General features: G+C 43.4%; 2 protein-coding genes and 1 gene segment (V, D, J or C); all 3 read left to right on the forward strand.

Moving 5' to 3' along the window:
- The first annotated feature begins 5,890 nt into the window (after positions 1–5,890).
- LOC129192547 (galactose mutarotase-like) lies at positions 5,891–35,815 on the forward strand. Of its 3 annotated transcripts, none has more exons than XM_054796691.1 (9): positions 5,891–6,039; positions 6,313–6,522; positions 6,642–6,796; positions 10,225–10,338; positions 12,583–12,675; positions 14,954–15,035; positions 21,200–21,350; positions 21,437–21,611; positions 35,667–35,815. In XM_054796691.1, the coding sequence occupies exons 2-9, from the start codon at positions 6,336–6,338 to the stop codon at positions 35,688–35,690; spliced, it is 981 nt and encodes a 326-aa protein (XP_054652666.1). In that variant the 5' UTR covers positions 5,891–6,039; positions 6,313–6,335; the 3' UTR covers positions 35,691–35,815. The 3 variants fall into 3 exon arrangements, with proteins under 3 accessions (XP_054652666.1, XP_054652664.1, XP_054652665.1); XM_054796689.1 differs by lacking the exon at positions 35,667–35,815 and adding an exon at positions 33,395–34,480; XM_054796690.1 differs by lacking the exon at positions 35,667–35,815 and adding an exon at positions 23,083–23,383.
- A 288-nt stretch (positions 35,816–36,103) lies between these two features.
- Positions 36,104–36,773, forward strand: LOC129192548 (immunoglobulin kappa chain variable 12-41-like). The segment is given in 2 exon segments: positions 36,104–36,253; positions 36,319–36,773. Coding segments are annotated over 2 exon segments (414 nt in total).
- LOC129192549 (T cell receptor alpha chain MC.7.G5-like) lies at positions 36,660–51,245 on the forward strand. Its single transcript, XM_054796693.1, has 6 exons — positions 36,660–36,820; positions 36,888–37,188; positions 46,406–46,467; positions 50,238–50,450; positions 50,540–50,584; positions 50,651–51,245. Exons 1-6 carry the CDS (start codon positions 36,775–36,777, stop codon positions 50,764–50,766), a joined length of 783 nt encoding a protein of 260 aa, XP_054652668.1. The 5' UTR covers positions 36,660–36,774; the 3' UTR covers positions 50,767–51,245.
- Positions 51,246–56,711: the final 5,466 nt, after the last annotated feature.

Consider the following 56,711-nt stretch of genomic DNA (forward strand, 5'->3'; position numbering starts at 1 on the left):
AAGTACAACAGACACCTCCTGGATCTAATCACAGGGAAAAAGGTAATATAAGTAAGGGTGCTGCAGAAAACTAGCAGAGTGGAAAAATACAAAAACACAAGAAGCTGCACAAAAAGTAGGCAGAACAAAACTGAAAACACTGCTGAACACTCAAGCAGGAAAAAGACACTCACCATTGCAGGGAAATACCCAACTGCAGGAAGGGAAGGCCAACAAAGTAATAACTGACCAGAGAGTAGCAATACGCAAGAACTAGATGCTGGAGAGAGCGGGTAGTTGGTAGGCTGTGTAACAATCCAGCACTGGAGTAGAGTCTGGCTGCTGCTTAAGAAGAGAGTCCCTAATTGCCTGCACATGTGCCCAATTAGCTCCTCCTGCAGGTACACGTGTGCTGCAACGGACAACAGCCAGAGGGCAGCAGAGAAGCACAAAGATCATAACATTTATCTCAAAATTTGAAATAATTATCCGTCTTTATACAAAAATGGTATAAAAAATGGCATTTGGTCGGTGATGCATTTATTAAACAATAGAGGTTTTATGACATTTGACGAGTTCACTGAGAAATATAACTTGCACATAAACAAAAAAGAATTCCAAAAAATGACCAAGGCAATCCCTTTAAACATTGTGACGACAGCATGTAATCTCTTTTAGAGCCCTGACTATGAGACTCCTGACCTACCCGGGCTCTTAATTAATGGGCTTGACATTACAACTACAAGAATAGCAAACTCAACAATTAGGATTTATTTTTTTTACTAATACTTACTTTCCTTATAGATTCAATCCAAACTCAATTTCACAATTATTCTAGTTAACTCAAAAGGAAAAAATCTGAACAAATTATCTAAAACTCCCAATTCCCAATTCTCGGGGGTTTTTACTCTTTAAAAGAGTTTCTTAGACATCATTTCAGCACTGATGATAATGTTTGTTCTTTTTGTGATGGGGAGTATTGAGACGACTGAACATTTGTTTTTTGAGTGTATGTACACTAAAGTATTATGGGATGATGGGATGATGTGCATTACTGGATTTTCCCCAAGATTCCAAATTTATCTGAATTTTCAGTTAATGATATTATTTTTGGTGCCTTAAGGAAAAAAAAACATGAAAATGTCTTTTAATGTAATTATTTTGTTTTTGTTTTTGTTTTTTTAATTCATTAAAGCCTATTTTTGAGAATCACACCATCCTTCCCCAACTTTCACAAAGAACTCTGCCACTTCTCTTTTCTTAAATTTATCGACAAAAAACAGCTGTGGAAATATTGGACACAAATGCGTCTGTGTAGGCTCTCAGTCGTACAGGAGTTGTCCATCGAGGAAAAGGCTTCTTGAGACGTCATCTGTACTTCTGTGTAGAAGGTGTCGGACGTTTCGCTCCTCATCCGAAGAGCTTCGTCAGCAAACTAATAAGTGCTGGTAGCTTAGGCCTTAAATACAGTAAGAGTGGGCGGAATTGGTGTGCCAACACCCTCCTCCTATTGGTTCGTTACACTAAGCCTGGGCGGAGCAGTGGTATAATCCTATCCTGTTATTCACACCTACGATAAAAGGGAAGTGTCGCTCCCTGAATTGGGTATGAACGACTCTGATACTGGCTTGTTAGCATCTATTGTTCTGGCTCGGCCCTGCCTTCACCTCATTTGCAAGACTAAGAGCTGTGGGTTTTGGTCTCAGTAACCTGCTGAACACAGGGTCCAAATTAAACCTCAAACCACCATTCCGATTCAATGATGGGTTCTGTTGTTTGACAAAAATAGCTTCCTTAACTCCTCTTTCAAACCATCTGTTTTCTTTGGCCAAAATCTTAACCTCGCTGTCCTGAAAAGAGTGATTGGTAGCTTTCAGGTGTAGATGTACTGCTGATTGAGGACCACTAGCATTGTCCCTGCGATGTTGATAAAGCCTTTTTTGGAGCATTTGCTTAGTTTCCCCAATGTAGTGCTCTTTGCATTCCTCATCTTTACAGTCCACTGTAAAGATGAGGAATTTTACAGTCAGGGCCTAAGCTACCAGCACTTATTAGTTTGCTGACGAAGCTCTTCGGATGAGGAGCGAAACGTCCTACACCTTCTACACAGAAGTACAGATGACGTCTCAAGAAGCCTTTTCCTCATTGGACACAAATGGTGTTTTGAATCTAATGGAAACCCCCTGGTTCATGAAAATTTGTATTTGTTTATTTTATTTTTATTTTTAAATGCATTTTAATTGCAGTTTATTTATCGTTTGTCTTTTATATTTTCTTTTCTATTTGGTTTTTTCGATACTCTACTATAGCCTGTTCTGACATTATCTTGAAAGTTATTTGAAGTTGTTGCCATATTTGTATGTATATATTCTATGTATGTTTGTTGTATGTGTTCTGTTCTAAAAAAAATAATAATTTGGACTGCCTTTGCGCGGCGCGATGACGTCATTCAGCCCACAAACGCGGACTAGTAGGCTGCAGACCAGGTCCAAAACTAATTCTATCCAGCAATTTAAGATTAGTAATACTTTATGTGATAACCCCAAGTTAATTGCTACATATTGCTCAGACTTGTATAGCAAGTTATATACATCTCAATTTTGTGAAAGAAGTACATCTGCCTTTTTAGATTCTATTGTGGTGAATAACATGTCATGGGCGGCCGTGGAACACGGCAAGTATTTTAGGATCCCAAATGCAGACAAGGGAGGCAGAAAGTACAAAAGAACAATTTAATATACAAAAGAGTCCAAAGCAAAAATACAAAGTACAAATAAGGAAAATCCAACAAGGTAAGCGTCCATAACAAAAAACACTAACAGCAAAAGGCTGTTAGGATAAAACTAGAAATAACAAAAATACACTGCAGGCAAACCTTACAGGAGAAGATCACACAAAGGGCTAGCAGGTAGGTACAGGTAAGCAGGGAGCCAGAGAGCAGGGTAAGGAGCAGGTACAGGGAGCAGGTTGTCAAGGAGTCAAGGAGTACAATCTGGCACCGGTCTGGAGTTTGGCTGGAGCTTAAGTAGGCCGGTGGTAATGAGCTGCAGGTGTGTGTAATTAGGGCTGGGTCATGTTCAGGGATGTGCTGCAACAAATAAACGACAGAGGGCAGCAGAGCAGAACACAGAACATGACATAACATGAATGATGCAGACAGAGATTTGTGTGATACTCCCTTGACATTACAAGAAATAATTGATTCTGTCAATAGCCTCAAACATAACAAATCTCCTGGTGTAGACGGATTCACTTCTGAATTTTACAGAGCATTTGTGGAACAGTTAGCTCCATTTCTACTGAAAGTTTTCACAGAAAGCATAGATAATGAATCGCTCCCCCCAACACTAACTCAAGGCTTAATCACACTTATTCCAAAACCTAAAAAAAATGTCAAGCTTTTTGAGAACTGGCGCCCTATTTGTCTTTTGAATAATGATTATAATGTGCTAGCCATTGCTTTTGCTAAAAGGCTCAAGCTAGTTTTGGATGCTGTCATAGATGAATCACAGTCTGGTTTCATGAACAACAGACACATATCTAATAATATAAAACTGGTTTTAGATTTACTAGATTATTCTGACTTAATCTCTGACAACACCTATATTCTATTTTTAGATTTCGATAAAGCCTTCGATTCTGTTTATTTTTAGTGCTTTGAAAAAATTTGATTTTGGGCAGTTTTTTAGCCAAGCGATTCGAACATTATATGCAAATAGTAACAGCTCTATTAAAATGAGCTGCGGCACAACCCCACGTTTTCACGTCAAACAAGGAATTTGGCAAGGTTGTCCTATCTCCCCCTATCTTTTAATCCTTGTCACGCAACTTTTAGCTGTCCATGTTAAATCAAGCTATCTGAAAGGCATTACTGTAGCAGAAAGAGAACTCATTATTAGTCAACTGGCTGACGACACAACCATTTTTTTTTTTAAAGATTCTTCTCAAATACCTTTTGCTCTAAATATAGTTAATGTGTTCTCTAAAGCTTCTGGTCTACACTTAAATGTAAACAAATGTGAGTTAATGGCAGTAAAAGACTCGGTTACTCGCTCAATAGCGAACATCCCTGTCAAAGAAACTGTAATATATTTAGGAATTTCCATCACTAAAGATCAGAAAACCAGAAATGCTTTAAATTTTATCCCAATTCTAGAAAAAGCCCAGAAAAGGTTTAATCTCTGGCTCCTAAGAGATCTGTCTTTAAGAGGCAGAACTCTAATTACAAAAGCAGAAGGAATATCTAGAGTTACTTATGCTGCCCTCTCACTACATATTAACAGTAAAACCATTCAATGCATAGATCAGATGTTATTCAACTTTTTATGGAAAAATAAGACACATTATATAAAAAAATCTGTGGTCATAAACACATGTGAGAAGGCGGGGCTTCATTTCTTAGACTTTGCTTCTCTAAATAATACCTTTAAGATCAATTGGATCAAACAGTTCTTGAAAAAACCAAACTCAATATGGAACTGTATCTCCAATTATATTTTCTCTAAAATTGGAAGTCTCAAATTCCTTTTAGTGTGTAACTATAACATAGAACAAATCCATATTCATCTCTCCAGCTTTCATAAACAAGCACTGCTTGCATGGTCTATGATATACAAACACAATTTTTCACCACACCGATACTCTATATGGAATAACAAGGATATACTTTACAAGAACAGATCCATATTCTTTGCGGAATGGTTTAACAATAATATTATTTGGGTAAAGCAGCTATTCAACGGCAATGGTGTCTTGTTTTCCTATGAAGAGTTTCTTCAATATTATGGTATACCTATAACTCCCAAACAGTATGCCGTAGTGTTTGACGCTATTCCATCTGGTGTACTCATGTTGTTCAAAAGTGGTATGTCTGTTAATATACTTGATGCTCCCTTTACTATCGTAACGGACTCACCAGTTGGTCAAATATGCTTCAACCCATCTGGAAGGAAGAACAACTGTAAAATCTGTGCTCTTTTCCAAAATAATATTGCTTCTGTTTCTCCTGTAATAATTTACTGGAACAGTCGTGTTATAACTTGTGTTGGGAAAAAATCTGGTCTCTTCCTCAAAAATTTTTTGTGGTTAACAAAGTGAAAAAAGTGTCATTTAAAATTATTCACCAATGTTATCCAGTTAAATCCTTCTTTATCAAATTCAAGTATGCTGATTTAGATCTGAATTGTGCTTTTTGTGACTCCCTTACGGAGACTGTTGTTCATCTCTTTTGGAAATGTGAATATACCCGTAAACTGTGGCAAGATGTTTGTAGATTTATTTTAGATCATATCTGCTGTGATTTTGAGCTCCTTCTGCAAAATGTTCTTTTTGGCTTTGTCAAGAATGATGAATGATGACAAACAATATTTTTTAATTAATCTCATTTTAATTCTTGCAAAATTCTACATCCACAAATGTAAATTTGCCAAAGTGAAACCCCTCTTTTATGTCTACATGAAAGAACTGAAGCTGTACCTCCAATCAATATCCTCTGTTAATAACAAGAAAGCTATCAAGACTATAAATCTGTGCTCCCACTTCAATATCCTTAATTCAATTTAATTTTCATTGCTCATGTCCCCTGATGTATCTTACTTTAATTACTATTATTATTTTTTATTTTTTTCCTTTTTTTCCTAATTGTATTTATTAATCACTTTTCTGTTACTGTATTTCCTTAATTTCTATATGACTCATGTATGTTGTTGTTATCCAACTGTTGTTTGTTAATGCCCATGGTTTGACACTGTTATTGTAAATTGTAAGGCATTAATAAAGCTGAAAGGGGAAAAAAGTAGGCTGCAGAGCAGGGATTTAGACGCAGCCTGTCTACAGAAGATTTGTAATAACAAGAATGGACAGGGAGGGCAGCAGACGCCATGGGTGCATCAAGCCTACCACACAAGTAGAAGTAGAAGAAGAGTCCTGTCCGTGAATTTTTTTCTTTTAGTCCGTGCTGTCTACAAGGGAAATAAACGCGTATGGAACTCTGCTACCTTGAATGTGACAAGTTTTGACTTCGAGGACCGAAAAGTACAGTGCGAAGGAAATTAGTTACTGGTGAGCGACAGCGACCGAAACAAATGTGTCGATACTTTAACCTCTGCCATAACATTACACACCCACTTTGTCTCACCCAGTTACCATATCGGTACGCGTACGTCTTTCCGTCCTTGAATTTAAAGTGGTTTGCTGCTTCTCCTATCGGCTTGCAACTACTAGGACGATAACCTGGTGGGGGTGGGGGGGGGGGGGGGGGCATATGACTTTGTTAAATAAGTGTATAATTGAAGAGGTAATAATATCCGCATTAATAAAATGTGGTCTTTGCAGACGCTGTCTGGCTCGTTTACAAAATGACCCAGGTTGGATGTCAGCCGTGGGGAAATTTGCCGAGACATGGTCCCGTAGACCTGTGGACGCTGCAGTCCCATCAAGTGCGGGTGGAGGTCCTAACACTGGGTGCCATCATCAGGTCTGTGTGCAGCAAGGGGAAAGACGGTCAGATGGAAGACGTAGTCTTGGGCTTTGATGACTTGGAAGGTAAGCAATGAAATAAGTAGTTTACTTTGTGTTTACTATATGAAAGTGTTTTTAAGGCATACAGTATTTGCAAAAGTGCTCGATACAAGTAACCCACCTACCTATCTATATGTTGCCAGGTTATGTGTCAGACAAGCGGTATTTTGGAGCTGTGGTGGGCCGTGTAGCCAACAGGATTGCACAAGGACGCTTTGAAGTGGATGGCAAAACATATCAACTAGACATCAACAATGGGCCACATGCTGTGCATGGGGGACTGCGAGGTTTCAGTAAGGTATAAATCTGTCAAATATATAAAAGAAACATATTAAGATAATTTAATTTAAAAATGTACAGTACCAAGCAAAGAATTTCTCAGGTAGATTTGATCTCCTTGGGAGACATGAGATCTTTTTGAGAATGAATAGTGTCACCGTTTGTCAGACATAAAATTCTGTTTATAGTTATGCTGCCTTAAACAGTCTTTGTTTTTGCACTATTGCTCTTTGTACTTGGTTAAAATATGCTGCAAAATATAAACTATGAAATAATTTTGATTGTTTTTGTTTCACCCTATCACCATATCGAGATATTAACCGTTATCGTGAGCCTTGTATCGTGACTCTTGCTGCGTTGCAGTGCTTGCAGTGCTCCTCCTCATCTTCGGTGACTTCAATCATGCTCCCCTGTCCTCTGCTCTTCCCACCTTCACCCAGTATGTGAAATGCTGAAAACAATAAAACTTTGGACCTTCTGTATGCAAACATCAAGGATGCATACACCTCATCTCCCCTCCCCCCGCTGGGTCGTTCTGATCACAACCTCGTCCATCTCGTCACATTCCAGTGGTGAATAAACAACCCCCTCTAAAGAGGCCTGTGAAGCAGTGGTCTGAGGAGAGCAGTGCTAGGCTCAGAGACTGCTTCCAGACAACAGACTGGGAAGCGCTCTGCAGTCCCCATGGCAGTGATGTTGACAGCATGACGCACTGCATCACAGACTATATTAACTTCTGTGTGGAGAACACTGCGCCCTCCAAGTTGGTGCAGTGTTTTCCCAACAACAAACCCTGGGTGACCTCTGAGATTTAAGGCCCTGCTGAATAAGAAGAAGAGGGTCTTCAACTCGGGGGACAAGGAGGAGCTGTGCAGAGTCCAGAAGGAACTCCGGAATAAGATCAGGAAGGGGAAGGACTGCTACAGGAGGAAACTGGAGAAGCGGCTGGAGCAGAATACCACCAGGGAAGTCTGGAGAGGCCTGCAGACCATCACAGGCCATGGTAATGGTAAGGAGTGTGGAGAGACCAAGCCCGTGGGGACAAGATCTGGGCAGATGAACTCAATCTGTTTTTCAACAGTTTTGAGTCTGCCCCGCCCCCCCGTCCACTCGTCAGCCTGCCACCCTCAACACCCAAAACCCACCAGCCGACTCTTCCCCCCCCTCACCACTTCACCACTCCCCTCTCAACCCCTCCTGAGACTCTCACCACTCTTGACCCCCCTCCCCACCCCAGCCATCCCCTACCCCCCTCTCCATAACTGATGATCAGGTGAGGAGTCAACTATAGAAGATCAAGGCAAGCAAGGCCCCGGGACCGGACGGCATCAGCCCTAGAATCCTCAAGGACTGTGCTGACCAGCTCTGTGGAGTTTTCAGGCACTTGTTCAACCTTAGCCTGAGCCTGGAGAAAGTCCCGGCCCTGTGGAAGACCTCCTGTGTGGTCCCGGTACCAAAGACACCGCGTCCCAAGGAGCCTAACCACTTCAGGCCTGTCGCCTTGACCTCTCACCCGATGAAGACCATGGAGAGGATTATCCTGCAGCACCTGCGACCCCTGTTGGGCACTCAGCTGGACCCCCTGCAGTTTGCTAACCGGCCTGGGATAGGAGTGGACGACGCAGTGATCTACCTGCTGCACAGATCACTACTACACCTGGAGGACAGCGGGAGTGCTGTGAGGGTCATGTTTTTTGACTTCTCCAGTGCCTTTAACACCATCCAGCCATCACTGCTCAGAGTGAAGATGGAGAGTGTGGGAGTAGACCAACACCTGACTGCATGGATTACAGACTACCTCACCAACAGACCACAGTTTGTGAGGCTCCATCACTGTGTTATCTGACATGGTATTCTGCACCCTCTACACCTCGGACTTCACACATAACTCCACACAGTGTCACATCCAGAAGTTCTCCGACGACACAGCTGTTGTTGGTTGTGTTTCAGAGGGGAATTATCTGGAATACAGGACGGTCATCAGGGACTTTGTCAGCTAGAGTGAGCTCAACCAGCTACAACTCAACACCAGCAAGACAAAGGAGATCATCATTAACTTCCAGAGGAAAACATCCCACCTCACACCGGTGAACATCCAGGGAGCGGACATAGAGTTGGTGGACAGCTACAAATTCCTGGGTGTTCACCTTAACAACAAACTGGACTGGTCCGTCAACACCCACGCCCTCTACAAGAAGGGCCAGAGTCGCCCCCACGTGCTGAGGAGACTGAGGTCCTTTGATGTGTGCAGGACTCTCCTACGGACCTTTTATGACTCTGTGGTGGCCTCAGCCATCTTCTATGCTGTGGGCTGCTGGAGAGGGGGCAGCACGGACAGGGACAGGAGCAGGATCAATAGACTGATCAGGAGAGCCAGCTCTGTCCTGGACTGTCCTCTGGACTCCGTGGAGGAAGTGGGGGAGAGAAGGATGTTGGCTAAGTTGACATCCATCATGGACAACACCTCTCACCCCCTACATGACACTGTGGGTTCCCTCAGCAGCTCCTTCAGCAGCAGACTGTTCCACCCACGGTGTAAGAAGGAGAGGTTCTGCAGGTCCTTCATACCGACCGCTGTCAGGCTCTACAACACCTGCACCACCTGAACCATGTTGTAGTCACCAGGTCACTTTACCCCCCTCTGTAACTGTACTTATAGTATTGGTTACTTACATTGTATTATTTTTATCTCGCTTAATGTTTACATTACAGTACTGTTTATAACAGGGTCACTTTACAGAATTATAATTTTATTTCTTGTGAAATAAGCACTTTTTATATCTTTTATGCCTATTTTTTATCTGATCTTATTTCTGTATTCCTTACTTGTGTATCTTGCTTGCTGCTGTAACAAGCGAATTTCCCCGCTGTGGGATTAATAAAGTACAATTTAATCTTCTCAAATAGTGGGGTGGGGGGGCAGTTTAACTCTCAGGAGAGGTGTGAAAGGCATGGAGGGCTTTCAACATGAGTGGAGACCTGCCAATATGGATGAATCTGTCGTACTCCGCGTGCGAATTGACTCTTGAATACGCTTGTATGCTTCACTGCTCCCCATTTCGCTGGTTTCAGTTCAAGTTTAGTCTGTACAGTACAGATAAATAAATATTATCAGTTTCTCAATAGTATTTCAAATCGGGGGATGTGAAAACATTTCTGTCCTCCAGTGGGGGCATGACAGAAAATAATTGAGAACCACTGCCGTATTCCCAGCCCTCCTTTTTAGGTATTCATTAGATTTCTATTTATTTTAGTATTCACCACTACCTGAGTTACAGCATTGTGTTTATGTGAGAATGACAATAAAATATCCTCCTCGGGTAGGAGGCTAGGGTCTTAATCAGATGGAAACTGAAGATGGAGAAATGTGCATCTAGTTACATTTAGTTAGTACTACAGTTTAGTATATCAGGCAACGTTTGTGACTTGTGTTTATCTTGTGTTCAGGCTATTTGGCTTGCTACAGCAGTGGAGGGTGGAGTCAAAATGAGTCTTTCCAGTCCAGATGGAGACCAGGGCTACCCTGGAGAGATGGAGGTTTCTGTTACATACACCTTGCAGGTAAATTCATATACATTTAAGTTCAGAAGTGTTTGGACAATGACACTGTTTTTATGCGTTTCGCCTTTACACAAAATAGTAATGAATTTTCAATAAAACAATCACAATGTTGTTGAAGTGAAGCCTGGACATTTGAATTGAAAATACTTTTTAAAAAACACAAACAGTATCATTCAGGATTTACAACCATTACTATTCCATTTTAACATTATCAGAATAATTAAGTCCAAAATATTTTGTCATCATTAGTTGACTCAAATAAATAATATATATCTTTGGAGTATTGCTACCATATTTGTTGATTTTCACACTTCATGTGTCACATGCCTTAATAACAAGTCTCTGACTTGCTTTGGTCAATATATCCCAAGTAGGCCTGTCACGGCAACAAATTTTGCTGGATGATGATTGTCCTACAAATTATTGTCGATAATCGATATTATTTTTTTCATTAATTATATGGCATAATAATGAGAGTACTTCACAGCAAAAGCAGTAAACTTGAATTTCTCAAGAGTATTTAACATTGTAACTGGAATGTCAAGCTTTTAAATAAATTAAATGAAAATGACAAAAAAATAAAATGAAAATAAAATGGACTCTCTTGCAAAAGTTGCACTTAAATATAAATCAGAATCATAACCAAAAACAATAAAAAAAATATACCCTGTCTCTGTTAAGAAAAAACAACAACAATCCAATAAAAATCACACACAGACACGCAGTTATGTAGTGTATTGTTTAACTAATTGTAAAGGGTCATATTTGAGGTGGACCACATATCTGTGGTGATGGAATAAAATGCAGTGTTTCTGTTGTCCTTCAATACGTTTTCTTTCACTCAGTTATACAGTTCAGGAATTGCTGTTTGTGACAGGTTGTACATACACGTTCTCCCAGGCAATTCGTACTGTATGTCAAACATTTCTAACATTTGCTGAAATGTTGGCTTTGGAACCGTATTGAAAGTTTGCATTTTTTTTGCATTATTGCGAGCGTCATTGTCTGTGACCGCGCACCATTTTGTGCTGTTTCATTTATATTTACTTTGCCGATCAAACGCCTCAGTAAGCTTGACTGTCCTCCACACTGCACCTCCACACTGGGGCTGTGGCCTCGCTTTTGTGCCTTCATTCATATTAGCGTTTGCTTGCTAACTTGCTGCTAGCTTGCTGTCTGTGTATCCACTCACTAGTAGTCAAATGCCTCCACGTACTGGGACAAAGAAGCTGAATGGCTGACAGGAGGGTTCACTCCCTCTGTTCATTCCACTATAAAACCAATGCTCACAGACGCATGCAGAGTGAACCTTCTTGTCATCCAGCCTGTGTGGTAAAGACAGATGAGAAAAAACAAACATACATGCACGTCAATTTATCAAGGCTGGCAAAATTATCAACGTAATTTTTTTTTTCAATCAATTCAGCAATTATCATGACAGACCTAATCCCAAGGATCAAGAAATATAGAGTAGCACACCTAAACAGTCATAATAGCCATATTCAGCTGGGATAGGTGTTGGATGGATGGATGAGTTGTATTTACAACTTTTCCCTTTTTTTCATTTACATTTTTGTTACACATGTCTGGAATCCAGAAGATATTATGTAGAGCACATTCATCAGGATTTGAGTGTGAAATTTACATTAGATTAGATTAGATTAGTTTAGATTTAAAATTATAGTTTAACATGTACAATTTCAAATGGATATAAATACATAATTAAGATGAATGAAAGCAATAAATGAACATTTAAGGTCACTTTTACCTTCATTGAAGATGTGATTCTTCACAACTGTTCTCGAAGATACGATGTGGCAGCAAAATCAGCAACACCACCATCTTCCTGTTTTGCCGTGAGTTATTTCTTAAATGCAATAGTGTTTCTCACCTCAATATCCCAAAATGGAGCCAAAGAAAGCTGCAAGTGCCAGAATGGGTCTTGGAACAGTCACGTGTTCAGTGAAGGCAAAAGTAACCTTAAATGTTCATGATGTATTCACATTTTGAATTGTTTTATGCATGAAAAACTATAATTGTAAAACTATAAAAACTTGTTTTGTCTTAACATTTTTGAGAGTGAACCGCTGATGGCGTAGATGACGTAGCTGACTTCCAGTTCCGCTTGCCATTTTGTTAGCAAACTTATACAATACAAGGAAGGACATTTTGTGATAAAAAAAATATTTTTTTATTTTTATTTTTAATCAAATGAAGTTACCGATATTTGTGTGTTCTCTTCAGGGGGAAAAACTGACTGCAGAATATCAAGCCTGGTCTTCTAAATCAACACCAATCAACCTCACTAATCACTCCTACTTCAACTTGGCTGGACAGGTAAGTACATGTCATCCAGTTTTTCATAAAAACAGAACTATGTGAAGTAGAGTCCCTCTATATAGAGAGTTACGACAACTGAGATTACGCCGCCATGTTGGGGCCAATTTAAGCGCTCGGCTTGCGTGCACAGTACGACAATGCATGTAAATTGCAATGTCTCTGCACAAAGGGACGCATGCAAAATGTCTGGTTTTTTAATTATTTATAGATCTATATTTTCCAATGTGTAATATGGTATAATTTTGCCATCTTTTGTTAAAACATTGAGATTTTATAAGTCAAAATATTACCACGTTCACCTCATGATACTAGAATGAAAATAAATGACAGAGATATAAAAGCCCCAATATTTAAACATTGAAAATGATGAGAATATGTATATTTCTTAATTGTTATTTCATTATTATTTATATCTCGAAACAAGTGCAGATTTTGCAAAATGAATGCAGTTTTATAAGTTTGCTCGAGATCATGGATTACTTTATTTGCAACCAGAGGTGATTTACACAAGGATCATTCTTAACTCTAAGCATCCATGACTGCCTTATTTTTTCATTTTTTTTTATAGTATATCTTACATTTAGACTACTTTCTTATATCAAAACAATTAAGTAGAACACAATATTTAGGTAAACACACTCTCCAAGCTCATCAAGAGATGCCTTAAACTTAGTAACATAGCCCCAGGTGGCTCTGTCAAGTTGTCAAAACATTGTGACATTAAAAATTTTAACATATACAGAGCGTACCTCGCACAGCATTGAAGACGAGTTCGGCTTCCAGCCCAAACGGTTTATATTATTTTCCCAAATTGTCCGTCTGTTGACATCTGAAGGGAATCTGTAAAGCTTGAAACCCTTCTCATGTTTATTTGTGCATCCAAATGCACAACAACCCGGCATTTTTGGGGAATAAACAATAATACGCCCAAGAATACTGTAAAGACAAGGCGAACGCAAACGCGAATTTGGCCCCAAGATGGCTCCACGAGTCACGTGACCGTATTTTTTCGACTTGTCATGTCGCAGTTCTCTATATAGAGTGACTCTAATGTGAAGTGCCCCCCCCCCCCCATCCCATGCAAAACTGGTAAAATCGTCTCTATCGCATGTGCTGGTTTGTGCCGTTAAAATTGCCGTTTGTACTATTACATAGCATATTTTATAGATACAAATAGGGACATTGTCAGATTTCAAAAGTTGAATAAAGATTGATAATGTGGTGTGCTGAACATATATGGCCATGCTGTTTACATCTTTTATTTAGCTCACTTCCTGACGATCCATACTGTATGCTGAATAGAGTAAACATATCTCACCATGACAATTCTTGGACTACGATGGCTATAAATGCACAGCAAATAGAGTTGACTACGATGTGCTGCATTACATGAATGATTAGATTTGAAAACGCCAACATCACTGTACACTCTGAAGCGGCGATAGCCGCCTGCCGTGGCCGGGTGAGGTGCATTGTAGGCGGACATATGCTCCGACCAGCCCACACGCTGCCATGGAGCTCCGGAGAACCAGATTATTGCGCGGGAAGAGCCACCTGCCGTGGCCGTGCGAGGTGCATTGTAGATGGACACATGCTGCCGGCAGCCTCCGAGCTGCCACAGAGCTTGGGAGAAGTAGTATAGAGCGGGGATAGCCACCCGCCGTGGCCGAGAAAGGGTGCGTTTTAGTCGGACACCGGCTCTGTCGGCCAGTTCAGAAATGTAGATTCCCCTTGCTAGCGTGCGATTTTAAAGTACAACTTACAATAAACAGGCTAATGTGGTCGCTATCTGATCATTTTCTAATCATTTATTAAATGCAGAATATTGCAGTGAAGTTAGATATCTGTGTTAGCCATCTCGTTACAACTATCGAAAACGAGCAATTGGAAACATGGCGAATATTTACGTGGACTAGCAAATGATTGAATATGTAATAAAACATGAGTGACGTTACTGTGAAACTCAATGATTATGCGTAATTACTTACATTGATGTATTTCTTTCAGTCTCCGTGCTTCCGTCATCTCAGCGGGTGTTGTAGCTCCGCCTACCTATTTCAACTATGGTCGGCAGCCCCACTAGGTTTAAAGGGCTGCATACCTCTGAGCACTTAATTGGGGCACCAATTGATTCTCGTTAACGTGCAACACCTAGGGGTAAGGGGTAGAATTGGGATTCAGCCTTAATCTTCTCAGGAATTTCATTTGGTCCAGAAGAGTTTTTCATGACTTTGCCGTTTATTCAAAAGTTGTTTTTCTTTATGTGCGAATGCAGGCTGCGCCTACCATCAATGACCATGAAGTGTCGATAAGTGCTCAGTTCTACTTGCCTGTGGATGACACTTCTATCCCAACAGGTAAAATATGAAATCTATGTCTATAAAAAAGTTATTGTTGAGGCTGAATCCAAATTGTACCCCTTAGCCCTTCCCCTTCATATTACCCATTCACCTACCCCTTAAAACTAAGGGCCAAGTGGAAGAAGCGACTTGATTCTCATTACATCATCACCCTTCACTGCTTGCTGGCTGCAACATGGGCAGATGAGATAATTAAATTGTTCTTATCACATACACGGGTGGAGCAGGCTAGATTGGGATACCGCCTGCCTGTTCCGCGGCGCCTGTCCGTCGGGGTCAGGGATGTGGGCGTGGACCTGTCGGCTGGCCGTAGCGGCGCATTGGGGCCGTGCCTGCTGGGGGGTGGTGCTCTACTGGGCCGCTGTCTGCGTCTTTGCCTCCCCCGGTTTATCTGCGGGCTTGTCAGGGGTGGGGCTCCGTCAGCTCTGGTGGCATGTGGGTGGTCTGGCTCCCGGTTGCTGGTGGGGTTTGGCTGCTGGTCTCGCCTTCCAGGCTCTGGTGCTTGGCCTCCTTGCGGCTTGGGCGTGCGGCACTCCCACTCCCTCTCCGGGATTTGCTGCCCCGCGGGTGTTGGTGCTGTGTGGTGGTTTTGCCCGGCTGCTTGCCCGTTTGCCCACCCACTTGCTCATTTGCTGGCTTTCCTCCTCGCCAGCTCCTCTGTCTGCCTTGCTGATAGCGTCCTGCTGTTGGGATGGGGTGGCCTAGGGTCTTCCTGCTCCCTGGTGGTCCGCGTTCTCCGCGCCTCTGGTTCTGGGTTGTGCGTCTAGGACCCCGGAGTCCCCTACTCCGCTGCGCCCTGCGTCCTCTGTCGGGGCTGGGGGGCGGTGCCTCCTGTGTCCCTGGGCAGGGCGGTCCTGGGTCGGGCATGGGGTGGCCCGGGGTAGGCCAGACCGGACTCCGTTCCCTGGGGGCGGGCGCTTCCGGTGTGGGTGGGTTTCTTTCCGGTTGCAGGGGCATCTCTGGGCCTGCTGGTGTGTCGCCCCCGGTGCCCTTCTGCATTTGTGGTGTGTGATCTCTCGCCGGTCTCGGGGGTTGACTGTCCTCCGGGCCGCTGGCGCCCTGTTTCTGGTTGGGATTGCCTCTCTGTGGCCCCTTGCTGGTCTTCCCGGGGGGGAGGGCTCTCTGGGCTGGCTCTTGGGGGGCTGATCTTTGTGCTGCCTGCCCCTGTGGGCCTGGTGGCTTTTTGGTGGTGGGGGCTCGGCCTGGCTATTTGGGGCGGGGCTTTCTGGGCGGTGGAGGGGGGCCCCTCCTTTTATGCATTTTCAGTGACAATTACACACTCGCACACCTTCATATATATGAAGACTTGCACACATACAGAGATACCTGTACACACGTACATACGCACACTCACAATACATACGTACTTCCCCACATTACTCACTAAGTTCACCAGGGTGTTATTATGTTGTTGGTTTTATGACGGTGACAGTGATGTCTGCAATATGATTATAGTTTTTACAATGGTGTGCATTACGGTTATTGTCATTCTGATCACTATCATAGTTAATCATTTCATTACTACTGTTACTTTATGTGTGACTGTTTCAATGCAGTATTGCAATTGTGGTTGTTGATATTATTTTTCCCCTTCTGTCGGGGTCTTTATAGTCGTCGCGGACATTTGCTAATGTGGCCCTGTTTGTTTCTGTTGTTTTGTTGCTGTCGCGGTTGTTGTTGCTGCTGTTGTCCTTGGCCCTGTCTTTTTTTGTGCCCTTCTTGTCCCTGCGCCCCCCCTTTGTTTTTTCTCTCTCTTCTTCTCTGTCCCCTCCTGCTCCGGTCCGGCCGCTCCAAATTTGCATAATAACAAAGCATCCAAGTCAAATAAATTCTGTATAACAGGGAAAGTGTATCTCACACTTTTCCCTGGCAGAGTAAATCTGTTGAGCACGTGAGGGCATTGAGATCTACTATTCTATCTGCTTTAAAGGCTGGACAGGACGAGGGGAAAAAAAATTGTTCATAATGTTTCCAACCATAAAGTAAGGTGCATACATTCCTAGATTATTTCAATGTTATATAGCCTACATCCCAACATATTTTTGAATAATAAGCACACTTTTTTTACATTTATTTCAAAACAACTCTAATAAATAACAGCTCACAACCGTAACTGTAAAAACATTTATAAAAATAGAAAATGTATCAAATATACACAGGAAATGGAAATAACAATTTAACAAACTTTATGAAAATCAACATAAACCTTATCAAGCAGTATTTCAAGGTTTAAAAACCTCCTCGTTTCAGCATTGGATGTTCTTTCTCAGATTATTTTGTAAGGAAGTCCAGAATGGCATTTTGTTGCATTTTACTTTTCCATCTGGGATTTCAGCTTTTGAATGGTCCGTGCAAATTCAATAATAATAATAATAATAGTATTAGTAGGATATAGAGTGCTGAAAAGAAAGTGATGGTAAAAAACAAATGATGAGACAACGTTACATTCCGTCTGGTAAAGGTTATACAGCCATTTCTGAAGCTTTGGGAGTCCAGCAAACCACAGTGAGTCATTATCCACAAATGGCCAAAACATGGAACAGTGGTGAAACTTCCCAGGAGTGGCCGGCCAACCAAAATTACCCCAAGAGCGCAGCAACGACTCATCCAAGAGGTCACAAAAGACCCCACAACAACATCCAAAGAACTGCAGGCCTCACTTGCCTGAGGTCAGTGTTCATGACTACACCATAAGAAAGACACAGGGTCAAAACAGCCTCCATGGCAGAGTTCCAAGACGAAAACCACTGCTGAACAAAAAGAACATTAAGGCTCATCTCAGTTTTGCCAGAAAACATCTTGATGATCCCCAAGACTTTTGGGAAAATACTCAGTGGTCTGATGAGACAAAAGTTTAACTTTTTGGAAGGTATGTGTCCCATTACATCTGGCGTAAATGTATTGCCGCATTTCAGAAAAAGAACATCATACCAACAGTAAAATATGGTGGTGGTAGTGGGATGGTCTGGGATGGTTTTGCTGCTTCCAAGACCTTAAAGACTTGCTGTTATAAATGGAACCATGAAGTCTGTCTACCAAAAAAAAAAAATTCTGAAGGAGAATGTCCCACCATCTGTTGGTGACTTCAAGCTGAAGCTAATTTGGATTCTGCAGCGGGATAATGATCCAAAACACACCAGCAAGTCCACCTCTGAATGGCTGAAGAAAAACAAAATGAAGACTTTGGAGTGGCCTAGTTAAAGTTCTGACCTTAATCCTATTGAGATTGAGCAATCACTGCTTCACACAGGGCCATGTAGTGTAGCGTTTTCCTCCCTTAATAATAAAAACTTTAATTTTTAAATTGCATTTTGTGCTCAGTTGTGTTGTCATTGACTAATATATAAATTTGTTCGATAATCTGAAACATTTAAGTGTGACAAACATGCAAAAAAATTTGAAATCAGGAAGGGGACAAACACGTTTTCACACCACTGTATGTGTTCAAGATTCAAGAGTTTTATTGTCATATGCATAAAAAAACAGGCAGTTATACTATGCAATAAAATTCTTATTCTGTTCATTCTCCGAAGAAAAGAAAGAAAACACAAGAAAACGAATAAGAACATAAGTAACATACCAATAAATTAAGCAACAACAACAGAAGAGACATCAATACAGATAAAGAATACAAATAAATAAAGTGCTATCAGTGTGTGCGTGTGTTGCGTGCGGCGTGTGTGAGTGCTTCGTTGAGCAGTCTGATGGCCTGTTGGTAAAAGCTGTTCGCCAGCCTTGTGGTCATGGACTTCAAACTCCTGTAGCGTCTGCCTGACGGTAGGAGTGTGAATAATGACTGTTGTGGATGTGTGCTGTCCTTGATGAGGTTGTGTGTTCTGCGTAGGACTCTAGATTTATAAATGTCTTGCAGTGAGGGAGGGCTGCCCCAACAATGTTCTGTGAGGTCTTGATCACCCGCTGGAGTGCCTTCCTATCACGTGTTGTACAGTTACCATACCAAACAGTGATGGAGGCAGTAAGGACACTTTCGATGGTGCATCTGTAGAAGCAACTAAGGATTTTGGTGGGCATGCCAAATTTCCTCAGTCTTCTCAGGAAGTACAGTCTCCTTTGGGACTTCTTCATAATTTGTTGGGTTTTGTGAGACCAGGTGAGGTCCTCGCGGATGCGTGTGCCAAGGAACTTGAAGGTTTTCACCCTCTCCACCCCAGTCTCATCAATAAACAGGGGTCTATGCGGCTCCTTTTCCCTTGTTCTTGGGTCGATGATCATCTCTTTAGTCTTATCTGTATTGAGAAGGAGATTGTTATCACGACACCAAGCTATGAGGTCCGCCACCTTTCTTCTGTATGATGTTTCAACACCACCAGTGATCAGTCCGATGACTGTAGTGTCATCCGCAAATTTAATGATGCTGGTGTTGTTCTGGGAGGCCACGCAATCGTAGGTGAAGAGCGTGTAGAGGAGTGGACTCAGCGCACACACCCCTGTGGGGTCCCAGTGCTCACAATTCTTGAGCTGGATGTGCGATTGTGGACTCTGACTGACTGGGGCCTGCCTGTTAGAAAGTTAAACACCCAGTTACAGAGGGGGGGTGACAGGCCAAGTGTGAGGAGCTTATTTGTGAGTTTGTGTGGGCTGACTGTATTAAAAGCAGCGCTATAGTCTATAAATAGCATTCTGACGTATGTGTCCTGGCCCTGTAGGTGAGAAAGGGCTGTGTGGATGGCAGTGTTGACTGCATCATCCGTGGACCGGTTCTGGCGATATGCAAACTGTAGAGGGTCCACAGTTGCCGCCGGGATGCTCTTTTTGATGTGGGTCATGACTATTCTTTCAAAGCACTTCATTACAATAGGAGTGAGTGCTATAGGGCGATAGTCATTTAAGCAGGCCACGTTGCTCTTCTTGGGTACGGGCACTATGGTGGTGGACTTAAAGCAGGTCGGTACAGATGCTTGTGCAAGCGACAGGTTAAATATGTCAGCAAGCACATCAGCTAGCTCTGATGAGCAAACCCGAAGTGCACGGCCTGAGATGTTGTTTGGGCCTGCTGCTTTTTGTGGGTTTGTTTTGTTCAGAACCCTGCGCACATCAGCTGATGTCACCATGAGAGGTGAGTCCTGTGTGCTCCCCAAGTCCAGCCACCCTCTCTGCTCATCAGGAGTTTGGGTGTCAAAGCGGGCATAGAACTCATTCAGCTCATCTGGAAGTGTGGTTTGGCTGGATGTGGCTACGCTACTCCGCTGTCGATAGTCTGTGATGTGCTGGAGCCCCGCCCACATGCGCCGAGGGTCTGAGGTGGAATAGTAGCCCTCCAGCTTCTGTCTGTACTGTCTTTTGGCCTCTCGTATGGACCTCCTCAGGTCATATCTGGCCTTTTTGTAGTCCTCAGCGGTGCCCGTGACAAATGCAGTCGAACGAGCACGTAGCTTAGCCTTTACATCACAGTTCATCCAAGGTTTTTGATTACGGTAATTTCTGAAATACTTGGTGGTGGTAACAGTCTCTATGCATGTGCTAATGTAGCCAGTAACAGCGGAAGCATATTCATCCAAATCAACAGTACAATTCCCTCCCCGCTGCAGTTTTAAACACATCCCAGTTTGTGCAACCAAAGCAGTCCTGAAGTACTTGATCAGTTTCTTCATTCCACACTTTAATTGCTGTACTTACAGGGGGAGCTTGCTTGAGAAGTTGTCTGTATGTTGGATAAAGGAATATGGAGATGTGGTCGGCCTTTCCAAAGTGGGGTCTTGGAACAGCCTTCAGAGCACCTTTCATGTCGCTGTAGACTTGGTCCAGGATGCTATTTTCTCTCGTGGGAAAGCTTACATGCTGGTATTATTTGGGGAGAACAGTCCTGAGGTTGCAGTGTTTGAAATCGCCAGATATAATGAATACAGCGTCCAGGTGTTTGGTCTCGTGTTTATCAATGATGTCATGCAGGAGGCCCAGTGCGTTAGCGGTGTTAGCTCGTGGTGGAATGTAAACGGCAGTTAAATACACAATGCAAAACTCACGAGGCAAATAAAAAGGTCTGCATTTTACCATAAGCAGCTCAAGGTCCTGCGAGCAGTGCTTTTCCATCTGTGTATCATCTTTGCGAGCAGTGCTTTTCCATCTGTGTATCATCTTTATCAATGTACCATTTTTTTTCATTTGAGATTTAATGAACAAATCAATGTTTGTTCACACAGGAGAGGTGAAGACAGTGGGTGGCTCACCTTTTGACTTCAGAAAGCCTGTTCTGATTGGTCCTCGGCTTAAGGAAGTTCGAGGTGGAGGATTTGACCACACCTTTTGTTTGTCATCACCTGGAGACCCATGGACCGAGAGACTTGTTGCTAGGTTAGTTTAATGGTTTTCAGTTTACATACAGTACTTAACACTTGTTCTTTCCTTGTCTTTTCTTGAGTCACATCTTGTCATTTCAGAGTTTATCACTCAGCCAGCGGCCGTATTCTGGAGGTTTCCACCAGCCAACCAGGAGTCCAGTTCTATACCGCAAACGTCTTGGATGGCACAATAACAGGAAAGGGTGGCGTTAAATATAGAAAGCACTGCGCCTTCTGTTTGGAGACTCAAAATTGGCCTGATGCTATCAACCAGGTATGATAATCATCCAGAAGTGATAAACTGAGTTATTAAACTTAACAGTATTGTTTTTTTATGCAATAATGAAGCTGGATAATATATACTGTGTGTGTGTGTGTGTGTGTGTGTGTGTGTGTGTGTGTGTGTGTGTGTGTGTATATATATATATACACACACATATATGTATATATATATATACACACATACACACACATATATGTGTGTATATATATATATATATATACACATACACACACATATATGTGTATATATATATATATACACATACACATATATGTATATATATATATACACATACACACATATATACACACATATATGTGTACATATATATATATATATACTGTATATATATATATATATGTGTATGTGTGTGTATATGTGTGTGTATATGTGTGTGTGTGTATATATATGTGTGTGTATATGTGTGTATATATATATATATATATATATGTGTATATATGTGTGTGTGTGTATGTATGTATGTGTGTATGTATATATGTATGTATGTATGTGTGTATGTGTATATATGTATATATGTGTGTATGTGTATATATATATATATGTGTGTGTGTGTGTATATATATATATATATGTGTGTGTGTGTGTGCGTGTATATATATGTGTGTGTGTGTGTGTGTGTGTGTGTGTATATACAGTCAAACTTTTGCAGACTCCCTCTAGTGGCCGCTATAGACAGGTGGCCTCTATAGACAGGTTGGCATCCAGTTTGAATGTTGACCAGTAGAGGGGAAAAAATAATAATAACAATGTTGACCAGTAGAGGGCACTGCGGACTGCGGATAAAAGTTGTACAGCACTACTAGGCTTGTTATTATCATGGTTCATGGTTTTAATCCTGAACATGCATGAGTCAAACAGTAGCACATCACATAGTACAATTCACAATTTTGCATGTCCAAAAAGGAGTAGGAAGAAGCAAAGCTTATTTAATCCTACCCCTCATCAGTTTCACATCAGTTGCAATACATTTATTCACCTCTTGTTCTTCCAAGTGTACTTTGTAGGTCTACATGACAATGTAGTGCAATCATAGCCAAGGTTTTTACTTACTAAAAGGAAGCTAGAGGCTTAATAACTGATAGAATATATCCACGACCCACAGAACAAAGCTGTGCTAGTAATGTCTTACGCTTGTTTTTAATATTTTACTTTTTATACGGCAGAGTGTCATTACAGCTTTAGTTCATCAGGAAGTGACGGGATGTGATTGTGGGCGTCCCGAGCAGGAGAGCTAGGCTCAGTGCTAGCTGTGAATTTCGAGAGAGTTGGGAAGTGTGTTTATGTTGGCGTGGATGTAAAGTCCTGCAGTGTTCTCTGCTGTTAATAAAGCCATTAAAGTGCATCGGCGACGTGAGTCTCTCCTTCCCCACAACAAGCGGCATTACAGTATTGACACACACTCAAGTGCACACCAGGAAATAAACGGTGTCATTTCTTACAGGCATTGGCTGGACAGCTATGTCGTGGGGCTTGTTTAACCTTTGCCTTGTGGGCAAGCAGGAAGGAGAGACGATGCTGAGAGATGTGTGTGTGTTCTGAGCTGCTGTCTGGTGGCTGTGTTCAATAAATAAAGTTGGCAGAAGAAACAGGAGAAGTTTCCTTCTTTGCTTCGGAGCTGAATAACACTGACAAGTTAACAGACTAGTAGCGAACGGAAAAGAAGACGGCTTTTTTGTGTTGAATACAGAAGATGAGGACTTTGATGGATTTGTGGATGAGGATTGATCAAAAATAAATGAGTACATTCTAAAATACTTCAATTAAGTACAACCGAACTCAGTTTTGCTCCCGCTGCCGCATGCATACTAGTGTATGTTTTTTTTTTTATTATTGTAGCGTCGCTGGGAGCACGTCCTGTTGCCAGCCTAATTTGCGGTAATGTTTTGGTGCAAATGCTCTTAAAAGTTACATGTTTGACCAGGAAATAGCAAGCTCAAAAGAAGACGGCTTTTTTATGTGGAACAACTGACAGTTTGTGTGGATCTTGTGAATGATTGTGACTGAGCTAGGACTCAGTAATTAAAGTCTACACACGACGGCTTCATTGATGGAAAAACGAAACTTTTTCGTGCATGAAGCTTCTACTTGAGTTGGTAATTTGGCCGCTATATGCAGTCAGATATTGACCAAGGGAGACAAAATGGGTGGCCGCTGGCCGCGTTGGACAGGTGACTGCTATACACAGGGTCTATGACATGTAAATTCGCTGTGGGGGATTTTTCAGTGGCCGTTATAGGCAGGTGGCCGTTCTATAAAGGTGGCCGCTAAGACAGGTTTGACTGTATATATATATATATATATATATATATATATATATATATATATATATATATATATATATATATATATATATATATTTATATATATATATATATATATATATATATTTATATACTGCTCACAAAAGTTAAAAAGGAGCACTTTAAAGAAACACATTAGATACATCAGATCTCAATATGAAGTTGGATATCTATACAAATAACGACAGGGCAGTGTCTTAGGAACAAAAGGATGCCAAGTCTTTTAATGGAAATAAGTTTTCAGCCTACAGAGGGCTCAATTGTGCAGACACCATTAAAATCAGAGTGAAATGAAGATGTGGCAGGCTAGTCCATTTTTTCCAAAACTTAATTTCTGCAACTCAAAATGTTTTTCAGTATCTTGTGTGGCCCCCACGAGCTTGTATGCATGCTTGACAATGTCGCGGCATGCTCCTAATGAGACGACGGATGGTGTCTTGTGGCATTTCCTCCCAGATCTGTGTGAGGGCATCCCTGAGCTGTTGTACAGTCTGAGGAGCAACCTGGCAGCGCCTAATGGACCAAAACATAATGTTCCAGACATGTTCTATTGGGTTTAAGTCATGGGATCGTGAAGGCCATTCAGTTGTTTCAATTCCTTCATCCTCCAGGTACTGCCTGCATACTCTTGCCACGTGAGGCTGGGCATTGTCGTGCATTAGGAGGAAACCAGGACCTACTGCACCAGCGTAGGGTCTGACAATGGGTTCAAGGATTTCATCTTGATACCTTATGGCAGTCAGAGCACCATTTCGTAGGCAGTAGAAGTCTGTGCGTCCCTCCATGGATATGCCTCCCCAGACCATCACTGACCCACCACCAAACCGTTGCAGGCAGCATAACGTTCTCCTTGTCTTCTCCAGACTCTTTCACGTCTATCACAGGTGCTCAGGGTGAACCTGCTCTCGTCTGTGAAAAGTACAGGGCGCCAGTGGCGGACTTGCCAATTCTGGTGTTCTTGAGCAAATGACAGTCGAGCTCCACGGTGCTGGGCAGTGAGCACAGGGCCCACTACAGGACATCGGGCCCTCAGGCCACCTTCATGAAGTCTGTTCCTGATTGTTTGGGTAGAGACATTCACACCAGTGGCCCTCTTGAGGTCATTCTGTAGGGCACGAGCAGTGCTCAGCCTGTTCCGCCTTGCACAAAAGAGCAGGTATCGGTCCTGCTGAGGGGTTGAGGAACTTCTACGGCCCTGTCCAGCTCTCCTGGAGTAACTACCTGTCTCCTGGAATCTCCTCCATGTTCTGGAGATTGTGCTGGGAGACACATTAAACCTTCTTGCTGCAGCACGTGTGGATGTGCCATTCTGGAGAAGTTGAACAACCTGTGCAAATTCTGTAGGGTTAAGGAATCGCCTCATACTGCCAGTAAAGATAATTACACAAGCCAAAATCAGCACGAGTGGAAAACCAGACAAAAAAGATCAAGAGGGAGAAACTTGAAATGACCTTCACATGTAAAACCAGTCCTGTTTTGAGGGTTTTCTAATTGTTGCCACTGAAGTGCACCTGTTGTTAATTCCATGAACACCAATACAGCTGAAATTTATCAACGAGGCCCTCAGCTGCTTAACCAACCAGAAAATTATCAGACAGGTTTAATTCAATTCATGCCAGGCCCAATAAAAAAAGTGTTCCTTTAATTTTTGTGAGCAGTGTATGTGTGTGTGTGTGTGTGTGGGGGGGGGGGGGGGGGGGTGCGCGTGTGTGTGTGTGTGTGTGCGTGTATGTATGTATAAATATGTATATATGTGTGTGTGTGTGTGTACAGTATATACAGTATATATATATATATATATATATATACTGTATATATATATATATATATATATATACTGTGTATATATATATATATATATATATATATATACTGTATATATACATATATATATATATACTGTGTATATATATATATATATATATATATATATACTGTATATATACATATATATATATATACTGTGTATATATATATATATTTATATATGTATATATATATATATATATATATATATGTGTGTGTGTGTGTGTGTGTATATATATATATATATGTACATATACGTATATGTGTATAAAAATTAAAGGAACACTTCGAAAACACATCAGATCTAAACGGGGGGAAAATATCTGTCCTGATAATAAGTGGGTGTGTGTGTCACACCAGTGGCCTGCTGGAGGTCATTTTGTAGGGCTCTGGCAGTGCTCATCCTGTTCCTCCTTGCACAAAGGAGCAGATACCGATCCTGCTGAGGGTTGAAGGACCTTCTACGGCCCTGTCCAGCTCTCCTGGAGTAACTACCTGTCTCCTGGAATCTCCTCCATGCGACCAGGTACCTCAGTGATGCCCTGGTCCAGATCTGGGAGGAGATCCCCCAGACACCATCCGTAGTCTCATTAGGAGCATGCCCCGACATTGTCAGGCATGCGTACAAGCACGTGGGGGCCACACAAACGACTGAGAATCATTTTGAGTTCCTACAATGACATTTTAACAAAATGGACCAGTGTGCTGCTGCATTTTTTCACATTCATTTTTGGGGTGTCTTTGATTTCCCCCCTCTATAGGGTGATCATTTTCATTTCTATCAAATGATGTGGCATCATTTTGTTACTAATACATCACCCACTTATTATCAGGAAAGATATTCAAGATCATTTTCCCCCCAGTTTAGATCTGATGTGTTTTCGAAGTGTTTCTCTAATTTTTTGGAGCAGTATTTGTGTGTGTGTGTGTGTGTGTGTGTGTATATATGTGTGTATGTATGTATATACAGTCATCCCTCGCAATATCATGGTTTGATTATCATTCCCAGCTATATCAGACTTTTTCAGAAATTAAAATTAATACACGGTCATTTTTTCTTGATAGGCTTTGGTCTATTTTTCGTCAAAATATACAATATGGAAATACAACTGATATTTAGGTGGTCACGAGGTGGCAGCAATGACAAAACATTGAGACATTGAACATTAAGTATTTGGGTATTAACATTTCCTCCAACCTGTCAGACCGAATCCGCTTGAATTATACTCCACTATTGAAGTCAATAGAGGATGATCTTGCACGTTGGAGAACCTTACCCATCTCACTTACAGGCAGAGTAGCCACCGTGAAAATGATGATTATACCAAAGGTTAATTATCTATTTTCCATGATCCCCACCAAACCATCTATAATTTGGTTCAAGTCATTAGATTCATATATAAATAAATTTCTTTGGAAAAATAAGCCAGCACAAATAAGTCTCAAAACGTTACAAAAATCTAAAGAATATGGGGGCTTAGAACTCCCAAACTTCTCAAACTACTTCCTTGCAAACAGGTTACAGTATATCTTAAAATGGATCAACCCTAACCCATTGGATTATTTATGGCTAGACATCGAACAATCACTTAGCCACGAAATCCCAATTTGTAACCTGCCCTTCATTAGCCAAATCCTCCGGAAAAATAATTGTTTTAAAAGTATAAATATAAGCACCACTCTGACAGCTTGGTGGGAATTTTTAAAAATAACAAAATTCTCGCTCACTCCTTGCCAATACACTCCCGTCTGGAATAATCCTGACATCTTGCTTAAAAGGAAACCATTAAATTTCCCAAAATGGCACGAAAAAGGAATAAATTGTATGAAAAATATAATTATAGGAAACAGCTTTATCTCATTTAACGACCTTGTTACACAGTATGGAATAAATCATAACAAATCTCTTGAATACATACAAATTAAATCCATAATTAAAGCAAGTTTCAGGACTGTATCATGGGAAAGCAATACCACTATTGACCATTTTTTTTAAATATCTGCCCCTAAAACATTATCTAAATTATATATTCTACTTTCAAGCAGGGGGTGCTGCAGGTGGGTGGGCGGGGTGCTGCATCCTGCGGGTGCCGGGCGCCTACTGCTGCTGGGGGGGGGGCCCGTGTGCGGCTAGTGGCGCTGGCTCTCCCTCGCCTCCTTTGCCTCTTGGGGTGGGGCGGGGTCTGCCCTGGGCCCTCCTGCTCGGCTACCGCGTGGGGTCGTCCGGTGTGGGGTGTGGGGGCCGTCCTCTTCCCCTGGTGGGGGCGCGGGTGCCAGGGCCCAGCTGCCCCCGCGGAGCTATCTCCCCTGGGTGGGAGGGTGGTTTGGGTTGCCCCTTTTTATTTATTTATTTTTAATTATTTTATTTATTTATTTTATTTTATTTTACCGATTTATGTGTGTGGTGTATGTGTGATAGGTGGGAGCTGCCCGTTAGCCTCCAGAGCCTGTGGCGGTTCCCGCTGTCCTGGTGGCGGTCGGATCTGCCTTGGGGCGTGTGGTTGGTCCGTGGTGTTTGGGGGTGGCGCTGTGGACGCTACCTCCGGTGGGGCTCCGGTGTTGGGGGGCGCTAGGGGTATCGCCTCTAGGGGGTTGGGTGGGCCAGACTGGGCATCCTGGCGGGCCGGGTAGGGCCTGTGGTGTGTCCTGCGGCCTGTGGCTCGCCCGAGCCGGGGCTGTGGTGGGCGGCCGGTCGGTCATGTGTCCTTGGTCCCCCCCCCTGCTCGGTTTGGGCGGCGTTGGGGTGTGGGGCCCCCGTCCTTCCTGTGCCACTGCACCACCTCACATACTGTATATATAGGACCTTGGGGGGTGGCCTACGGTCGGGCGTGATTGTCTGGTTCACCTGCCCTTCCCTGGGGTGGCCCTCTGGGGCCTGTTGATGCCGGGGCTTGCGCCGGGGGGGGGGCGGCTTGCGGTGCTTCCCCTGGACTGACACGTGCTGCGGGCGCCTCTGCGCTCTTGGGGCGGGTTCGGCGGTCTCCGGGGGGCGGTGCCAGTGCTGTGGGTGGCCCGTGTGCCGCTGCGGCGGCTGGTGGTTACTGCACTGTGGCGGCTGCTGGGGCGCCGGGCCCGCTGGTGGGTTGGGGCTTGGTCATGCTTGCGGGTACTGTGGGCCTGGGTGGCGGGGTCTGGGTGGGGGGGGGCGGGTGCCCTGGGGCCGGGCCCGCTGGGGGGGGGTTGTGCTCTGCCGGGCACTTGGGCGTTTGTCGCCGTTGCGCTTTGTGCTCTGCCGGGCCGCTGTCTGTGTCCTCGCCTCCCCCGGTCTGTCTGTGGGCTTGTCGGGGGTGGGGCTCCTGTCGGCTCTGGTGGCATGTGGCTGGTCTGGCTTCTGGTGGTTTGTGGGGGCCGTCGGCTGGTCTGCTGCTGGTCTCGCCTTCTCGGCTCTGGTGCTTGGCCTCCCTGCGGCTTGGGGTGTGGTGCTCCCGCTCCCTCTTCGGGGTTTGCTGGCCCGCGGGTGTCGGTTGGCGCTGTGTGGTGGTTCGCCTGGCTGCTCGCCCGTTTTCCCGCCTGCCTGCTCAGTTTCCCGCTTTCCTCCTCGCTGGCTCCCCTGTCTGCCTTGCTGGCGGCGTCCTACCGTTGGGAGGGTGTGGCCTGGTGTCCTCCTGCTCTCCGCGCCTGGGTTCTGGATCGTATGTCTGGGACCCCGGGGTCCCCGGCTCCGCTGCTCCTAGGGTTACCAACGGGGGATAGGGTGGGGCTTCCGGGTGTCGGGCAGTCGACCACTGTGTGTGCGTGTTTGGCATGTGTGTGCGCGCTTGAGTGCGTAGGAGTGTGTATGTGCGTGCGCGTAGGGGTGTGTATATGCGTAGGAGTATATATGTGCGTGCATGTGGGTGCGTAGGAGTGTGTATGTGCGTGCGTGTATGTACTTTTATTTATTTATTTATTTATTTTAGTTATTTATTTTTGGGGGGGGGCATACAGGGGTTTGCTCCGTGGGGTCGGGTGCTGGGTGATACATCTCTGCCGCCCGTGCCTCCGCCGGGTGGGTGGGGGGTGTGCCTCCTGCATCCCTTGGCGGGGCGGCCCTGTGTCGGGGGTCGGGCGGGGGTTGGCCCGGGGCGGGCTGGGCTCCGCTCCCTGGGGGTGGGGGTGGGGGTGGCGGTGGGCGGGATCTGGCGCTTCCGGCGCGGGCGGTCTTCTTTCCGGTTGTGGAGGCGTCTCTGGGCCTGCCGGTTTGTGGCCCCCGCTATCCGTCTGCCTTTGTGGGGTGTGATCTCTCGCTGGTCTCAGGGGTTGGCAGTCTTCCGGCCCGCCGGCGCCCTGTCCTTGGCGGGGTCTCTCTGGGCTGGCTCTTGGGTCACTGATCTTTGTGCTGCCTGCCCCTGTGGGCCTGGTGGCCTTCTGGCGGCCGGGGCCCGGCCTGGCTATTTGGGGCGGGGCTCTCTGGGAGGTGGAAGGCGGCCCCTTTCCTTTCATGCATTCTCAGTGACAATTACACGCCCACACATTCTTGCACCTTTATATACATGAAGTCTTCCTCACATACAGAGATACCTGTACATATGCACACTCACAGTACATACGTACTTCCCCACATTACTCACTGAGTTAACCAGGGTGTTATTATGTTGTTGGTTTTATTACAGCGACGGTGATATCAGCAGTATGACTATAGTTTTTTTTTTTGTTTTTTTTTACAATGATGTGCATTACAGTAATTTTCATTCTGTTCACGATCATGGATAATCATTTCATTACTACAATTATGTGTGACTGTTTCAATGCAGTATTATCATTGTGATCACTATCATAGTTCATCATTTCATGACTGCTATTATGTGTGACTGTTTCAATGCAGTATTGTCATTGTGATCACTATCATAGTTCATCATTTCATGACTACTATTATGTGTGACTGTTTCAATGCAGTATTGTCATTGTGATCACTATCATAGTTCATCATTTCATGACTGCTATTATGTGTGATTGTCATTGACAGCTTTGTCATTGTGGTTGTTGATATTGTTTTGTCCTTATGTCCTTGTTCGTCTTTATAGTTGTCACAGACATTTATTTGCTGATGTTGTCCTGCATGTTTCTGTTGTTCTATCACAATTGTTGTTGTTGCTGCTGTTGTCCTTGTCTCTTGTCTCTCTTTGTTTTTTTTTTTTTGTTGTCCCCCTCTCATCCCCCCCCCCCCCCCCCCCCCCCCCCCCGTTTCCTTTTCTCTTCTTCTCTGTCCCCTCCTGCTCCGGTCCGGTCGCTCCAAATTTGCTTTATAACAAGCATCAAAGTCAAATAAATTTTGTATGACAGGGGAAGTGTATATCACACTTCTCCCTGGCAGAGTAAATCTGTTGAGCACTTGACGGCATTTAGATCTACAATTCTATCTGCTTTAAAGGCTGGACAGGAAAGGGGGGGAACAAAAAAACATTGAGACATTATCTTACATTACATTACCTTAAAGGGTCCCTGACATTATTAATCAACTTTGCTTAAATATGTTATATATTGTTTGTAATTGTGTTTTACATTATTAGATTTTTTTTTTAAAGCAAACGGTAAATTCGCAAAAATTATATTTATATTTATATTTGTATTTATGGCTCCAGTCATACGAACTAGCTCTCGCAGTTCAGCCTCATTTCTGGAAGTGACGCCGTCAGGGTCATATCGCTCAGGTAAAAAAACAGAGTGATGTAGGAGACGGAGGATGTTACAGTGATTATAGTGAAGATTTGAGCGATGTGTCAATAGTTTTCCAGGCGGAAGAAATATTTGGAGATGCAATAGAGAACTTGCAGAACATGGACTTAAGCCTTAAGGCATGGAGAATAATATGGGTCGCCTTCAAAACACAGAATGGTAAGAGTAAATTACTCTGGAGGTGCTTATCTTTCAGTTATTGTTTGAAATTGGATTTCTTATTGAGTGTAAGGCGTTTTATAGCCCGTTTGATTGTGTATGTACCCGCACGTCGAGGATAAATGTTCGCACCCGCCTCATACAGTAAACATATCCCTGTCAAAAGTTATTTATATAACATTTATAATGCTTTTCAGCCTTGTCGCTATTGTGGAATAGTGTTTAGAAGACATTATGTAAACAAGACATGACCCAGGGCCCCACGGTGGTCTAGTGGTTAATGTTGGCCAACACAGTAACAGTCTGGAGGTCGGGAAGACCTGGGATTCTCCCCTGGGCATCTCTGTGTGGAGTTTGCATGTTCTCCTCGCGTGGGTTTTCTCCGGGTACTCCTCCCGGTTTCCTCCCACATTCCAAAAACATGCATGTTAGGTTAATTGGCGATTCTAAATTGTCCATAGGTATGAATGTGAGTGTGACTGGTTGTTTGTCTATATGTGCCCTGCGATTGGCTGGCGACCAGTCCAGGGTGTACCCCGCCTGTCGCCCGACGTCAGCTGGGACCCTAAAGAGGAGAAGCAGTATAGAAAATGGATGGATGGGACATAACCCACTCTCTTGTGCCAACTTTGATGTTGTGGTCGTTCTTCATTGTCTTGTTTTTGTCCTGTGTACCAGGGGAATAGCATCCTTTTTCAAACTGCGTTTATACCATGCTCGGAAGCTAAATGTTTCTTGTAAAGGTGTTCCTTCAAAGCAGTGAAATCATCACTGCAAAGGACAAAACTCAAGCTGGGCGTCCATCTGTCTCTTGTTCTCTGCACTTGCTTTGTCCATTGCTGTCTTAAACCCCCCTCTTTTGGAAAAAGTAAACAAACATACGGTATCACTGAGATACTGGGAATATCCAGCAACACAACATTTTGGCATGACATTTGACATTACTCTGCTTTAGCTGAGAGGTGTCACCATGATGATGTCACTTCTGGACATGAGGCTGAGCTGCGAGCCAGTTCCTCATAGGTCACGCCAAGGACTACAAATGCAATTTTTGCCAATTTGCTTTTCATTTTAAAAAATCAAACAATATATAACATATTTAAGCAAAGTGGATGAATCGTGTCAAGGACCCTTTTAACACTGCATGAAGTCAGCCATGGCATGTTTGACATGATAGAGTGAAAAAACGTTCTTCACCCTTTCTATGTGGAAGTGGGGTTTTTTTTGGCTTCTTAAGTTTAGATGAAATAAATTAGAGGCCTACTGGTTAGCTTGCTAGCTAGCGGCCGCCGCATGTCGCTGCAGCATAAGAGTGCAATGTGGTGTAAACAATGAATAATAGGAATGTAAAGGTGTGTTATTTCATGTCTACAGGGATCTAATAATGTTAAAAGCTGTTTTGAGAAAGCCATAAACCGTTTCTCTGTGCTCTGAAAATATTCAATTTATTAAAATTGAATCCTATATCGTGGAAATTAGTTTATCGTGGTCGGGTCTGGAACCAATTAATAAACGAGGGACGACTGTATATATACTCTTATATAATTGTTATTACACTTTCAGTCCAATATCAACACTTGTAGGTCTCAAGCCAGAATTTGATTTACAGTTGGGTGTGTGTGTTTGCGTCCTGAGAGCTTATACAGTAGATGGTATCCAATTTCTACTGTCTAGTGCCAAAACATACACATTGACATAAAGCAACAGTAGATCCTTAATCGCACCCCCTGCATGGAAAAGTGGTCTTTTAAAAACCTCAAAAATATGTGAATATTCTGTTTAAAAAAAAAAAAAAGAAAAAGAAAATGAACGCAACTTTGTGTTTGTCTTTAGGCTTCATTTCCTGACTGTCTTCTGCGTCCAGGCGAGGAATATCGACACCTGACTTCTTTCACATTCACTTCTGCGGATTGCTGATTGACCAGTTTTGAGGACCCTAACATAACCTACATCGCTTAATCTTATCTACATCGCTTAAGTACATTCCATTGCACTTCCTAAGACAAAATTATAAAAATATGAAGTTGTCATCCATTTTCCACCCATTTTCTGTACCACTTTAATGTGTCCTCATTAATGTTACGGGTTAGCTGGAGCCTGTCCCAGCTGAACTTTGGGTGGGGAACACCCAGGACTAGTCGACAAGTCAATCACAGGGCACGTACAGTATCGACAAACATTCACACTCACATTCACACCTACAGTATGTCACAAAATGACATTTTAGCAACTATTTTATATCTTTTTATATCAACCCGACCTTGAATAAGTGGAAGAAGATTGATGCAGACACAATTTGGACATTTTTGCTATCAGTGTATTTACTTCTGTTGCCAGCGGTTTAGACATTAATGGTTGTGTGTTGAGTTATTTTGAGAGGACAGCAAATTGACACTGCTATTCAAGCTGTACACTGATTACTTTACATTGTATCAAAGTGGTGTCTCTTTAGTTTTGTCCCATGAAAAGATATCATAAAATATATTTGAAGAAATGTGAGGGGTGTACTCGCCCTTCGTGTGTGGACAATTTAGACACACGGGGAGAACGGGTAAGGGAGCCTTGAAGAAGAATTACACGTCCACCAGATCAATCTCAGTGACACACAACACACAGACAAATGCAGCATTGGTTGGAACCAAAGTGTATAAAAACTCATGCTTTTGAAGCTATTTATTTGGACAAGTGGCTGCAGACTGCTTGGCAGCCTGTTCTGTTCTTCATGTTGTGAACACCAGAGGGCCATTCTATAAATTGGCCATGTTTTCCTCCACTCTGATGTGCCTCATTTCACAATGGTTCTGACTTTTATCAAAACATGTATATTGCATTAGCATTCTGTGTTGTCTGTAAGGACAGTGTCACTTTTGGTCCATGATCAATCTGACAACAGAAAATGTTTTTTTTAATAAATCTCAATATACACAATGTGCCTCTTGGCGTTTGTTTTTTAATTATATGCAACAGTCTAACGGAAATAATGCACTTTCTAAATATTACTTTCCTTATTGTTCTTGGAAGAATGCTAGGTTTTTGTGATTTAAAAACAAAAAGTAATGAAACTAAATTTACTGTCCTGCAAACCTTTACTGCGCATTGTAGAAAACTGTTGCTTAATGCTGCTTAATGCACTTGAAGTGTCTTCTTGCAAGGTACGCTGTCTTTCTTTGACATCCACCGTTTCATGAAACTTGGCCTTCATTTCGGAGGTGGTCCGTGAGCTCACTCCAAATAATGCCTCAATTTGCTTGAAGCAGCTTGAAGTTGCCGTCTGTTGCTCAGGCCTTATGGCGATAATTGTGCTACAAATTAATGTTGATCGTCAATGTTATTGATCAATTTTTTTGAGACCATCATAAGAGGTGTAATTCACATATGAACCACTAGATGGTACTGAAGTATTGTGTACCTGTGTGAGCCACATTAGCTTAGTGTAATTGAAATGAGTTTTTCTTTTTGTTTTGTGTTTTGCACTACAAAGATACACCAGAAAAGGAATGTACCAACTCCCCGGAGCTGATTATTACTTCCTATAATTCCGGGATGTGGTACGTTCACTTTCTGGCTGCTGTAATTTTCATTTGGTTTGCTGTTAGGTAATGTGTTTTGCACTTTGACAACATTGTTAGGAATACATTACACTGTAAAATACAAAATATTAAGAGTTTAAACACAAAATTATTCATAACGTAATGTGACTCACCACAGGACATTCCTCACAGCTCTGGTTCCTATAGCAGCCTGCAAGTGCTACGTACGTGCCAGTGGTGAGCGTTGTTGCCATGTCTGCCATCATTTAACAAAGTACAATATATTCTACTCTGGTACACATCTGGCCAGCAGGGTGCAGTGTTGTACTTGGAACTTCGCAGTCATGTGACCTGGTCCAAAATTCGGACACAGCACAGGAAGTGTAGAGGTTGAGTCACATGACAGCATGATGAGGGGTGGTGCTTGAGTGTGGTGAAAAGAAGAGGTTAGCAGGTAGATCATTCATCATGTTGCTGTCAGCTTGTTGGCTGCTTCTCATCTCTCTGGCAGGTGAGTCGATGAGGTGAAAGGTCATTCACCACACACGCCCAAACACGCTTATCTCATCTTTCAGGTGTCGTCTGCGGCGACGAGCTGACTGCGTTGATGGATGAAGTGTTGACATCAGAAGGCGGTCAGGTGATGCTGTCGTACTTTTACGCCAACGACATGTCTAGTGCAGAGTACTTTGTCTGGTACAAACTTCTTCCAGGACAAGCGCCGCACTTCCTCATGTCCCACACTGGACGTGGAAATGTGATAAATGGCGCCCTGAAGATGAGCGTGGAAAAAGAGCAGAGAAGAGTGAACATGCTGCTGGAGAACGTAAACGTCAGCCACTCTGGAGTCTACTACTGTGCTGTGAAGACCACTGTGACAACATGGCCTCCTCCTCCGTGCAAGAACTCTTCATGGACACTTTCTACAGTCTCCACTAGGGGGACACCTCCACAACTGTCACCTTCCATGACATTTCATCACCTTGGTAACCTTCTGTGTGTGTTAAGGAAGTGAAGGGTGGGGCATGTAATGCAGTGGCACATTGTGGGAGGCGGAGCTCCATGGTGTCATATAAAGGAGGTGTCATGGTGGTGGTTTCAGTGTTGTTGACCAGGATGCGCCTCCCTCTGGCATACGTGATGGCACTCACCGTTCTGGCAGGTGCGTCTACAGGTTGTGAGCCAAGAATCTTGTAGAGTTTGTTGAATGCTTTGTGTTATTGTAAGGTTCTTGTCAGGGCGTGATGGCATCATCCATGGAGCAGGTGGTGGTTTTGGAGGGTGACGTGCTGACACTGTCCTGCAACTTCTCCGGGGGCGACACCGGACTGTCCTGGTACCAGAAGAAACAAGGTTCACCTCCACAGCTGCTGGTCAGAGAGTATTCCCAAGCAGAAGACGATTTAACAAAGTTCAGACGTGACGGAAGCATGGGGACGTTCCATGTGGACCTGAGGTGGTCTTCACTGCACCCCCATGTTGTCATCTACTGTGCTGTGAGGCCCACAGTGACTGTGACAGTGCACGTGGCTGCACAATAACCGCACTGCATCATGCACATGACCACTTCTCACTCTGTGTGTGCGTGTGTGTGTGTGTGTGCGAGAAGCACCTCCCACAGTGGGATTAGGCCCTGCCTCCTCAGCCACCAAGTCAGCGTACAAGCAGCCCAGGAGTGCAAACATGAAGCGTACGCTGGTGTGTGTGCTGATGGCTGCCTGGAGCCTCGGTAAGGGCATGTGAGATGAGTGTGTCAAGTCGCATGATGTCTGACCACCTTTGTTGTCCTCTGACAGGTAGTGGCGATCAGACAGTCAACCAGCCAGTGGGGGACATGCACGCGATGAAGGGCGACCCTGTGACGCTGGACTGCAGCTATGAAAGCTCTGGAAGTAACGACTACATCTTCTGGTACAAACAGAACGGCCAGGCGGCACCCGAGTTCATCTTGAGTCGCTTCAAGATCGGTCAGGGAAAGACGGAGAGACGCTTTGAGAACAGATTCAGTTGCAGCATCAACGCCACCGCCCACCGAGCTCCTCTGGTGATCCAAGACGTGCAGCTGAACGACTCTGCCGTCTACTACTGCGCCCTGCAGCCCACAATGACTGACAGCTCTGCTGCACACGCACAAAAACTCCTGTAGGCCCCTCAAGTCAAAGGTCCCATTGCGGCATCACCTCACAGATTGTCACTGTGTTTCAAAGCTGGTTCGGAGAAGGTTTTCACAGCTTTTGTTGTCTATTGCCAAGGTATCAGAGGTGTCTGGACGCGTTTTATTTTGTTCTCATCAGCCTCCATAAGATTGCTGTGCTGAACTGTAAACATCATGAAGTGGCGTAGGCGTCAACTCAAGTAAATACCCAGGTTGCCTCCATTTCAACATATGTTTTTCATTGTACAGTAAATATGAGAGTCACAGCAAATGTTTAACTTTTTTAAATAGTCATGTTTACTGTCCTAGTACACAAATGTCTGAAAGTGTTTTGCACAACCGACCACAATGTCCATCAAACAAGTACTGATTGATGTGAAGCTTTAATATTTAGGAAAAGTATTCCATTTATTAATATTTGCATTGTTGGGGATGTGTAAAAGTGTTTTTCCACCACAGTCACAATAGAAATATAATCACAAATCACCAACACAATGATCACAAACTTAGTGCAAAACCTCTTGTTCATTCTACATTTTTTCCTTTTATCAACATTCATACTACAGTTTGATTATGTTTCTTATGGTTATTTCTAGCATATTGTCATGCATTTACTGTGGTGACAGGTGCAAACGCGCAGTAATATCCAAACACAAAAATGCTCCAAAATTAAAAACACACCAACACCATCAAACACAGGAAACAATGGGAACATTTTAAATTCCAGGATCATCACTCACTGGCTGCCACAGGTGCAGGTCCAATTAGCCAAGCAATCCCACTACTGCCACCAATTTTTTGTCAAATAAATACTGCCCTGAAATAAGGACTTAACTTGAGCAATTTGGTCAAATAACAAACAGTGCATAGTGGTCTGCAGATATCTGGCCAAGAATGGCTTTCTGACTGTAACGTTTGTACTTGATCACATGCAGATGAACTTCACCACCACAAAAGAAACCATAGTCCAATGAGTGACAGTAAGGCCCTACCCACATGGGAACACTTTTTTTCAGATTGAAAAAAAAGTGTGTCCCCACAGTGTCGGCTCAGCAAATAGTCACATCCAGTTCAGAAGGTATTACTGGGTAATACATAAAGCACACCTACTGTACATGTGGTGCTGTAAACAGACGCACAGACAGACAAAGCCACGTGACACACCGGAACAATAGGAGAAGAATATAAGGTCCATCATGTTCCACTTGTCCAGCTTATGACAAAGTCGAATCAATTCTGTGAGTATAAGACAAAAAAAAAAGACTGAAAAAAATCAGGAGAATGTCGACTGGGAGTCAAAATATTATGTTGGCTTTTTGGCAGCAAAACACAACTGCTCCTTCCGTGTGGACAGAAATGATTTCAGGTCAAAACGACAAAGTATTCTATTGTTTCAGCATTTTATCCACATGCAGCAGCCATAAACGTGAGGGGCAAATAGAGGTGATGTACTCCACTAATGCATCAACACCTCAGAGTGTGAAATAATGTGGCGGTACTGACAGCATGACTTGCGTGAGTTCAGGTGGTAGCCATCTTCTTTATTGCCTCATCGCATGTGCTTGTACAACACTGTGCAACTCTACTGCTCACGCTACGGCAGCTTTGAAGGGACATTACAGAAACACCACTTCATGTACACAACTTACACAGTACATTACATCTCCCTCTCTAGATGAAACTATAGCTTGTAACTTTACCACTTATCATTCACATTCAAAATTCTTTAGCTTTTTTTATTAGTTCAAATTACTTAACTTTGCGTAAGTGATCAATGAACATGCAAACATTTAAACTTTGAACTAGGAAGGAGAGGTTACCAGCACATCACTTCCTTAGGTGTCTTTACCACACCCAATGCTAAATATTCAGCCTATCGGGAGGCTTCACAGCTCTGCCTCTCCTAGTTGTGTAATGTCCGGAAGAACTGCACTGACTGGTGACCTCTTGACCTTTGGGCTGTGGAAGCTCAGATGAAACCGGAACAGGGTTCTGCGGCTCCTTGTCTGCTGGCACATCAGCATACTCAGTCCAGTCTTCATCACAAATCCTGTGTCGGTGTAAGTTGGCGGCTGCCGTGCTGGAGCGAAGACGTTGAATGTTGCGACGATAGTTCTACCCTCCACTGTTGACGATGTATGACCGGGGGAGCTATGGGCTCTGATGACAACTGCTGGAGACCACTCACTGCATCCAGGATGTGGCTGCATTAAATATGCAGAGAGACAGGTGGATTCCTGCAGCCAGATCGCAACTCTGTTCAAGTCATTTCACCGAGGAGAACTTGGACAGGACCGGCCAGACTGTTAGATTACCACAAAATGCAGTTCCAACAATATTTGACTTTCCTATCATCTTCTAAAGGTATGCTAGCATTTAACTGTGATACTACGTAGATCCTTATCATAACAAATACCTTGTGAACACTGAAACTGAGTTGTTATGCATTGTAATTTCACACCGTAGAGGTAGAAAAAACTTAAACTGGAGGGAAATTTTGAGATTTGGGTCTAGTAAATTTACTCTGTTTCAATGGAATTTTTGTTAATTCGTGGTAATTTTGATACCGAAACATAATAAATGTAGTGAATGAAGATACATGTATGTGTATGCGTGTGTGCTTTTTTTGGGTGAAGCAAGATGGCAGCAGGGACGCCCCTTCCAGTAGTATAGAGTTCAGTGGTGGGAACACTTGTGAGCTTGTGGACCACTGCTTTACTCCACAGCCTCTTCACCGTCTGCACTGCTCGCTCCGCTTCACCAGTATACTGCATGCATGCCCCTCTTTTCTATAAATGAATGAGCTTAGTACATTAGGTTGTTGATGTGTGAATGAGCAGAACGCTATCAAGTGCAACACCTTTTATTTTTAATTTTCCACAAAGGCCCTGGTTGGGGGTCTGTCAGCCCAACAAAAAGAATATCCAACAAGTGAGGACGACTGTTGCATCACGCCTCATTCAGTGTCTGCTAACAACTCTTCCTGGTGTCTTGGTCACACTTCCTTCGTTTTAATTTGCAATGCAGTAAAAGTTCGCCAGCTGCTGACCATAAACTGAACAGGTAATTACGTGCACATTTCTAATTTGTCATTTGTTATACAGAAACAAATAAATAGAGGGACAACTGTGTAACAAAGTGCCACAGTTACATTGTGAATGTCTGTCCTGCACCTCTCACCGCGTTTCTGGATATGCTTAAATCAAATGCTTCGACATATCTAACAAATCTAAAGAAGAAATTCAAGCTTTCATATATTGTGTGCTTCGGGTGCTGTATAGTTACCCATAAAGCTGACAAAACGTACCATCGCTTCATTATCATGAAGTGCTGTGTTGTAAGAATAGCACGGCGTCACACGGTTTAGTTTTCAGCTGAGGGTGCGCGCTCCCGTGACCAGCATGCAGATCTCGGCGTGGATGCAAAACTCTGCACAACACGGGTCATTGTCTGTTCGAAGAGTGGCGGGAATGCCGTGCCCGCTGAACTGCGCCTTCAGGGTGTCTATAGTGGTGCGGCTGCGCTGATCTTTGAGCTCATCTACTTCAATGTATTTGGAAAAGTAGTCCACCACTAGAATGTACTGCTTACCCTGAAACTTACTCAAACAGGTCTGACGCAACTTCCTCAAATGGGCCATCTGGAGTTTCTGTCTGCTTGAATGGTTGTCTTGGTAGCTTATTTTGAAAATCAGCACACTTAGTGCAGTTTCTGATCGTCTCTTCAATTTGTGCACTCATACCTGGCCAGTATAACACTTTTCGGGCTCACTGTTTGCTCTTCATCATCCCTACATGAGACTTATGTACTAGCATGTGATCTCGCATGGTGGGGGGCACGACTATGCTGAGACCCTTGTAGATGATTCCATCGCTCACCACTAGTTGGCGACGTGAGACCCAGTATGGCTGTGCTGGACCGGGCACTTCAAGCCTGTGGTCTGGCCAACCGCGCTCGATTACTTGGCGAAGACAGTCTAGCTCCTCCCTCGTGTACTTCTGAAGCTCTGCGTACTCCTGATTGCTGACTGCAATAAAGTTGTGCATGGACACACATTCTAGTCCTTCCATGTCTGTTGAGCTCTCTGAAAGCTGCGCTCTGGACAGTGTATCTGGGAGTTCCATATGTTTTCCTTTCCTGTACCTGATTGTTACATCATACCACTGTAGATGCAAACGCATCCTCTGTATACGCATGTTGGTCGCCAGAAGCGGTTTCTTGAAGATGTCTTCGAGTGGCTTGTGGTCGTTGTAAACTGTGACATGTGTACCAAATATGTAGTTGTGGAATTTGATACAGGCATGAACAATAAAGAGCATTTCCTTTTCAATATGCGCATAGCGCATTTCAGCGTCAGTCAGTGATCTTGAGGAGTACGCTACAGGTTGGCCTTCCTGCAGCAGGACTGCGCCAAGCCCACTGCTGCTTGTGTCACAGAATATTTCCACAGGATTGTCAGGGTGAAAATATTTCAGCACCGGGGGGTGTGTGCAGAGCTCCTTTAAGGTGTTGAAGGCCTCCTGTTTGTTGTTCTGGATTCCATGCAAACTCCACATCACGTTTTAGAAGCTGCCACAAAGGTGCATCCATTTGACTCAGGTTTGGAATTCATTTTGCCAGGTAGGTCACAAATTCAAGGAAGCGACGAACACCATCCTTGCCTGACGGGGGTGACATGTAGCGCACAGCTTCCACTTTTCCGGGGTCTGGCTTTAAACCGTCTGCCGTTATTAGGTGACCTACATATGGCACTGAAGCTTGTCTAAAATGACACTTGTTGAAGTTGAACTTCAGATTGTAGTTCGTAGCTTTCTCAACCACTTTGTGCAGGATAGCATCATGAGTATGTCATCCATCACACTGATGGCTCCTGTTATGCCTTCCAGCATTCCATCCATGATGAGCTGGAATATTTGTGGTGCACAATTTAGGCCAAAAGGTAGCCTCAGCCATCTGCACCGCCCATTTGGAGTGTTGAATGTCGTGAGGTAAGAGATTCAAGATTCAAGAGAGTTTTATTGTCATATGCATAGTAAACCAAGCAGTTATACCACGCAATGAAAATATTATTCTGTTCATTCTCCCAAGAAAAGAAAGAAAACACAAGAAAGAATAAGAACATAAGAAACATATATACCAATAAATTAAGCAACAACAACAGAAGAGACATTAATACAAATAAATAATACAAATAAATAAAGTGCAATGAGTGTGTGCGTGTGTTGCGTGCGGCGTGTGTGAGTGCTTCGTTGAGAAGCCTGATAGCCTGTGGGTAAAAACTGTTTGCCAGCCTTGTGGTCCTGGACTTCAAACTCCTGTAGCATCTGCCTGACGGTAGGAGTGTGAATAATGACTGTTGTGGATGTGTGCTGTCCTTGATGAGGTTGTGTGTTCTGTGTAGGAGTCTAGATTTATAAATGTCTTGCAGTGAGGGGAGGGCTGCCCCAACAATGTTCTGTGAGGTCTTGATTACCCGCTGGAGTGCCTTCCTATCACGTGTTGTACAGTTACCGTACCAAACAGTGATGGAGGCGGTAAGGACACTTTCGATAGTGCATCTGTAGAAGCAACTCAGGATTGTGGTGGACATGCCAAATTTCCTCAGTCTTCTCAGGAAGTACAGTCTCCTTTGGGACTTCTTCATAATTTGTTGGGTGTTGTGAGACCAGGTGAGGTCCTCGCTGATGTGTGTGCCAAGGAACTTGAAGGTTTTCACCCTCTCCACCTCAGTCTCATCAATAAACAGGGCTCTATGCGGCTCCTTTTCCCTTGTTCTTGGGTCAATGATCATCTCTTTAGTCTTATCTGTATTGAGAAGGAGATTGTTATCACGACACCAAGCTATGAGGTCCGCCACCTCTCTTCTGTATGATGTTTCAACACCACCAGTGATCAGGCCGATGACTGTAGCGTCATCTGCGAATTTAATGATGCTGGTGTTGTTCTGGGAGGCCACGCAATCGTAGGTGAAGAGCGTGTAGAGGAGCAGACTCAGCACACACCCCTGCGGGGTCCCAGTGCTCACAATTCTTGAGCTGGATGTGCGATTGTGGACTCTGACTGACTGGGGCCTGCCTGTTAGAAAGTTAAACACCCAGTTACAGAGGGAGGGAGACAGGCCAAGTGTGAGGAGCTTATTTGTGAGTTTGTGCGGGCTGACTCTATTAAATGCAGAGCTATAATCTATAAATAGCATTCTGACGTATGTGTCCTGGCCCTGTAGGTGAAAAAGGGCTGTGTGGATGGCAGTGTTGACTGCATCATCCGTGGACCGGTTCTGGCGATATGCAAACTGTAGAGGGTTCACAGTTGCCGGGATGCTCTTTTTGATGTGGGTCATGACTATTCTTTCAAAGCACTTCATTACAATAGGAGTGAGTGCTATAGGGCGATAGTCATTCAAGCAGGTCACGTTGCTCTTCTTGGGTACGGGCACTATGGTGGTGGACGTAAAGCAGGTCGGTACAGATGCTTGTGCAAGCGACAGGTTAAATATGTCAGCAAGCACATCAGCTAGCTCTGATGAGCAAACACGAAGTGCACGTCCTGAGATGTTGTCTGAGCCTGCAGCTTTTCGTGGGTTTGTTTTGTTCAGAACCCTGCGCACATCAGCTGATGTCACCATGAGAGGTGAGTCCTGTGTGCTCCCCAAGTCCAGCCACCCTCTCTGCTCATCAGGGGTTTGGGTGTCAAAGCGGGCATAGAAATCATTCAGCTCATCTGGAAGTGTGGTTTGGCTGGACGTGGCTACGCTACTCCGCTGTCGATAGTCTGTGATGTGCTGGAGCCCCGCCCACATGCGCCGAGGGTCTGAGGTGGAATAGTAGCCCTCCAGCTTCTGTCTGTACTGTCTTTTGGCCTCTCGTATGGACCTCCTCGGGTCATATCTGGCCTTTTTGTAGTCCTCAGCGGTGCCCGTGACAAATGCAGTCGAACGAGCACGTAGCTTAGCCTTTACATCACAGTTCATCCAAGGTTTTTGATTACGGTAATTTCTGAAATACTTGGTGGTGGTAACAGTCTCTATGCATGTGCTAATGTAGCCAGTAACAGCGGAAGCATATTCATTCAAATCAACAGTACAATCTTCCCTCCCTGCTGCAGTTTTAAACACATCACAGTTTGTGCAGCCAAAGCAGTCCTGAAGTACTTGATCAGTTTCTTCATTCCACACTTTAACTGCTGTACTTACAGGGGAAGCTTTTTTAAGAAGTTGTCTGTATGTTGGATAAAGGAATATGGCCTTTCCAAAGTGGGGTCTTGGAACAGCCTTCAAAGCACCTTTCATGTTGCTGTAGTAGTAGGTGTAGTAGGTAAGATCAGGGGATGGCAATCATTTTTTCCATTGGGGCCGCATAAGAAACACAAAATGTTGTGGAGGGCCAAGCCAAAAGGCTGAGCTATAATATAATTATATATAACATTTATTGTATTTCTTTATTTAAATAAAGCAGTAAGTAGAATTACTTTGACAAGCGGACAAAATGTGTTAAAGTTTACGCAAGTAAAAAGTGAGATTGCCTTCCAAAAAAATTTAATTTATTCACACAAATTTCTCAAAACAATGGTAGACAGGTAGAGGATCTATATCTGGATTTTGTAAATTTCATCACTGAAAATGTTTGTTCGCAAATGTAGGTAGAGCCAAAGAGAACAAACATCTTCTGCACATGTTTCCTATTGTTCGGAAAGAGTAGAAATCCAGCAGAGATCCTGACTTAAAGTGCTCTGCCAGCACAGCATCAATGAGTTCCAGATGAACATCCCTGGATGCATCATCCACACTGCAGGTAAAGGGAAAGGAAATCATGTCCATTTCACCCTCCATTGTTCTGAGATCCTCAAAGCGCCTTGAAAACTCACCATGCAATGCTCCTAACATGGCTGAGTACCTGCACAGGTGATGTGACTTCTTTCAGGGTTTGCATGTGAGTGACAGTGTTGCTCTCCAGTTGTCTTGAAAGAAACTATCTTTCTCATGAAAGCCTTCACCACAATGTGCATTTCATGTAGAAAAAGGTCCTTGCCTTGCAGCTTGGTGTTCAGTTCGTTCATCAGGGCAGTCACATCAACAGCAAATGCAAAATCTGTCATCCAGTCCTCATCTGAGCGCTCTGGGATGTCTTTGCCCTTCGTTTCACAAAAAACAAGAATGGCTTGCTGTTTTGGCTATTTTATGGGATATCACAAAGCTGGTCTTGGTTGCTTCATCACTGAATGTATGGAGCTTGGTAAAAAAGCCTTGTTGCGTTTGCAGTTTAGCTAACAAAGCGTCCGATGTGCGTGCTTTTTCGGGGTCAGTCATTTTTTAAATATTTCTCCCGGTGTTCCGTCAGCTAATGCCGACTCAGATTGTAGTCCTTAAACACGGCGATCTGCTGCAAAAACTTTTTTTAGCCTGAGGTAAAGGTTTTTCCCTTTCTAGTCGTGAACTGATATTTTCCTAAAACTTGCCTACATTCTACTCACTGATTACTAAAGATTGGAAAAAGCTAGAAACAAACTTTTTTTGTCTGATGAAAGACCGGAGTCTAATCTTTCTTTTGGTAGGTTCCATGTTTACAGTATATAGCCATAGAACAATATATTCTGTGTGCCTTGAAAGATCCGTCAAAATCATGTAAAATGGCTGGTACTGAATGGGTTGTCTTTTGAAAAACGGCTGTGATTGAATGAGTTAACCAGCTGAAAAGACCAATAAATGTGCGACTTCGTTATTTAGACGGAATCATTAAAGGGCGCAATGGGATAGAGCCTTAAGCAGAATTTGCTTTCATTGTATACCACATAAAGGTTTTATGCAAACTGCGTTTTCTGCAGACGATCCTCTACATATAGTTACCAGCTTCCCAGACCTAGGCCACGTCCCCTGGAGAAGGAGGAGCTAAAGTTACAAAGGGACAGCTTGAAATGCGGTGCGAGCTGAAGTTGCAGAGCCTGGAGCGAAGCCAACCTGACAGACAGTTGAAGAAGTTTCAAACAGGTGATATGTTTCTTTTTTTTCAGTGGATACACGTGTGTGTGTGTGTGTGTGTGTGTTGGTGTGTGTGTCCGTGTGTGTGTGTGTGTGTGTGCGAGTGTGTCTTAAAAAACATCTAAGTCATGTGTATGAGGTTGGAGGTCAGTGTGTTGTTTTTGTTGTAGTGTTTGTTGTTGTGTGAATGCTGCTGTGGGCTACAAGATCTACTTTGGCGGCGGGACCAGCTTGACGGTTGAAAGCAGTAAGTTCTACTGGACTACGTTCTTCTTCTTACTTCATTCATGCTCATTATTCCACATCTTTGCTGCCTCACTTTGACTGAAATCAAACTAGTAGTTTTACTTACTAATGCTAATCAAGCCTTTACACGCAGAACCACGCCACATTCGCATTTGTGTGTGTGTGTGGATGGTTCTCTTGAGGTTCTTGTTGAGGTCACAACCGGTGTGTGTCTGGACTCAACAGATTACTTTTTAGAAGCGGAACGAGACTGACAGTGGAAGTCGGTAAGTTCTACTTTCAGAACAGAACCCAAACTGGTGACAAACTCTACAATCGTTACTGATTTTAATTTTAAATGTTGAATGTTCAGTAAACTAGAAATGCAGAACCGACTGAGCGTAGAACCTGAACCACAAGTCATGCAGATGATATCTGTGTATATGAGGACCTAAAGGTTCTCATGAGGTTCTTGTTGAGGTCACAACTAGTGTGTGTCTGGATTCAACAGATTACTGTTTGGAAGCGGAACCAGACTGACAGTGGAAGATAGTATGTTTAATTTTCATTCTAGAATGCGAAGGAGAACCCAAACTGACAGCAAATTTGTTTTGTTCAATGTGTAAAACTTGACAATTATTAATGCGTTTAATGTTCAGTAAACTGGCCATGTGGAACCTGACTGACCTGAACCTGAACCACAAGTCATGCAGATGATATCTGTGTGTGTGAATACCCTAGGTTTCTCGTGGGGTTTTGTTGGGGTCACAACCAGTGTGTGTCTGGAGCAAACAGCAGATTAGTTTTTGGAAGCGGGACCAGACTGACAGTGGACGCCAGTAAATTCTACTTTCAAGCTTGAACTTAAGTAGAACCAAAACTCGCAGTAAATTAGTTTTGTTTGAAAATGTAAAGGTTATTAACGAGCTTACTGTTCAGTAAACTGACCATGCGGAACCTGAACCACCAGTTATGTAGTTCAATGATATTTGTGTGTGTGAGGACCCCAAGTTTCTTGTGAGGTTCTTGTCGAAGTCACAACCAGTGTGTGTCTGGAGCCAGCAAATTACTTTTTGGAAGCGGAACCAGACTGACTGTGGAAGACCGTAAGTTCTTCTTTCAAGCTTGAACATAAAGTAGAACCCAAACTCGCACAAAATGTATTTTGTTTCAAAATGTAAAACTTATTTTAACAACCTTACTGTTCAGTAAACTGGCAATGCGGAACCTGACTGACCGTATAACCTGAACCACAAGTCAAGCAGGTCGATTACTTGTGTGTGTGTGAGGATCCCAAGTTTCTTGTGAGGTTCTTGTTGAGGTCACAACCAGTGTGTGTCTGGAGTCAACAGATTACTTTTTGGAAGTGGAACGAGACTGATAGTGGATTCCAGTAAGTTCTTTTTTCAAGCTGGAACATAAAGTAGAACCCAAACTGACAGCAAATTTGTTTTGTTCAATGTGTAAAACTTGACAATTATTTATGCGTTTAATGTTCAGTAAACTGGCCATGTGGAACCTGACTGACCTGAACCTGAACCACAAGTCATGCAGATGATATCTGTGTGTGTGAATACCCTAGGTTTCTCGTGGGGTTTTGTTGGGGTCACAACCAGTGTGTGTCTGGAGCAAACAGCAGATTAGTTTTTGGAAGCGGGACCAGACTGACAGTGGATGCCAGTAAATTCTACTTTCCTGCTTGAACTTAAGTAGAACCAAAACTCGCAGTAAATTAGTTTTGTTTGAAAATGTAAAGGTTATTAACGAGCTTACTATTCAGTAAACTGGCCATGCGGAACCTGAACCACCAGTTATGCAGTTCGATGATATTTGTGTGTGTGAGGACCCCAAGTTTCTTGTGAGGTTCTTGTCGAAGTCACAACCAGTGTGTGTCTGGAGCCAGCAAATTACTTTTTGGAAGCGGAACCAGACTGACTGTGGAAGACCGTAAGTTCTTCTTTCAAGCTTGAACATAAAGTAGAACCCAAACTCACACAAAATGTATTTTGTTTCAAAATGTAAAACTTATTTTAACAACCTTGCTGTTCAGTAAACTGGCAATGCGGAACCTGACTGACCGTATAACCTGAACCACAAGTCATGCAGGTCGATTACTTGTGTGTGTGTGAGGATACCAAGTTTCTTGTGAGGTTCTTCTTGAGGTCACAACCAGTGTGTGTATGGAGTCAACAGATTACTTTTTGGAAGTGGAACAAGACTGATAGTGGATGCCAGTAAGATCTTCTTTCAAGCTTGAACATAAAGTAGAACCCAAAATGGCAGCAAATTTGTTTTGTTTCAAAGTGTAAAACTTTTTAACGTGTTTAACGTTCAGTAAACTGGCCATGTGGAACCTGATTGAGCGTAGAACCTGAACCACAAGGCATGCAGATTTGTGTGTGAGGGGCCAAAGGTTCTCATGAGGTTCTTGTTGAGGTCATAACCAGTGTGTGTTTGGAAACTCACACTGGTTAGTTTTTGGAAGCGGAACCAGACTGACAGTGGAACTCCGTAAGTTTGACTTTCATGCTAGAAAGTGAGGAACCCAAAAGAATACAAACTGGCTTCAATTTGTAAAAACGTATAAAAATATAGAAAACAATTTAAATGTTTATTCTTCAAATGAATGAATGAATAAAATTAGACAATCATTACTGAGTTTAATATTCAGTAAAATGGACATTCGGATCCTGACTGAGTGTAACCCGATCTGCTTCACTGCCCCGCATCGGGGCTCGAACGCAAGACCTTCGCAATGGGAGGCGAGAGTGCTGACCACACGGCCAAAAGCCCAGACTTTTGACCGCGTGTTCAGTACGTTCAGAGGGAGTGAGGTTTACCAAAGTACACTTGCACAGCCTCACAGGCTGGCATCCGTTACATGAGCATAGAACCAGAGTGAATGCTGATGATTTGTATTTGTGTGAAGAAACATAGGGTCTCATGAGATTCTTGTTGAGGTCGACAAATTACTTTTTGGATGCTAGAACGTGAAGGAGAACCCAAAACTGGGGTCGCTCACTTAAAAAAACCTGTGTGTGTGTGAGGACCCAAAGGTTCTCATGAGGTTGGAAGCAGAACCAGACTGACAGCGGAGTCCCGTAAGTTCTACTTTCATTGGGGAACTTAAAGTAGAACCCAAACTCTGAGCAAATTTGATTTCTTTCAAAAGTGTAAACTTGTTAATGAGTTTAATGTTCAGAAACTGGCCATGCGGAACCTGACTGAGTGTAGAACCTGAATCACAAGTCATGCAGGTAATATTTGTGTGTGTGAGGACCCAAAAGGTTCTAATGAGGTTTTTGTTGAGGTCGCAAGCAGTGTGTGTCTGGATACGACAGATTCCTTTTTGGAAATGGAACCAGACTGACAGTTGAACTCCGTAAGTTTTACTTTCATGCTAGAACGTGAAGGAGAAGCCGAAACTGGCTAGGACAAAACATATCGGAAATAACTTTTTCAAATTCCAATTGAATTAACAAAATGAGACCATCATTAAAAGTTTAATGTTCACTAAATTGGACACATGAATGTAAGTCGAAGTGGTTCTCATGAGGTTCTGGTTGAGGTCACAGCCAGTGTGTGTCTGGACTCTAGAGATTACTTTCTGGAAGCAGAACAAGACTCCAGACGAGGACAGTGGAGGCCCCTTAAGTTCTACTTAAATGCTAGAACGTGTAGGAGAACCCAAACTGGAGACACTGTTAAACCCATGAAGGGAAAGCTGCTGAATCATTTGTGTGTGTGTGTGTGTGTGTGTGTGTGTGTGGGTGTGTGTGTGTGTGTGTATAGAGGAGGACTGGGAGCCATCGTTCTACAAATTGGACAAATTGGAGGGTAACGTGACGGCTTGCCTCGCCACTGGCTTTAGCAGACAAAACGCCATGGAGACGGCAGGAAAAGGAGACGTGTTCCAGGGATCGCATGCTGTGCGGATATTGGGTGACTCGCTGTACAATCAGGTGACACTGCTCTCGGCCGAGCACGCCGACTCATGTGAGAAAGGTATGTGAAGAGTGTTGGCGGGGCCGATGTCAGCATGAACGCCACAGAGCACCATCACCATGTGACATCTGCTTCCTGGTTTGCCATAGCAGGTGACAGTGGACCGGGGTGGTGCCAGGGCGCCTTGGCGCCAGGTGAGTATTGAACCTGAAGGAGGTGGAACATGTGCGGTGTGACTTAAATGTGTGTATCCTTGGCAGACGAGAAGGTCAACCTGGTCTCTCTCACAGTCCTCGTCCTCCGTCTTGTCTTCGCCAAGACGCTCGCCATCAACGGCGTCATGACGCTGCGCCTGTGGCTCGCTGTACCCCAGTAGACCTCCATGCGCCACGACCATCACCTCCCCTTTCTGAAAGGAGCGGCTGTGTATGTGTGTATGTGTATGTGGTGTTGCTTTTTGAGTTAAATTTATTACAGTCAATAAATCAATAAATATCATTGTTTTGGATTATTAATATCATTTTGTGCATCTGTTATTATGGTATTGATCCATACAATGCTTCATAGTGATAATAATCAATATAATACACTGTGATAAGTAATGATTCAAAACTTGTTTAGCTTTCAGTGTGTTTGCGTGCATGTGCAGCTGTGCTCTGATTGGCTCCCGCCCACAGAGCATCTTTGTGACTCTTTCCACAGGAAGTGGTCACCATGGCACTGCGTCACAGATGTCAGCTGTGGTTGGGACAGGATGTGGGCAGGTGCTCAAACACTCCTCGTCACTGTCGTCTTCACTTACTGTCAATCACATGACCTCTGCTGCCATGACAGGAAGTGTACGACTCCACTACCTGAGAGCAATGGTTGTTGTTGCGAGCGGAGTCGCTGCAGGCAGGAAGTGCAGGCTTCTTGCGGCGGCCGCAGAGAAGCTTCCAGGTCACATGAGCACGTCAAGAAGAGTGCAGCATGCACCTGTGTGCTCTCTGTTCTTGGTCGTGACATGATGTGTTCCTGCTATTTCATGGAATTGATTGTTTAAAATGGATCCCAATTACTTGCTACCAATGCAGCACCATGGGCTCATCAACAGGATAACTACAAACAAGAGTGTTTTACAAAACAGTACGGCAACACTGGATATACAGGATAACAAGGTCCAGTTCATTCAAATTTCTCTTCAGGCTGTTAGTGTGTGTTCAAGGAAGCACTGACTGTGGGACTTTTACACTTCCAATTGGAACAGTGAAATTAACAACCCAATTTTGTCCTTTCCGCCATGGTCTTTATAGCCGTCATAGATATTTGCTGATGTAGTCCTGTGTGTTTCTGTTGTTTTGTTGCTGTTGACCTTGTCTCACTCTTTATTGTCCCCCTTTTGTCCGCGCACTCCCCCCTCTGTTTTTTTTTTTCTTTTCTTCTCTATTCCTTCTTGCTGCGGTCCGGCCGCTCCAAATTTCCATAACAAAAAAAAACATCAAAGTCAAATAAATTCTGTATAACGGGAAGTGTATCTCACACTTTTCCCGGGCAGAGCAAATCTGTTGAGCACGTAAGGGCATTTAGATCAACAATACTATCTGCCCTAATGGCTGGACAGGACAAGAACAAAAAACAAGGAAAAAAGGAAAAGGAAAAACTAATCGGCTCCCAATGACACGAGCCAGCTCCTGTCGTTCATTTCAAAGAGCCAATAGTTTCTCGAAACATCACTACTTGTCACTGTCATCATCATGGCGCAGTGGTTGGAAGCGTCGCCGACCATCAACGGTCTTGTTACTGAGCCATGGCCCGGCTCGTGTTCCCACAAATCTCTGCGGACCGGGGTGGTGGTGGTGAGGGTTGTATAGCGATGTCATTTATCTCATTTAGTATGTATTGTGTAAAACTAAGACAGGAACAACATCAAATTAAAAGCACAAAGTGAATACAGATCTACCATCCACCACTATAAGCTTGGAGTTTGTTTTTCAGAGAGAAGATTATAGCGCCGCTGCTTGATGTGTGCTAACAGGCAGTGTGCTAGCATGAATTAACTTGAAGCTGTGCATCGAGGGAAAGGCTTCTTGAGACGTCATCTGTACTTCTGTGAAGAAGGTGTCGGACGTTTCGCTCCTCATCCAAAGAGCTTCGTCAGCGAACTAGTAAGTGCTGGTAGCCTAGGCCTTAAGTACAGTAAGAGTGGGCAGAATTGGTGTGCCAACACCCTCCTTCTATTGGTTCATTACACTAAGCCTGGGCGGAGTAGTGCTATAATCCGCTCCTGCTATTGACACCTCCGATAAAAGGGAAGTGTCGCTCCCTGAGTTGGGTATGAACGACTCTGATACTGGCTCGTTAGCATCTATTGTTCTGGCTCGGCCCTGGCTTCACCTCATTTGCAAGACTAAGAGCTGTGGGTTTTGGTCTCAGTAACCTGCTGAACACAGGGTCCAAATTAAACCTCAAACCACCATTCCGATTCAATGATGGGTTCTGTTGTTTGACAAAAATAGCTTCCTTTACTCCTCTTTCAAACCATCTGTTTTCTTTGGCCAAAATCTTTACATCGCTGTCCTGAAAAGAGTGATTGGTTACTTTAAGGTGTAGATGTACTGCTGATTGAGGACCACTCGAGTTGTCCCTGCGATGTTGATAAAGCCTTTTTTGGAGCATTTGCTTAGTTTCCCCAATGTAGTGCTCTTTGCATTCCTCATCTTTACAGTGGATGGAATAGACCACATTGCTCTGTTTTTGGTTTGGAGCCTTGTCTTTAGGATGCACTCATTTTTGTCTCAGGGTATTTACTGGTTTGAAATAGGTAGGAATTTTGTGTTGCCATAAGATCCTCTGGAGTTTTTCGGAGACCCCCGCTACATAAGGGACTACCACTCCTCTCCTTTTTGCTTCTGTGGGCTTTTGGGTTTCTTTCCCTACGCTCTTCTTTTGACATTTGTTAAAAGCCCACCGCGGGTACCCACAGGTTGAGAGCGCTCTCTGGACACTAATTAGACTTTTTATTTTTTCTTCATAGTCCAATGTGTTGAGAACCACTGTGCATCTGCCCTTATCAGCTGGTAAGATGGTGATGCCTTCATCTTTCTGCAGAGCCGCTAATGCTTTCCTCTCACCTATCGTGATATTGGACGGTGGTGGTTTAGCACTACTGAGAAGGTGATGAAGCTCTTCGGATGAGGAGTGAAACGTCCGACACCTTCTTCACAGAAGTACAGATGACGTCTGAAGAAACCTTTTCCTCGACTACTGAGAAGGGCCGATATTCTCAGACGAAGGTCCCCTGCCTCTGTTCTAGAAAGGTTATTGTTCCTGATGGCCGATTCAGCTGCTGTGATATAGTCTACTGTGGGTATCGTTTTAGGAGTCACTGAGAAGTTGAGACCCTTGGTTAATACTGCCTTCTCTGTCTCCAAGAGGCTTCTGTCTGACAGATTTTTGATCCAATTTTCTTTAGTATTGGTCTGATTACCCCCATCCTTAGTGTTTACGACAAGCTGTGGTTGATTTTCCAATAGAAGTTTCTGGAATTTTCCCTTATGCCTTTCTTTGGTTTTGCTGTGGTGCTTCATATAACCCGATTTAGTAAATTCACAAACCTCCTGATAGGTTTCATGCGTAAGCTTGGTTTGCAATCTCTGATAGAAGGTTTCTACTTCAGACTGTTTATTTCTTATCTCTATGTTAAGTCTCCTAATTCTCAAATTCTGTATTTTTCTGATGTAGTTTAGTTGCATTTTCCTTGCCAAGTGTCCTTGCTCAAGGGACGCTTGCCTCATGCATTTGGGGATTAACCTACTCTGCCTGCATCTAAAATTGAATCTGCGGTGGTTCCTTAAATCTGCTAATTTGAGTGGCCTTTTCTAAGGAACGTACCAGCAGAAAGGTGTCTCTCCCAAAGTTGGTAACAATGCGAAGCTGAAGCTGAAGCTGAAGCTGTGCACACAACAAATATACATATTAGCACTCAATAACGTCATCAGACTTTACCTTCAGGTATTCCCACAGAGTATCGGCATTTGGGAGCAAATATGAAGTGAAAAAAACCCCAATAAAAATACAGTATAGTTCAGTGGTCCCCAACCTTTTTTGACCCACGGACCGGCTTGTGTTCCCACAAATCTTCCGCGGACCGGGGAGATTACCGGGGGTAAAACTAAGACATTAATAACATCAAATTAAAAGCACAAAATGAATGCCAAACCCACCATCCACCAGTTCAAGTTCCAGCTAAGTTTTTCCAGAGAGATTATTACATCGCTGTTTGACGTGTGTGGTAAAAGGCAGTGCGCTAGCATGAATTAACTTGAGACAAATGTGCACATTAGCACTCAATAAGTATGCATTCCCACATAGTATCAGCATTTGGGACCAAATATGAGGTCAAAGAAAAAGGGTAAAAATACAGTAGTATATCTGTGCGGCATGAGATTAAAGTTAGCACACGCACAATGGACATGTTTCATTTAAGACGGATGTAACAGAAAGAATCCGGCCACTTTTCAAAATAAAACAACAAAAATGAAATAATGGGAATTATTTTTACTTTTTCTTTTTCTTTCTGCGTGGCCCGGTACCGGGCCGTGGGTCATTTGGTACCGGGCCGTGGGTCATTTGGTACCGGGCCGTGGCCCAGGGGTTGGGGATCACTGGTATAGTTGACAATCTGTGCAGAGAGGGAGAAGGCTAGCCTACAATGGTGCGTTCAAGGACTGTCAAACAAAGTGGGACAATCGCAACACACAACATAAACATGTAAAAACATATTTTTTAAATAAAATAATGGTCCATATTTCCAAAATGTATATGCATTTACTTAAAATTGTATTTAGTTATTTACAAAAGTTTTTTTTTGTGTGTATTTTTTTTTTTTTGTCATTGCGCCTGAAACTTTTCGTCGACGCAGTTCGGCCACGCCCATGGACCGCTACTGGGCCCCGGCCCGGTGGGTGGGGACCCCTGTTGTCCGAGTTGGCATCGTAGCGAAGGTCAGAGCTGTTGCAATGTTGGTCATATTTCCTTGCTGCAGTCTAGAGGATGAACTTAGGTGCCAATAGTGTCCCAGTAAGTCGATACGAATGCACACAAATAAGGTCTTCGTCTATGGTGTCAGTCACATGTGAGCAAAGTTCCTCTCTACATGCAAGGTGGAAACGAATGGCAGGACGTCCTGGAAAAAGAGAAAAAGAAGAAATGCATGATAGGGCAGGCAGGGCGAAGGACCGGACGAGTGACGTGGCTGGAAAAAAAACTGATACTGCTTCATCATCTTCATCGCTAGAACTACAGTACAAGTTGTCCTTCGTTACATCGCGGTTGGAAAATCGCAGTTACTTTATCCTGGTTTTTCAAAAATGAATTCATTAATAAATGATCACTGTTTTGTAGTTGTATACTGCCTATTATTAGTTTTAAAAATGCATATTTAATCAAATTGTACTTAGTCTTGGCCTAAATTAAGCATTTCCAAGCATAACATGGCTGAATGAAATAAAATATAAATACAATCCTGATGAAAATCTTAAGACCAGTTGAAAAATTGCTAGAATTTGCATTGTGCAAATTTGGATCTTAGTGAGGTTTTAAGTAGAGCCACAATATGCAAAAACAAGAAGGGGAGCGAGAAGAAAAAGCACTTTGAAAAAGTAATTTATTAACAACAATTAAACTGAAATAGGCTGTTTATCAGCTGATCAAAAGTTGAGGACCATCGCTCAAAAAAATAACAAAAAACTCTCCAAACCAGAACAAAAAATGTTCTAAGTAGGACTCAGTAATGAGTAGCTTGTTAATCACTTCCAAAATTGGTTTGGGTATGCTTGATACGAGTGTTTCCAGGAGGCTAGTGGGAACATTGCTCCAAGTGGTGAAGATGGCTTCACCAAGGGGCATCAACTGTCTGGAACTGATGGCCATTTTTATAAACTTCCCTTGCCATCCAGCCCCAAATGTTCTCTTTGGAATTTAAATGCGGGGAACATGCAGGATGGTCCAAAAGAGTGATGTTATTCTCCCTGAAGAAGTCCTTGGTCAAGCCAGCATTGTGAACTGCAGTGTTGTCCTGTTGAAAAACCCAGCTGTTACCACACAGACGAGGGCCCTCACTCATGAGGGATGCCTGCTGCAACATCTGCACGTAAGCATCTGCCGTTTGACGACCCTGGAAATGATCTGGAAACCAAAGTTAATGGACAGTACTGTGGATTTAGACCAGTTAATGGAGTAATCTGAGAAGGTGCTATAATTGTTAATGAGTGAGATAGATTCGTGAAGTGAAGAATGTGAATTATCTAGGAAGAGTAATACATCATCAGCATAAAGGCTTAT

The sequence above is a fragment of the Dunckerocampus dactyliophorus genome, chromosome 13 (assembly GCF_027744805.1).
Source record: "Dunckerocampus dactyliophorus isolate RoL2022-P2 chromosome 13, RoL_Ddac_1.1, whole genome shotgun sequence".
In the NCBI taxonomy this organism is placed as follows: domain Eukaryota; kingdom Metazoa; phylum Chordata; class Actinopteri; order Syngnathiformes; family Syngnathidae; genus Dunckerocampus; species Dunckerocampus dactyliophorus.

Coding starts and splice junctions, on each gene's coding strand:
- LOC129192547 (XM_054796689.1), top strand. CDS start 6,336: ATGACCCAGGTTGGATGTCAGCCGTGGGGAAATTTGCCGAGACATGGT. Junction 12,676..14,953: donor ACTTCAACTTGGCTGGACAG/GTAAGTACATGT, acceptor GTGCGAATGCAG/GCTGCGCCTACCATCAATGA. Junction 15,036..21,199: donor TGACACTTCTATCCCAACAG/GTAAAATATGAA, acceptor TTGTTCACACAG/GAGAGGTGAAGACAGTGGGT.
- LOC129192549 (XM_054796693.1), top strand. CDS start 36,775: ATGAAGCGTACGCTGGTGTGTGTGCTGATGGCTGCCTGGAGCCTCG. Junction 36,821..36,887: donor GATGGCTGCCTGGAGCCTCG/GTAAGGGCATGT, acceptor GTCCTCTGACAG/GTAGTGGCGATCAGACAGTC. Junction 37,189..46,405: donor GTCTACTACTGCGCCCTGCA/GCCCACAATGAC, acceptor TTGTTGTTGTGT/GAATGCTGCTGTGGGCTACA.